The sequence below is a fragment of the Ictidomys tridecemlineatus genome, unplaced genomic scaffold, assembly GCF_052094955.1.
Source record: "Ictidomys tridecemlineatus isolate mIctTri1 unplaced genomic scaffold, mIctTri1.hap1 Scaffold_165, whole genome shotgun sequence".
In the NCBI taxonomy this organism is placed as follows: Eukaryota; Metazoa; Chordata; class Mammalia; order Rodentia; family Sciuridae; genus Ictidomys; species Ictidomys tridecemlineatus.
Genome location: NW_027521443.1, coordinates 384,050 through 456,138, shown reverse-complemented (window position 1 = coordinate 456,138; position 72,089 = coordinate 384,050). Strand labels below are relative to the sequence as shown.

Sequence of the window (72,089 nt, the reverse complement as noted above, 5' to 3'; positions counted from 1 at the left end):
TGGTAATTAGTAATCTGAAAGATAATTTTAGTTAATTTTAAATTTAAAATCCATCATGCAAAACGAGTCAGATCAGAGTGGAGCTACCAACAAAAGAAATGAATCAGAGTGTGAGAGAAACCGCACACAACCCCTGGAAATGAAAATGTGCACATTTCTTAGGGAATTATCATTGTCTCGATTTTTTACTTGTAATTATAATTTAATTATGAACCTACTTTTGCAACATTTTAAAAGTACATAGTTAGCATTTGAGTACTTTCCATATAATTATCTGTTATTGAACCTGCTCATTATGGAGTGGTTGCTGCATAAATTACTGTGCTTTGTATAAAAATATTTTTCACTTTAGGTTGACTTGAAATAAAATAAGACAAGTCACTTGAATGGTACTTAGTGGTTCCTCAATATCGTATCACCACTTTGAACCTAATCATCTTGAAGAATAAAGTATAGATCAAATCTAGCATGTTTTCCTTTTCTCTTCCTAGGAATTGGCTTCTCTTCATTGTTTTTCTTGAGACATTCTTAGAGAATACATATAAATCCTGCTTCAGGCACTGCTGGACTCAGGGTCCTGGAAGAAGGAGCCAGTGAAATTTCAATTGCAATCCTGCTGGGTTCTCAGAACACCTGTCCTGTCCCCTAAGGGTATGTGGCAGGAATACTAGGCACTAATATTTGAGCATTGTCCTTATATATCTTTTCTAGCTCATTTCTCTTGTCAACCCCTAGGAAATAAAATAGCAAGATGTATATTAACAGAGCTCCATTTTATAGATGATGAACCAGCTCAGGTACTGAGTGACCCAGGGTGATGAGAAGCCCTCTGATGGGCATGTGAATGGCTTTGTAGTATGTGCATTCCAAACAGGAGCCATGAGCCACTGTTGGAGGGCACCTGGGCATGGGCCCAAGGGGGCACTCTCTCTGCTCTCCTGGGAACACCTAGTAGCTGCTGGGATGTGTTTTGCACATGGCCAGTGACATGGGAGACCCCAGGTCAGGAGTGTCACTTTGTGCTTGTTTGCCCTGTTTCTCTGAATCACTGGGATTTGAGACTCTGCTCTGGTACATAACATCAAGCTACGTTAAAACTGCTTTTATTGTTAAATTTAATTTATCGGTGTCCGTGGATCATTTAAAATTAAATGCTGCTATCCGATCTGAATCATCCTCTCTAATATCATCCTATAAGGAATGCCTGCATCTTGAGTTCTAAAAGAAAGGGACAGTGCCTTTCAGCTGCAGCAAGGCCCCTGTAATCTTTGCGGTTACTCTGAGCTGGTGGGAAGGCCACGGAAGATGCACAGACACAAACACTAATGTCTCTCAAGTGCCTGCTCATGCCAGTCAGGGCCGTGGGTGCTAACACCAGTCGCTGCAGGCAGGAGAGCTCTGCAGGGTCAACTCACAGCAGACCTCCCCCCGAAGCTTTTCCACCTTTCTATATTCTTCTACAATCTGTTCAGAAATTTAAACTCAGATGTTTATTATAGCTCTCAGCACATCCCAGCATGATTGTGTCTTTTGCGTTCCTGGGGTCACAGGAAGATGAAGAAACGTGAGCTCCTTCTGCATTTGCACCTTCTCAGCATGGTGAAGTCCTGCACGGGTTTGAACCAGTGAGCTCTCATCTGGTCAGGCTCATTCACTCCCTGTTTCCTCCTGCTAGAATAAAGAGCCGTTAAGGACAGTGTCTTTGTTTTGTTCATCCCTGGAACCTAAACCAGAGCACTTAGTAAGAGCTTCACTTATTTCTTTAGCTCAGAAATGGATCAGGAAAGTTTTAATTTGCCTAACTGGTCCTATTAATTCTACTTGTAAATACCCTTGCACCTGGTCTGGTTTTCTCTGACTCAGAAGTCTTTGTCTAAGGTGATTTTGCCTCCCAGGAGATATTTGCAAAGTTAGAAGACATTTCTGGTTGTCACACCTGGTTAGAAGCTGGGAAAGCTGCAAAACACCCTAAAATGTATAAGACTGTCCCAATACAGCAACAAAAAATGATCTCAACACAGCATAAAAAATTCTGCCTCAAACATGAATTGTGCCAAAGTTGAGAAACTCTACTGTCACCTCATTTCTATTCCTGGTCCAAGTTATCATCTCCCAGTCAACTCTTTTAGCCTTCTCTCAACAGATCTCTCTGCTTTCACTCCACACCACAGCCAGAAAAATGGTCTAAAGCCACAGATCTGGCCACTTATCATTGCCCATTGTTAGCTTCTGTTGCTGTGGTGACAATCTGCTTGGACAACACAGTTCTGGAGGTCAGAGATCCCGGAGTTGCGGTATCGGCAGGGCACCCGTCCTTCTGGAGGTTCTAGGGAGGATCCATTTTCTGACATTCTCCAGATTCTAGGCTGCCTACGCTCCTTGACTTGTGAACCCGTCCTGTGTCTTCAGAGCCAACCCTGTAGCAATTAAATCTCTGTCTCATGTTCTGACCCTCTGATCTCTTCTTCTGCTTCTTCTTTTTGAAAATGTACTTGTTCTTTTTAGTTATACGGGACAGTAGAATGTATTTTGGCATATTACACATACATGGACTATAGCTTGCCATTCTTGTGGTTGTACATGAGGTGGAGTTAGACTGGTTGCATATTCATATACAAACAGAGGAAAGTGATGTCTGATTTATTCTCCTGTCTTTCCCATTCACCCCCCAGCCCCCATTGTGAGTGAGCATCTGCATATCAGAGAGAGCATTTAGCCTTTGGTTTTTTTGAGATTGACTTATTTCCCTGTGATTCCACTGGATCCTGCTGGACAACCCAGGATAATCCCCTCTTGTCAAGATCCCTAACTTAATCACGCCTCCAAGTCCATTTTGCCGTGTGAGGTACTGGTTTCACAGGCTCTGGGATTCGCTGTAGAACCTTTGGGTAGAAGGCTCTATTTTGTCCACTATGGCCAGCCCCTGAGAGAGCTCTCCAGTGTGGGAGGAGGAAATCCAGGTCCTTACCCATAGGCAGGATCTGGCTCTGCCTCTCAGCTTCATCCAGGCTGTGCTCCCTCCTGAACATAGAGCTTTGGCCACTCCAGCCCTTGCCATTTCCTTGAGCGCTCACACCCACTCTGCCCCATGGCCTTTGAGTATGCCATTCACTTTCAGACCACCCGCCCTTGCTGGAGCTCTCTGTTCACAGGTACTTCTTTCCAAGAAGGCTTCCTAGAACCCTTCAACCTCCACACCCAAGGCCCAATCAAGACCTCTGCTCCACAGTTTATGGCACCCTCTTCTCTTCCCCACGGCACCCACTATGTTTCTAAAGAAAACAACTCAGGTCTGCATTGGGGCTTCTGTCAAGATAGGGATGGTGTCTGTGTTCACGGTCCCCTCTGGCACTCACCAGAACCCTCACTCAGTGGTGCTCAGTTGACCTGTGTGGAATACATGCGAATGCATATCTGGATTACATAAATTAAGAGGAGAAATGCTTTAAATAATTATTTAAAGCAATTGAAGGATGCGACTGATCGAAGTCACATCTGTAACTGAGTTTTTTTATTTCCCCTCCTTGACTCGCACTGTCCCGGAGGAGAGAGTTTTTACATCCTTACATCCTGGCACGTGGGGCATTTACCTGGTGAACATTTGTCTGTGGAGAGGATGAATGATGTGTGCTTCTTACTGTGGTAGGCGCTCCATCAGCTGTTCTCAGACATCTGGAGCAGTCGATCACCTTCTATCCATCCTCATGGAATGGAGCTCATCTCTACCCAGGGACCCTTCAGCACATCTGAGCTAAACACTCCACCTACTGGGGGCCAGTTTCTATTTTTCCACTGCACCTGGCTCTTTTAAGCATTGCACCTGCCCCAATTCAGGATTGGACCTGCAATCCCACGGAAGGAGTCCCTGCTGTCATGTGCAAGAGGAATCTCTCCCCGCAGAATCTTTTATTGAGTGAGAAGTTCCAAAACCAGTATGAACTGGCTGGAAATGAACCAGTCAAGCTGGGACAGTGTTGAAGCTCCGTCTTCATGATGGAGCATTTGGAAAATGACAACATACAGTGCCAATGAGATGCTCATGGCTTATGATCAGGAGACTCCCCCTCAATCTCAGATACAGATAGAGGAGCACAAGCCATGTTCCCATGTCTCCTCCACACCACCCTTCTAATGGCAGTAGTTACCAGCCAGATCTAGAAACATGGAGTCTGAAGTGTTAGACTTTTATGTATTTATTTTCAGTGGTGTGAGTTTAAATATGCAAGCACTGACACAGGTTGCATTTTTCAGCTTTATGGCCAAACAGCATTTTGGTGCAGATTGATGAACAGGAGCACGGGTGTCTGTTGGTGGTAAGAGAGCAAGGCTGGGGGTTTTATCTCTCTTTTCTCCAATTATTCTAAGAAGGAGAAAAGTTTTAGGCAAAGATAAATGGAAATTATCCAGTGACTTCAAATATATTACTCCCCAGATCTCCTGTCTGGGTAAATCAGAGATGCTCACAACTACAGATAATGAGATAATTAAAAACTAGTAAATATAAATGTGAGGTGCCTTCTATCATTGAGCCCAGGAAATGTCTCTGATTATGAAACACTGACTGTGTATTTTGAAATGTCATATCAATTATAAGAGACACTTTTATAGATCTCTCGAAGAAATATTTACATAAAACTATATTTTATACACTATGTAAAATAAGGAAGTATAGATTTAATCAAAACTGTAAATAAGACTAAAGGTATGCTATAAGTGTGAAATATGCAACCATACAAAAATCTTAGCCAAATCCTAAATCAATTTCACTCTGAATTATATTGGCTTTCCCATTACTGTGTCTCCCTCAGCCCCCAGCCTCTTCTCCCCCTCCCCCTTCACTTATTTTATTGAAGAGGAGACATTTTGGGGAAAAAAGTCACTGTGGTTTTATGTTTCTGTGTTTGTTGAGAAAGGGGTTTAAATTTAGAGTTTATTTCTTTCTGCATTCTAATTGCATTTCTCAGTCTCTCCCGGTGCCCAGGAGACCACGTAGGTAGCAGTGTGGCTGCAGGCTCTGATTGGGATTGAGCATTGCCTCTGACCCCAGCTGTGTGCTCTGGGCAAGGAACATCATCTGAAAGGTTCTGAGTCTCCTTGTTGGTAAATGGAGGCCAGCTCAGTTGGGTGCTGAGGATTATGGCAGAGGAGTCAGAGCAGAGCATGGTATGTCCTGTGTACCCAGCTGTTGCTCTCATACCACTCAGTAGCCATCAGATCCTTGCCTGTTTCTTGGAGTAGTTGAGGTGCCATCCTTTCCATCTCCAGGTCCTGGTTGGATGCAGAGGGATTGCGTGAGGCCCATGAGATGATGAGTTGACTTGTGTCCTGGTAACTCCTGGTTGATCAGTGGTTTCAGGGTCAGAAGGAGGAGCTCCTGCAGGGCACCCCATTACTGCATTCCCTCCAAATCAGAATGCTTCATGGACCTTGCTTTCTAGGGGTCTCCCTTTCTCTAAGCTGTTGCTGACTCACTGAATCATGTTACTCCTTTAGATGGAGGTCAAATGTCACCCAAGAGGGGTGGGGAGACCTGAACATTTTAATTTACAAAAAGCACTAAGGTCAAATTACCAACTTGTCCTAGTTTTCCCAGGACTGTCTGGGTTTGGGCACTCAACATCCCATGCCCGGGCAATCCTTCCACCAGTCCTGGGCAATCCAGAATAATTGAAAGATTCACAATTACATAGGGTTGGTGTGGGAAAGGGGAGTGACTGTAAATGGGCATAAGGTTCCTTTGTTAGGATGTTGGAAATATTCTAGAACTAGATGGTGCTGATGCCTGTACACTCTGTAAATATGTATTTACATTCCTTGACTTGGTCCTCTGAAATCAGGTGAATTTTATGGTAGACAAGTTATATTTCAATAAAATTTCTTTAAATGAAATTATGAGATTGCATTTTCATTAAAATGCACTTCACCTTTTTCATAAAAAAAATAATAGTCTTGTCCACAAAATGAACACATGCATTAGGAATTTGAAATCAATTGCCCATTGAATTGGAAAAGATTTAAAAAGACTGGAAAAACTGAGTCTGTCTCAGGATCGACTGGTCAAAGGTATAAATTAACAAAATGTTTAAATAGGACAACTTGGGGAATCTGTAGTGAAAAAGAAGTGTACATACTCTTTTATTCAGCAGCATCATTTCCAGAAATTTATTCCATGAAGATAATGTCAAGAGTGCAAAGATGTTTGTGCAAGGGTGCTCATCACAGATGGTTTATAGTAGAAACAATTTCTTAACGTTAGAAACAACCTCAATTTTTATTAGTGATAGACTATTTAAATGAGTTATGGCAAAGCCATCCAGGAAACATTCCATCCTAAAACACCATTGAGATGGGAATATAAACCCAGCCCTGACCTGGGAGGACCACATCCCAGCTTGCCTGGGACTGAAATCCCCATGTTCAAGGAAACCCAGGGCTCCCAGTTGAAAGGAGATGAGTGGTCATTAGACTAGCTATAGAAGATTCCTAACAATGACACCAGAAAGTGAATGGGGGCTGTCATGGGATGTTGGATTTCAAGTGAGCTTAACTTTCTTAGGTTTTTGATTGTTAGATTTTTTTTTTGGTAGCACTTGAATTTGCTTTTAATAATTGCATTTATGGCTGAGAATAAATATTTTCATTAAAAATAAACTTCTCTTGATATATTAACAAGAATGTAGGCATATTAAGTGTGTGGGAAGAAAAGATTCTTTTATTCTTATTTTCCCCTTCCTTTACTTTATGCGATTGGCCTTTCTATTTGCAGGAGGTGATTCTACGGGTGCTCATCTACACATCTGTGAATCAACATGAGTATATGAGTTCCGGAGAGCCAGATCTACTTAGTTTTCTGGGCACAATACTTGGCACATAAGATAAGCATGTGCTTATTAAAATATGATAAAACTCCCAATTGGAATGAATGTCAAGGTAATGCCTTTAAAACATTTGGTCACATTGGTGAAGCAAGTTATTATCTTTAAATGTTGCCAATTGATTTGGCTCATTGAACTTCACATGAGCTGACTAACAGCTCGATTGGATAGATGGATGAGTTGTTCCCCCTGGTGTCTTCCAGTTTTGCTTTGTCCCTATGATGACACAGTGTGTGTTTGGATATAAAGTCACAGGTTGTTGTTGGGCAAAAGCACAAAAATAAGAAGGCTCTGCAGAGAAATCCACCCCTTCCTATACATAGCACCAAGATTCATGTGTGCACATACAATGGCACCCTGTCCCCAGGGTCCCCATCAAGGTTCCTAGTGGATACATGAAATCACAAGTGACCCAAACCTCTATCTACTATGCCGTTTGTACACACAGATGCCCATGACAAAATTTAATTTATAAAATCAGGCACAGTAAGAAAGAACAAACAAGAGTAATAAAATAGAATAATTCTAATGATGTGCTGTGATGCAGGTGATGTGACTGTGGTCTTCGAAACATCTCTTGTACTCTCCTGTACTGTCACTGAAGTGAAGCTCTCCACAGGGTCTCTCTGGAGCATCTGAGTTGCCAGCATCACTATTCTTGCACTTTGGGCCATTGTTGAGTAGAACTGAGGTCACTTAAACATGAGCACTGCAGTACCCCACAGACTGATGACCAGGGCAGCTGCTAAGTGGCTAGCAGGAGGCAAATGTCAAAACATCAGGGACATGCTGAGTCAAGGGGGGATTCCCATCCCAGGCAGGAGGAAGTGGGATAGTGCCGGAGACTCATGATGGCATGCAATTCGAAACTTGAGAAGTGCTTATTTCTGGAATTTTCCATTCAATACTTTTAAACCACCATTGACATTGAGTAACTGCTGATAAGTGGACACCACTGTGAAAGTGTGTATGCTAAACATTTCACACAGTGGAACCACTTCATATGATGGCTTCCAGTCATTCAGCCACATCATGGCTTCTGTCTACATCTACGCACACATAGCTTTCACGTTGTCCCCCAGCCCAGAGAATGCCCCTGCACACACACGTCACTCAAATGAGTTGACTCACTGTGAAAATGTTAATTTCTTGCTGAATGTCACCCAACTGGAGCTGTTTTCAGGAGTCCTCTATTTCGTTTCACCACCAAAACCAGGCATGGAGCATGTTCTACAGAGAGCCTGGCATCTAGTGGGTGTTTAATAAACATGATTCCCTTTTCCATTTCCTCCTTTTAGGGGGCCATGGTTTCTAAACTGTTAGAATGAGTAAAGGCTGTTTTGTGGTGATTTTTCCATAAGCCTGCTGTGCACAGGTGACCTCTGTCTGCCCAGAAGTGTTCTCTGGGTCCATTTCAGGATTATGACCTCCTTAAGGGCAGGGATGTGATCCATCATCTGTCTCATCCATCTACCTTATCCATCCATTTATCCACCCAGTGGTTTGCATAGTACTTCAGAAGTTGTAGGATGGGAGATGCTTATAAAATTTAATTTTATCCCATGTGAGAAAAGCAGGTTCACAGCTTGGAGCAGGCTTCCTCTATCAAGTGAACCTGCATCTGGGGCCATCATCACCAGGCAAATAGCAGTGTGCATATTTCCCTCACTCTGGTGCATATTTCTACATACACTTGAACACATTCTCATCTTCCCCTTGATGCCCTGTCCAGGGGCAATGTGGTGGGGCAGAATGTTCAGAGATTTTTCTGGTCAGACACTGCGAGTTCAACTTAGGATCTGCTGCTCATTCATGGAATATGGTTGAGCAAGACCTGAACTTCCAGGATGCTTTGTTCCCTTAAACCTCAAATGGGAAAAATAGTACTTGGTTTCTAGGGCTGCAGTTAGATTGCACGTTTACACCATATGTATATTCTTGAGCACTATGTGTTTGTACATTTCATATATCTCTTCATGTTTATATATATATGTATATGTATATATATATATATACACGTATATGCTTGTGTGTCTGTCTAACTTAGAAAGTGCCTGCTAGAAACTAGGACCTTAACTGCTAAGTTATCTACCACTTTTCTTACATTCCATTTTGTACAAGCTGCTAAATACTCATTTGAAAATATTCCACTCTGTACACATGCATGGGAACCCATCAGTAAATTCGACTCACGAGAAACATCTCTGCTCGTCTCTGTGGATGTCTTCAACCTGCCCTGGCTTGGCCAATCTGGGTAAAGACAAAGCCTAACACAAGGGTTGGGTTTGGATGCCTGGAGTCAGTGAAACTCCACTCTTTTTCACATAGAGACAATATATATTAATAAAATATTACTAGAGTGCCTTACAAATCGACATCAGAAGAGAGCCCTGCGAGGCTACCCATACCCCTCCTCTAGCTGCTGCTTGGTCCACAGCAGACCAGGTGATAGTTCATGCAAGTGGGGCGCTGAGCATCAGGACACATGCCTGCCACTCACAGAGCTTCTCTGTGGGTCCCCTGGTCCTACAGCTTGTCCTGCTTACAGTTTAAATATCTATGTGACTAGTGAAGAGCTAAGAGCTCACATTTCTAGACATGTCTATGGTTGTTTCTTAACAGTTTTCTCTTTGCTATTTTTCAAATGTGGGCAAAATACACAGCTGGAAAATAATAGTGTTCACCTTCGGTTTCCTTCATTTGTCCTTCCTTCTGTCCTCTCCCTTTCTGTCTCTCCTTCCTTTCAACCTGCAATGGTTCTTGTGTGATTCATTCATTCATTTAACCAGCATCTGTTGAGTGCCTACGATGCGTGCGAGCTATTGCACGTGCCCAGTGTGGGTGGTGGAGGTCATGATCATGGGTGTCCTGGGGCTGATGGTGAAAGAGGCAGAAACCCTTTGAGAGCATCACATCATGGAGTAGAAAGCCAGCCTTTATCAGTGCAGTGCAGGAAGGCCCCCTGCAGTCAGGAGAGCTTGTGGTCATTCTAGGGGAGGTAACTCAATTACAGGCCTGGGGCACTTTCCCCAGGAGAGTGAAGGCTGTGCTGATCCTCCAGAGCAGGTAAGAGCTAGCTGGGAGAGAGGGTGGACTGAGGGGCTGAGGGGCACATGTCCACGTACATGCCCCCTGTTCAGGGCTGGCTGGAGGCATGGGAGTGGGGAGGTCTGGAGCAGAGAGAAGGCAGGAGACAATGGAGGAAGGCCAGGGGAGAGCCAAAGACTGGGCCCTGTGGAGTTTTGGAACACACTGTAAGGAGTTTAATATAAATTCTTAGGGTCTTCAAATAGTACTGGTGGGTTTTCAGCAGAGGTGATTGTCAGCTGGGGCACAGCAGATTCCAAGGGCAGCCAGGATGGGCAAGGTTCTGGAAGAGGCTGTGTCAGCAGAGGGCGGGAGGCAGGAGCTGATTATCACCTGGGGGGCTGGTGGCGAAGCACTGTGTTCCAGGGTCCTGGAGGTAACTGAGGACCAAACATGTGGACCAATAAGACAGCAAGTGAACAGCCTGGGGTGCTGTGGCTACGAGCATGGTGGGTAAACATTTCAAGCAGAATTGAAGCAGTAGGACTGGTTTCTTGGGTATGGGGCTTAACATGGGCTGCAAAACAGAAAAAATCCCAGGATCTCAGAGGACATTTCATGTTGGTGGAGCAGGTTAACAAAGCCATTTTATGGTCTGGATGTGAAGTGTCCCCCAAAAGCTCACTTGTGAGACAATGCAGGAAGATTCAGAGGAGAAATAATTGGGTTGTAAGAGTCTTAACCCAATCAGTGAACTAATCCCCTGCTGGGATTACCTGAGTGGCCACTGAGGTGATTGGGTGTGGCTGGAGGAGGTGGGAATTGGGGGTGTGGCTTCGGGTATATATTTGTATCTAGCATCTGAAGTCTCTCTCTCTGCTTCCTGATGATCATGTGGGTGGCTTCCCTCTGCCACACTCTCCACCATGATATTCAGCCTCACCTCCAGCCCCAAGGAATGCAGTCAGCCTTCTGTGGATTATGACCTCTGAAACTGTGGGCCCTCAAATAAACTTTTCCACCTTTAAAATTCTTCTGGTCAGATCTTTTAGTCACAGCAGCCAAAAAAGCTGACTAAAACAAGCCTTAAAAAGAGGGACTTTGGAAGCAAAGGAGGGGGAAAAAATTGTCAGTGACATTACTTAGCAGCTGGGACAGTTTTCAAAGTGATTTGTCATTAATCATTTAGTTTGATGGCCAAAATCTACATCCACACATACACACACACACACACACACGCGCGCGCACACACACACACACACACACACACACACACCACACACACACACCCCAGAACAAAGCAAAATCAGCTCAGAAAGGCTTAATGCAAAAAGTATATCTATTTGATCATGGGAATGAAAATCACTTGTGTGAAAGACTTCAGTTAGAGCTGGATCCAACTGCTCAAACAATGGTGCCAAGTCATTTCCTTCTCTCACGGGGCTGTTCCCTTCTTTAGACTGACTTCATTCCTAGAAAGACTCTTCAGTAACACAAAACCCAGGATCTCAGAGTTGCCAGCAGACCTAGGTTTACTGCACATCTAGAAAGTCCTGGTAGGGTTTCTATTTACCAACAGTTTTAGGGAAGGTTCTCTTTTCTGTCTTATTGGCCTAGCTTTTCTCCCATGTCCATCACTGACCTAATCACCCCATCCTAGAGATTCAAACCTTGGCGCAGTTTTGGGGTTGGATCACATGTGCCCTCCCACCCCACTGGAACTAGAGATGGGCTCACTCTCCCCTCTCCAAACTCAATGGACAGGGAAAAGGGAAGGAATTTTCTCCACTAGAAAGCAGAATATCGCAATGATAAGAAGAGTAGATGTGTATTGGACCGGTGAGTGAACACGCAAACAGATAAGGCAGATGTTCTTTACCTCACAAGATGCTGAACAGGTGATTTGGTGAACTTAGAGGGTGAACTTCCATTTTAAGAGATTTCTTTTTGTAACAGCCTCTTGGGCACATACTGGTTTATAAATACCCTTCTATGGGAAAACCAGGTCTGTACTTGAGATCCGTGGTGTTTGCTGAAAGGTAGAGAATCTCCATGTCTGTCTCTTCCTCAGACTGGGGTCTAATATCAGACTCAGTCATGTTCTCCATTCATGAGAGGAAGCTGTTTTGCTCACCTGGTATCTTTTAAAACAGCATGAAAATTGTCATAAAATTGCTAGTCAAATTTTATGGAAGGTGAAACAAACTTCAGTAGTTCTTTCTCATTTTCTGATGGAGGCAGATTGATACAGATTTGGGCTCATAATTCAAGGAAAATATGTCCTTGACAATGACTCAAGAGGGGTGTCTAATTTAGAGCCCTTATTCTCTCATAAGTTATTTTTTTCATGTTCTTCTCTGAATTATTTCATCCTTTAGAAGATTTTTTTAAAATTTAATTTTATGTTCTTTTCATTTTATCTTGATTAAGCTTTGAAATGCCTTTCTGAGAAACTAATTCTGGCTGATAATTAATTTTAAGTTATTCTTTCCCAGTTCGTAATAGCTTTTGTTATTGTATAATTAAAAACAAAATTAAAATATTTCTGCCCCCTCACTGTTGTGAAGCCTATAATCCAGCTCCCGGCGACGATGGGGATGTCACCTGTGGAGGCAGAGCGTGGCACCTTCGCTATCTATGCAACTAAATTAAAACTCCAGCAAGAAGAAACAAAGCAAATATTCCATCATTTCATGGGATTGATGAGATTTTATGATAAATGATTTCCTCCCATCATTCAATACTCTTATCTCATCTTTTCAGGGTTCTAGGATAAATGGGGGTGAGGATTAAGTCACTGCTAACCTGGCATAGTCCTTACAACCTCATGGGGCTTGCAAATCCCCACTGAAGTGAAACAGTCCCAAGCCTCAGGCAAAGGAGAGGACCTAACAGGGAACCTGAAGGAGAGTTCCTGCCTATTTCTCAACTTCCGGAAGTGTTGTGGAGACAGAATCCTAAAGACAGGTCACCCAAGATTCTCAAAGCCAGGTTATTGACACCATGAAGGGACTCTGCAGGTGTGAATTCTTGAGTCAGCTGACCTTAAGCTAAGGAGATCAGATGAGTCAGACCAATCAGGTGAGCCCTTCAAAATTAGGGAGTTTTCACTGGTTGGAGGCAGAATGGGAACCTGGAGGTATTTATAGATCCTGAAGGACTCAGGGCATGGTGACAGTTCTGTACTAGAGGTAGAGGGAGCCATCTGCCAGCACCACAAGAACCAGTGGAAAGGTGAGAGCAGCCCCAGTCCCCGATAGCCAGCAAGGAGAGGAGATCTCAGTCTTTAAACCACACGGATATGAAGGGATAGGGAAGCAGATATTCTCTCAGATCCTCTCTAGAAAAGACTGCAGCCTGGCCAACACTTCGATGTCAGCCTGGGGAGACCTTGGATAAGGAAGCCAGAAAGCCCAGCCACACTCTCTGTACCTTCAGACCTGCAAACTGTGAGATCATAAATGGGAGTTGCTTTTAGTGGCTAATTTTGTGGTATTTTGTTACACAGAAAGAAAACTAAGCCAAGCATTTAAAAGCAGATACATAAAGTCATGTAGAAGTAGGGGACAGTATGACTTGGATACAGATCTCTTAGATGTCAGGGTCAGCCCCTCCAAATGGTGGCAACATTACTGAGCTTCTGAAGCTGCATGGAAGCAGATTCTCAGAATTAGCTCAGAAACCATTTTTAGGTATTCTTTATTCCCCCCAATGAAGAAATACAAGAAAAATCAAACCCAATAGGATAGTTATATGCTGAATGATGATGTTTTGGTCAGCGATGAGCTGCATGCAGGGCAATGGTCCCTTAGGGTCATGTTGTCTAGTGACATCGTGGTTGTCTCAGTTGGCGTAAGTGCACTCTATGATGTTCACATAATGACAAAACCACCTGTGGAGATGTTTCTCAGAGGGTATCCCTCCTGCTGAGTGGTGCATGCTGGCCAAGCATTCTCTCCCTCTCATCACTGACCTTTACATACTCGAGAACAATAAGTCAGGGACGGAGAGAAAAGGATCATATGTTTTCTATGATATGTGGAGTGAGAGGGAAGAGTCGGATAAAAAGCATTGCCATGAGAGCAGAAGGGAGGCCCTTGGAGTAGAGGAAGGAGGTCCAGGAATGGAGGACAGAAAGGAGGAGGGTGGTATGGAGAGGGAAATTGATCTAATTATTCATGAATATACCACTATGAAACCCACCACTTTGTATAATCACTACGCAGCAATACAATATATTCCAGTGACACTATGCCCGTAAGACCAAGAGAAGGAGAAAATGTGAGCTTCCCAGAGCAAGGTCCTTGATAGGTGGGATGTGTCCATGAGCTCCTCTCCTATCCCCACTGGATGAATGTGTCTGGGACAGTCTTTTGGGGTGGGGTTGCAATTGGCATCTAGCGGTGGAGCCAGGATGCTACTCAGTACCCTGGACAGCTCAGGCTGCCCCCCAGTTCCCAACAGAAACCACAGATGACCTGGCTGAACAGGTCTGCCTTGCTGCGGTTGAGAGATCCTGAATGACAGGCTCTGCCTTGGTGAGGATTTTAGGACAAATGGGAAGATTTCTTCTTTCCTCCATCCCACCGTGGTCCTGGTCTTCACTGACAGCATGCTCTTGATGGTTTGCAGAATATTTTATCATCTTCCATGCATCAATTTTAGCCTTCTAAGTCCACACACCTGCTTAGTTCCTGTCCTTTGACCCACTCGTTCCCATGAAAGACACAGGAGAGCACTACCCCATGCCAGGAGCTGCTGTACAAGTGTCAGCTTCACATTTATGCAGCTTTTATAGAAATTCTGAAACACAAATTCTCTTGTACCCCCTCTTGGAGGGAGAAACTCCAAGAGCAGAGGATCCAGGCACCACACCTTAGATGGTGAAGCTTGTGAGTGGCAGAGGTGCATCCTGACCTCAAAGCCCGCCATCCTAATAGCAGCGCTTGGTGCTTCCTCTGTGCCCATTGAGATTAAACTTGCTTCGGCTTTTAGTTTTTGAAAACTCCCTAACGATTTTGCCTGCTGACTTTTAGTCTGATACTCAACATCACCTATCTGCTCGTGTTGCTGTATTTTTATCATTTCCAACCTGTTGCCATCCATTCCTTATCACAGCGTATCCCTGAAGTATGTGATTATTTTGCCTCTTCCTTATCGGATATAGTGAAGGCACAAATGAGCAAAATGAGATGGAAGCAATGAGCAAAGTGAGATGGAAAAAATGAGCAAAGTGAGATGGAAGATGAGAGCCATCTGTTACTCTTCATGGAGCAACTGGGGTCACCTTTGCAAAAACACAACATTGGGTCATATCTCGCAGTCTTGCATCAAACTTCTCAATGGCTCCCCATTTCTTAGGATAAATCCCACCTTCCTGGACATGACCCACAGGGTGCCGCACAATCTGGCTCATGCCTGCCTCTATGGTTCTGACAGCCAGGCTGAGGGGACAAAGAGACTTTCAAGTATATCATTATTCAACCACAGGGCAAGTGGATTCTCCTCCCAGTCTAGGTTGGCTAGTGGTTCCCTGGGGTGCCCTGGCTTCTGCCTCTCTTGGACCTCACCTTTGTCTTTGTCCCATCCAGAAGAGGGAGAAAGGAAGGACGGAGCTCACTTTCCCACCTCACTTCCTTGGGAGCCTCAGCGGGGAATAACCACTTGGCAGCATCTTACTCAAAGGAAGCTGGGAAGGGTCCTGGCTGAGCTCCAGAATACCAGGGCAGGGCAGCCTCTCCACAGCAACCCCGCATCACTCTTGTCCTCCTGAGCTCCTGCTCTGACATCTCCCATGGCCCTTAAAGGCTCCATGCTTACTTTACCACAGGATGGTGCATATACTTTGTTTAGACATATAAACAGAATCCACTCCCTAATCTGGCTTATTCTCGCTTCTCTCTTTCTTTGGTCTTGGCTTGAGCATCAGTTTCTCAGGGAAGACTTCCCTGGGCGTTCTCCCAGACACACCCAGATTCTTCCTTATTATGGGATCTCACAGACCTCATTCATTTCCTCCCCAGTACTTATCTCCATGAAAAGTTATAGTTTCATGACTGTCTGATTCGACAGAAATGGTCGGGCTCATCCTGCATCCTAAGTTCCTACCACAATTCATGTAGCTGCTCAGTTACACTCATTAGGATCCCTCCAGTGGGACAGGCAATGATTCATTGATCATTTTATCATATGACTGCTGTATGAATGTAGTCACCGAGTTACTCAGGAACAGTTGAGAAGTGAAGTTGTGAATCTTCCTCCCAGTGTAGAGATCTGTAGATGGCTCTTATTTTGTTCCCTTCTGATTTGTTTATTTATTTACTTATTTATTTCTTTTAAAGTGATTTACATGTCAATTTATTTATTTATTTATTCATATTTATGTGGTTCTGAGGATGGAACCCAGGGCCTCATATGTACTAGGCAATCTCTCTACCACTGAGCCCCAGCCCTGATTTATTTATTTATCAAACATATAGGGAGTCAACATCAGCCATTTTCCTGGGTCCTGAGCATGCAGATGAATAAGCCACACTTTCTATCCTCGATTCCGGATGGGAAAGGGAATTGACAGATATCCACATGCTGAACAAGGCACTATCCATGCTGGAATGGAAGTGTGAAGGCCATGTTTCGATGCCTGTGAAGAGAAAATGTTCTTGTGTGAGGGGCCCGTGCTCCACACTGTCTTTGTCTATAGGCTCCAAGTGCCAAAAGATGATGCTGATGGTTCTGTGCTGACCAAGAGCATTCTGCTTTTCAGAGAGCTCTGAGATATGTCATCTCTCTTCATCCTCCAGCAGACCCAGGCCAGGTGGCCAGGCAGTGCCGCCTCTCACAGATGACTACAGGGAAGCCCAGCACATAGATGGATTTCCCCGAGAACCCATGGTTGATGAATCTTGGGGGTCTTGGGGAGGTGGGCCTAGGGTGACAGGGGCGAATTCCAGGCACACAGAGGAGTGGCTGCCTTTCACCTGACCCTGTTGTATTTCAACACTAGTAACTGGCATGGCCCTCCCAGGCCAGACGCCACAGACAGTTGGCCCAGGCCCCTGCTGTGCCCTGCCGACTGGCCCATGCTCCCTCGCTCTACACAGTGTATTAATTTTCTTTTTAAAAATGCATTTTTGAGTTAAAACTATATACACACCCACATTAAAAAGTAGTAAAGAATATAAAAGGGAAGTCATTTTTTTAAAATTTTCCCTTCAAAACCAGTCACTTAATGTCATAGGCCATGACAGTTCTTGCATCATTTATGGACACTGCATGAAACCTACACACTCAGACACAACCTGGGGCCCACTGTTCTCACACCTTGTTGGGTGTGTTTTCTGCTTAATGTGTCTGGGAGAGCTTCGGGGTCCTGGCATGCAGGTTACTCATTCCTTTCATAGCTGTGGAGTAGAACTCTGTAGGATTCATTCATTTATTTAACCACCTATATAATGTAAGCATATAATTTAAAATATGCAGAATATTTTCCATAAAAATGCACAAATAATCTGTATATCCATCTATAAATACCTATGGATTATCAATTTACCCATCAATCAATCAATTAAATCAGGGGCCAGGTTCAGCCTGTCACCTGTTTCTGTGACAGCAACACTCCTGGGACACATAGGCACCCATCTGTCTATGTCACAGCAGAGTGAGGAGTTGTGACAGAGACCATAAGAGCACAAAGCCTGGGACATTGACTATCTGACCTTATAGTCAAGTTTGCCAAGACCTGCGTCTCATGTGGTTAGTGCATTTATCTGTGTGAATTAGATAGTTCAACCTCATATGGGTGGGTTTTGTTTAACTATTTTCTTACTGGGGAATATTTAGGTGGTTTGCAGAGTTTTATAATCAGTACTGCTATGAACATCCTTTCACATAAGATTTTGGGTAAACCAAGGTTGTGCCTACTTGATAAAGGCACAGTAGACTTGCTGGAACTACCATTTTATCTGTTTTACATTTTCGTAGATATTTCCAAGCTTATCTCTGGAAAGTGTGCAACAGTCTTTGCTCCACCACAGGGGGCTTGGAAAGATCTGCTTCTGCTCACTCTCACCCGTGCCTTATAGTGATCTTTGCTGTTTTTTTTAAAATTATGAGTGTAGTTGAGCAACTTCATGTGTGTTCCAAAGTTGTATTGTCTCCCTGGCAAACATGTTAAGATTTTCTCTCTTATTAATTAGGATGATGTCTTTTTTAATATTTATCTTTTTATAAGAAATAACAATATTGGTGACTTTTTTAAATTTCATGTGTTTCTTATCTAATTTATTATCAACTATTGAAATATGTGTATTTTCTGCTTTCAAAATGAAGTCTTATTACTTTCTGGTTGTTTTCATTTATATTTACATTGTTTATCTCTATACAAGTTTGCGCTATCCAACTATCCACTTTTCCTAAAATATAATTGAATTTAATCAAATATCTTTTTATCCTTTCAACATCATAGGTTTTTCTGGCCTTTGACCACCTAGTAGACTAAATTATGCCAACAGGTTAGAAACCTCATCTGGACATGGTGAATCATTCTTTTAATGTGCTAGTCACCTTTAATTAGCTTGATGTTAACATTTAATTTAAGACTTTTTGCATGAATACTTACATCTTGTGTTGACTGGTGGTTTTCTTGTGCTTTGTCCAGGTTTTATCAATGGTGTGGGGGCTTCAGAAATGATTTTAGGGTGGTGCGGGTTTCTTCTGTATGTTCTGAGACATTTTAAATATGTTTGGAATTTCCTGCTCGTTGAATTCATTTGGGAAACTCTCAGGCCTAGTGTTATTGGGGTGGGTAATGGGGGTTCCCTAGCCATAGAGCTTCCAATTCCTGTTGTGAAAGCAATTTATCGAGGAAGTGCTCCTGGGAGAAGGGACCCAGGGGCAACAGAACAGAGCAGAGAGTCTAAGTAAGGACAACATCTCAGCTGAAGTCGAGCACTGGGCTGATCCCACCAGGAGCTCTGAGCTTGAACACCAGCTCTGAGTATCTTCTGAGGTGGGGCGGGTAGCCCTGGATGTCGGGGTGTAGGTGAGGCCCCGGCTGCCAGCAGCTCCCCTGACCACCTCTTCAGGGACGGCAGAGTAGAAAGGTAAGAGGCTCCCACCAGGTAAGGTAATTCTCTGAGAAGGAGCATCTATGAGCTGTTGACCTGCATCCCCAGCTCTGGGAACAGGTATCTTGGCTGGTGGCCTTGGTGGAGGGAGCATCAAGGGAGCATCCTTGGTGGTAGGAGACTGGCATTAGGATGACTTGATTTACTTCTTGAAGACAGTTTTCCTATCACAAAATTTGGCACATAGTCAATCAACTTACTCTCAACAAATCATACTTTATACCAGCATTTAACCTTAAGTTATTTTGTAATTTTAGAAATGGCTGTAAAATATAGGAATATATGCTGTAAAACAAAGGATTAGTATTTAGGATAAAATGCTAAAATATCTCTTCACCTCCTGGTCCTCTTCCTTCCTCAAATCACACTGCCCTTCCTAGAAGTGGCCTCTGTTAGCAGGTGTGTTAGTTGCTGTATATGTGTGTGTGTGTGTGTGTGTGTGTGTATGTGTGTGAATGTAGGTGTATGTACAGAATGTACTCACGTGTGTGGGCACATGTGTGTAAATGTAGGTATACATAGAGTATGTACTCACATATGTGTGTATACATTTGTGCATTTTTTAATTTTGCTTGACATTTGCACAGTCACTTATTTTCATGAGGACCGGGACGTCAATTTACAGAGGTGGCCACACAAGTCAGCACAGGTTCATGTTGTCTGATGTAGACTTTGGCTGCAGCTTGAGTTCTCCATGTGTGAAATAAGGGTTTGCATGTTTGAAATAAAATGTGAATTGACTTCTGGGTTCTGTGAAGCCTAAGACACTTGGCATGGGGGGTAAGAGGAGATGAAGTTGATGAAGTTGAAAAGAAAATCTCTTCAGTGTCAGTGGCTGGGATAGTCTCAATTTTATAAAAGTCATTACTTAACAAACAATTTAATAACCTCTTCTGTATCATCCTCGTTTTACTATATAAACCCAGGAAGCATTTTCTCAGCACATTCTTGTGCCCCCTGAACAACATCTCTGAACTCCAGTTTTCAGGGAATGGAGACCTGCCCTTTGGGGGTTGGCTAGCATTTAAATGAGGGGTGTTTGTAAAGCACGGAGTACACTTCCTGGCACAGAGTAAGCTCTAATGACTGTTGATTTGTTCCACTGCCACATTCCCGTCCCCCTAACTGCCTGATGATGGCTCTACACTTTAACGTGCTCTCCACTAGGACAAGAAGGGAGGCCACCAGGTCCACATGGAAATACCAAACCACCCTGTTCAAAAGCAATGCACATGGGTGATCTGTGGCCCAGTGTTGTACAGACAGACCACTCAAGTCTTGGTGGATGACTTCTTGTAAATGAATAACCTAGAACAATCTGCCAAAGCCTCAAGCTGCTCCTGCCTTTTGGATACGTGAAAGATGAGGGTAGACAGGAAAATCACATACCAGGATGCCAAAGGAGGATGCTCTACAATTTCAAGGCCAGCAGGTTACTTGATAAAAATGAAAACCAAGCAAATGAAACACTTATAGCAGACCAGCAGAGCTGACAGTGGCCTCCTCTCTAAATCACCAGCCATTTTTATATAGTGGGAGTGTTGTGGAGGCTGCTGGGGACTTGGGATTGAATCTTCTTTTTGGACGATCTGTCCTCTGAGTGGGCTCTGGGAGTCAGGTGCCTGCTGCGGGAGAAGGAACCATCTGTGGAAACAAATGCCCCTGGAACCCAACTCCAGCTTCAGATAGTAAGCAATTCCATCTCTGATCCTCTGAGGATGACGTCTTTGAAGTGCACACTCTTATTCAAGCTTGTTAATTATGTGTGACCTCCCTGGGGAGATGCAGCATGCAGGATGCCCTTGCTTTCTCTCAGGGTGGAGGAACCCTCAGGGAAGCCTAGAACAAGAGGAGACCTGACTGGGTTTGGGGCAAGCGAAATACGCTCCCTCCTCCTGGTAGCTAGGAAGAGAAGCCACATAACTGCCTTAGGTCTCTCTTGGCAGTCGTGTCATTTGGAGAGACCCCAAAGCGCACCTGGGGAGAGTGCCATTCTCTTCTCACAAAGGCTTTGCAAAGAGTTGTGTGACCTCCACTTGAATTACAATCGCGCCTCCATTCCGTGTCTGGCTTCTAACCCTCCAAGCAGAACTTTTGATGTGTGCGCATTTTTCCAGCTTGGAGGTTTTGCTGGCAAACTGCACAGTTAGCAGTGGGCACAGCGCCGGCCTCTGCAGAGCTGGCAGGAAATAGGGTAATGTACTCAGCACCCACAGAGTCCAAAGTCACTTGGGTATCTTCTCATTGTTGAAAGCTTTGCCCAGCCTGATGTGTGTCCCAGTTACAATTATGCACAGTATGACTTTTGTAAAAACAATCTTTTATAACCAAACATCTTTGTTAAATTTGGGGAAAGTATGTAGACACCAATGGATACACGAAGGAACTTAATATCTGAAGGAGATAGTGGGTTCTTTTTAGAAAATATTCCAAGGCCTCTGTGGAAGTGAATGTACTTCAATTTATTTATTTATTGTTAGAATTTGGTAAGAATATTGAAGAGGGAAGCAGCCTCCTTCACTAACTTCCAGGTCACAACAGTGCGGCCTGGATATCTACAATCCCAGCTCTCTAGATTTGCATCCTCTGCATCCCTGAAATTTTATCTCTGGTGACTAACATGTCCTTATTCCCCACCTTTGGCAACTCCCCTTCTACTCTCTCTGTATATGAGTTGGACCATCTTACAGACATCATGTGTGTGGAGTCCCGCAGTGTTTGTTGTGGAACTGGCCCACTTCTTTTGGTCATCTGTGACTCCCTTGTGTTGTCCTGGACTGAAGGTATTATTTCTTTATTTGAAGCTTCATGTGTGATCAGCCATAATCTGTAAACCTATACATCTTTTGATAGACATCTAGAATTGTTTCCACATCCCAACTCCTGTGACTAATGCTAGAATGAAGGTGGAAGTGCTAATACCTTTTTCAAAACTCAATTTCAGTTTTTTTAAAATAAATACACAGAAATGGTGTGGCCAGTTCCTGAGAGTTCTAGTTCAATTTTTTTGAGGAACTGCCATACTAGTTTCCATAGCAGCCACACCATGTTTCACTCCCACCAATAGAGGGGTTCCAATCCCCCTAGTCTCCACTAGCACTTGATGTCTTTTGTGGGTTTTTGATAAGAAAACACAGAGCTGTAGCATGTGGTGTGATGTCTAATTGAGGTTCTGATTTTCATTTCCCTGAGCACCTCATAACAGTCATCTGTCACACACCAAATCAACTGAAACAAGGATGAAGATCACATGGTTATCAAATTCAACACCTTCATAACAAATATACACAATAAACTAGAAAGCGCCAGAAGTTAACTCAACCCCATAAAGGCCATATATGAAAACCTCATAATATAATCCTCAGTGGCGGTGGGAGCTGTTTATGTATGATCAGGAACAAGGCAAGAATGCCCAAGCTCACCACTTCTGTTCAGCAGAGTACTAGAAGCCCTAACCAGAGTAGCTAGGAATGAAAAAGAAAGAAAATACACCCCAATCAGAAAAGAAGTAAAAAATGTCTCTATTTGCATATAGTGATCTTATGGATATAAAACCATAACAATTCCATAAAAAAATTTAGTGAGAAATAATATGCCTGCATGCCAAAAGATGAAACAAGATGCTTATCTTATGCCACATGCAAATCACTTTAAAGTGAGTGGAAGGCTTAAATGTGAGATCTATGGCTGTAAACTTCCTAGAAAAAAAAAAAACAGGAGAAAACAACCCTTCATTGTCTAGTCATTCTCATTAGTCTCAGCAATGATTTCTTTTTTGTTTCTTTTTTGTTTTGTTTTTTGTTACAACATTTATAGCACAGACAACAAAACAAGAATAGATATTGGGCTGGGGATGTGGCTCAAGCGGTAGCACGCTCGCCTGGCATGGGTGCGGCCCGGGTTCGATCCTCAGCACCACATACCAACAAAGATGTTGTGTCCGCTGAGAACTAAAAAATAAATATTAAAAATTATCTCTCTCTCTCTCCTCTCTCACTCTCTCACTCTCTCTTTAAAAAAAAAAAGAATAGATATTGGACAACATCTTCCCATACTGCAGAAGGGGACAAACAAAGTCAGGGCAGAAAACAACCTGCAGTAGGGAGAAAATGCTTTCACATTGTGGATTTCAAAAATATATAAGAATGTCCTAGGGTTTAATAGCCAAAAAAGTTACCAATCCAATGAAATCATGGCTAAGGACTGGAAGAGACATTTCTGCAAAGGGACCTGTCTTTATTAACCTAAGCAACCTCCCTGGGAAAGGTATGGGTGTGAGCAGAGAAATGGTGTCCAGTGACTTTCCCCAGGAACCCGAGGTCTGATTCCCAGCTGGTTTGGACCTTGGTTACAATGATCAATTTAAGAATTACCACAATGACAATAAATATGTTACTTAAATTGAAATTCTTGGCCAAAAGGTAAGCATGCACTTCAAATTTTGGTATATGTTCTAAAACTTCTCTGACAATTTTGCATTGCAATTATCAGAGCATGAAAATTCCATTTTCCAACCCTGTCAATATCAGATTTTTCTCATTCTTTTTATTCTTTTATTAGGTAGGAACATACACATACTTTATATATTTTTTGGATAGCTATATTAACATGAAATGTCATCTCAAGTTTATAGTATGTCATATTTTATAAATGACCTACATTTGTCTTTTCCCATTTTTAATAGGCTGTTTGTTACTTTTTCTTGAATTATAGGAGCTCAGTGTATGATTAACCTCTGGTGAGTTAGCTGTGCAGACACCCACATGAACATCACCAAAATACTGTTTTCAAGCAACTGTCAACAGTTTTGCCTCATGTATAGAGCTCTTTGCCAGCTTGGAAATTCTGGTTCTTCTTATAAGTTTCCAGAGTGAAATCAAGTATTTCAGATAAGATATTCTGGTGAATATGGTTGATATTGTTGACAAGTCAGAGAAGATAATTTCAATATTTCACAATCATGATTTATTTTTACATGGACAACATTTGGCCCACCCAATTCAGGATTAGGTTCTATAAATCTCTTGAATTAATGAATAGAGTCAATCCATGAAGTCCTACTGACAGGAAATGCAAAAAATCAGGAATATGCATAATCTAGATTCATCTATCTATCTATCTATCTATCAGGGCTATTTGTTTCTTGTTGAGCTCCTGGGGACTTTCCTGGTGGAGGGATTGACTTGCACTTTATCTGAGCCCTAGCAGCCATGCAGGTTGGCAAAGAAGATTTGGGCCAGTCCTGAGCTCCTGTAGGGGATCTCCTGGTGGCGGGATAAATCCAGGGCTATCCTGTGCAATGGGCTCCCATGCATGTCAGCAAGGCAGATCTTGGAGGAGCAAGAGCTCCTGTGGGGTTTTGCAGGTGGTGGGATAACCCTGGGCCTACCCTGAACTCTTGCTCCTGCACAGGTCGTTGAGGAGGACCTGGGCTGTGTATGAGCTCCAGAACATGTCTTCCTGTTGGCAGAGGCGATCCTGGGTGGATGCTAAGCTCCAGGCAGTGTATCCTGTTGGCAGGATGAACTTGGGCCTAACCTGTGCTGAGGCTCCCTTGCAAATCTGCATGGTCAATCTGGGCAGAGACTGAGCTCCTCCTGGGGTCTGCAGGTAGTGTGAAAGACCAGGGCTTACCCTGTGCTCCTGCTCCCGTTCAGGTCATAGAAGCTGATGTGGGCCAGTACTGAGCCCCAGCTGGTGTCTGTCTGTGGCCAGAGGAGATCCTGGGCCATGCCTGAGTTCTGGAGAGAGTTCTAGTGGGCGAAGGCATTCCTGAGCTCCAGCATGGTTGGCTGGTGGGTGCAGGTTGTCCAGACCAAACCTGAGCTCTGGTGGAGGTCTCACAGAGGTTTTATGGACCCGGGCTACCCTGTCCCCTGGCTCTTGGGCATGTTGGCAATGTAGATCTAGGCAGAACCTTAGATCCAGCAGGGGTCAGTTGGTGGAGGAATGGACCCTGTGTTACCCTGGGCACCATCTCCTGTGCAGGTCGGCAAGGTGGACCTGTGTGAGACCTATGGCTACAAATTTCCTAGAAAAAAAACAGGAGAAAAAAACCCTTCATTGTCCAGTCATTCTCATTAGTCTTGGCAATGATTTCTTTCTTTTTTCTTTTTTACTTCCTTCCTTCCTTCTTTCCTTCCTTCCTTCCTTCCTTCCTTCCTTCCTTCCATCCATCCTTTCTCTCTCTCTCTCTCTCTCTCTCTCTCTCTCTCTCTCTCTCTCTCTCTCTCTTTCTTTCTTTCTTTCTTTCTATTTTTCTTGATACAACATCTATAGCACAGACAACAAAAGCAAGAATAGATAATGGACAACATCTGCCCATACTACAGAAGGGGACAAAAATCAGCGCAGGAGACAACCTGTAGATGTGAGGAAACACTTGAGTCTGAATTTCCAAAATATATAAGAATGTCCTAGAGTTAATGGGAAAAATGTTACCAATCCAGTGAAACTATGGCCCAAGAGCTGAGAGAGACATCTCTGGAAGGAGGGCTGTTTATGATTGTAAGCAACCCCCAGGAAAGGCATGGGTGTGAGCAATGCAATGGTGCCCAATGACTTTCCCCAGGGACCTGAGGTCTGATCCCTAGCCAATGGGGACCTTGATTACAATGATCAATTTCATGGTAAAATTTAAAAATTTGCCATAATAACTATACATAAGTTATTTGAGTTGGAATTCTTGGGTTAAAGGAAAGTGTGCACTTCAAATTTTGATATATATTTTAAACTTCTCTGCAGAAGGGTTATGACAATTTTTCATTGCAATTATCAGAGCATGACAATTCCATTTTCCAACACTGTCAACATTAGGTTTTCTCATTCTCTTTATTCTTTTTATGTGATATGCACACACACAAATGTACTTTATATATTCTTTGGATTACTATATTGACATGAAATGCCATCTCAAGTGTATGGTATGTGATATTTTATAAACAGCCTACATTTGTCTTTTCGCATTTTTATTAAGGTGTTTGTTTCTTTTTCTTGAATTTTACGAGCTCCGTATATGATTAACCTCTAGTGAGCTGTTCAGAAACCCAAAGGAACATCATCAAAGTACTATTTTCTACCAACTGGGAACAATTTTGCCTCATGTAGAGAGCCCTTTGCCAGCTTGGGAATTCTGGTTCTATTTCCAAATTTCAGATGTGAAATCAAATTTTTCAGATGGGGTATTCTGGTGAATATGATTGATATTGGTGAAAGTCAGGGAAGAAATCTTCAATATTTTACAATTATGTTTAATTTTTACATGGATAACATTTGGGTCACCCAAATCAGGCTTAGGTAATATAAGTAAGTCTCTTGCATTGAAGAATAGAGTCAATCCATGATGTCCTACTGAAAGTAAATGTGAATAAAATCAAGAATATGAATGAACTAGTTTTCTTTCTTTTTCCTTCCTTCCTTTATTTATTTATTGTTTTGGCTATTTATTTATTCATCAGCTCCTGGGGGGTTTCCCCTAGTGGGATTGATCCATACCTAATTAGGGTCCTGGCAGCCATGCAGATCCATGAGGAAGATCTGGCCTTACCTGAGCTCCATTGGGAGTCTGCTGATGGGTGCATACAGTCCTGGGCCCTGCCTGAGTTCTGGAAGTGTCTGCCAGTGGACTGAGATAGTCCTGGGATGAGCCTCAAATCTGGTGAGGGTCTGCTGGACTCAGGCCTACCCTAGGTAAGGACACCCATGCGGTTGCAATAGGCTGATCTAGACAGAGCCTGAGCTCCAGAAGACGTCATCCAGTGGTGGGATGGTCCTAGGCTTACCCTGAGCATGAGCTCAGGAGAGTTTGGCCAGGCAGATCAGATCTAGGCATAAGCTCCTGCAGTGGTTGGCTGGTGGGGGAATGGACCTGTGGCCATTCTGTGCCCAGGCTTCCACTGCAGGTCGTCCTCACAGATCTGGGGTGATCCTGAGCTCCCAAAGATGTGTGGCAATGAGTAGAAGAAGTCCTGGGCTGAGCCTAAGAACCACAGATGTCAGGTGGTGGCAGGTAGAACCAGGGCTTTCCCTGGGGCCTGGCTCCTGGGCAGAGCTTGAGGTCCAGGTGAGGTGTGCAGGTGGTGGGATGGAACCAGTCCTACACTTGCCAAGGTTCCCGTGCAGGTTGGAGAGGCAATCCTGAGCCAAGCCTAAGCTCCACCTGCTATCCAGCAGTGGAGAAATGAACTCAGGCCTACTACTGGACTCCCACAGGTGTACTAGGATAGTGTGCGCTGAGCCCAAGCTCCAGCAGGAGTCAGCAAGTGAGCAGAGGCAGTCCTGGCCCGGGCCTGAGTCTGGTGTGCATCTGACCATAGATAGAGGTGGTATTGGGCCGAGTCTAAGCTCCAGCGGGGATCAGACACTGGTGGGATGGCACTATGTCTATCCATGTGTAGGCTCCCAAGTAGGTGGACTAGGCTGATCGGAGAAGAACCAGAGTCCAGAAAGTGTCTGCCTTTGGGGTGAGGCTGTAGAGCTTGTGGCCTGAGCTCTACCAGGGGCCTACTTGTGGCAGTTGATCCCAGGCCTACCTTGGACTAGGCTCCCACACCTGTCAGCACTGCTGATCTGGGTGGGGTTGAACTTGGGTGACTGATTGTCAGTGGGTAGAGTCATTCATGAGCAGAGCCTGAGCTTTGGTGCCAGTCTCATGATGACTGGATCGACTTGGGCTACCCTGGGCTCTGGCTTTGTGTCCTGCCAGGACACTGAGTTGGATCTGGTTAGAGCTGGAGCTCTGGTGGGATTCTGCAAGTGGCGGGATGGAACTGGGCCTCCCTTGCACAGGATCCTGCGCAGGTCAACAAGGCCAATCTTGGGCATGTTTGAGCTCTGCCTGTGGGCAGAGACGGTCCTGTGTCTGGCCTTAGGGCTGCTTGGGGCCTGCTTGTGGCAGTTGGTTTAAGGCCTAACTTGGGGCAGGCTTGCTTGCCTGTCAGAGGGAGATCTGGACTGGGGCTGAACTTTGGTGACTGTCTGACAGTGGACAGTCATTTCTGGGAGGAGCCTGTGCTCAGGTACCAGTTTGAAGGTGACTTGATGGACTTGGGCTACCCTAGACTCTACCTCTGTCTCCTACCATGTTGTCGAGTTGGATCTGGCCAGAGCTGGAGCTTGGTGGGGGTCTGCAGCTGTCAGGATGGAGCTCAGCCTCCCCTTGCCTGGGCTCTTGTGCAGGTCAGAAAGGAAAATATGGGCTATTTATGAGCAGCAGGGGACTGCATGAGGGTAGTGGTGGTCCTGGGCCAAGCCTGAGCTCCAGCAGGGCTCAGACAGTAGAGGAATGGAACATTCCTAACCTTTCCCTGGCTCTGGTGCAGATGCTCCAGCTAGACCTGGGCTGGGAATGAGCTCTGGAGAGTGTCTTGCCTGTGGGCAGAGTCGGTCCTGGACCAAGCCTGAGCAGAGGTGGAGGTCTGGTGATGGCCATATGTTCCCAGTGTTAACCTGTGCCAGGGCTCCTGTGCACATCTGCAAGGGTTAACTGGTTGAATGCTAAGATACAGCAGAGTGTCAGCTGTTGGCAGGTGCTGAGGGCCATTACCAAGTAGGAATGACGCATCGAAATCCTTGCCAGCGTACCCCATGTTAAATGGACTTGCCTTGGAAATTTGCTGCGACCTTGCTTGTGTGTTTGAGAAAGGTGACCCTGCTCAATCACCAGGGTGGATCCAAGATTAGGGTGTATTTTGCAGGAAGTATCCCAGTCCTTGGGTTTAGGGCGTGACAATAGGAGTTTTAGGGAAGTTGGAGGTTGAAGATTATTCCTGCTGAGGGTAGGGCGTGCCTGCTGCCTGAGTTCCCGCTGAGTTCTCCTGGAGAGAAAGTATTTAGGACTTGAATTGTGCGGGAGATGGGGATTGCCCCTGTACCGGTGTGGAGGCAGTGTGAGATCGGGAATAAAGAATTGCTGTTTGAACCTACAAAGGTGTGTGGTGGCTCGTGATTCTGGTGCCAAGCCTAGACCTTGGCAGGCAGGAGGGAACAGGATCTACCCTGTCAGGACTTCTCAGTGGATCAGCAAGGTGGATTGGGGCACAGATGAGCTCTGGCAGAGGTGGGCCTTTGGGCAGAGACTGTCTTGTTTCTGGCCTGATCTCTGCTCAGAGCCTGCTTGTGGCAGTTGGATCCAGGCCTACCTTGGGCCAAGTTCCTGCACCTGTCAGCAAGGCTGATCTGGGTGGCTGCCAAAATGACTTTTGGTAGGGTAGGCCTTTGGGCAGAGACTGCTAGTCTCATGGTTACTGGATTGCCTTGGGCTACCCTGGGCTAGGACTTCATCTCCTGCCATATCATGGAGTTGGATCTGGGTAGAGCTGGAGGTCTGGTGGGGTTTTGCATGTGGCGAGATGACATTGGGCCTATCTTTGCCTCTGCCTTCAAGCAGGTCAGCCAGGCTAATCTTGGCCGAATTTGAGCTCCACTTGTTGATCGGAGGTGGTCCCGTGTCTGGCCTGAGCTCTTCTTGGGGCCTGCTTATTTCAGCTGGTACCAGGTCTACCTTGGACTATGCTCCCGTGCCTGTCAGTGAGGCTGATCTTGGTTGGGGCTGAAGTTCTGCAGCTGTCTGTCAGTGGGCAGAGTAGGTCCTGGGCAGAGCCTGAATTCCAATGCAAGCCTCTTGATGACTGGAAGGACAGGGCAACCCTGGACACTGGTTTTGTCCTCACAGGTCCTCATGGTGACTCTGGACTGGATCTGAGCTCCTGCAGTGGTCTGCTGGTGGGCAGAGGCAGTCACGGCCCAAGGCTCAGCTCTGGGGAGGGTCAGCCAGTGTTGGGATGGACCTGGACCTACCCTTTCCTGGGCTCCATACAGGTTTGTGAGGCTGATCTGGGCAGAGCCTGAGTTCCAACAGGTGTCTGCCAGTGTGGGGACGTGGTCCTGGGCCAGACTTGAGCTCGGTGCAGGTCTCCCAGTTGAGGGATGGACACTGGCCTACCCTGTGTCTGGCCTCCTGCCCAGGTCAGCGGGGGCAGATCTGGACTGTACATGAGCTCTGGTTGGTGTCTGCAGGTGAGTAGAAGCATTCTGGGCTGGGCCTGAGCATCCCACTGCAGCTCCAGTGCATCTGGGAAGGGCCTGAGCTCCGGTGGGTATCTCTGGACCTTTATTTTATTCATTTGTTCATAGAAGGTACTGAGAGTCAAACCCAGTGCCTCACACGTGGGAGACAAAGGTTCTATCACTGAGTCACAACCTCAGCCCTATTTGCTTCTTGTTGACCTTTAATCATACCATATTTTTGTTCTATATCATTTTTTTCATGCATGAATTTGAATTTTAATAAATAGCTATTATTTGATATCACCAGCAATGCTTCCCAAGCTGGCCCCAAATCAGACCTTGATCCTCAGCAGGATTACATCCCACACATCCACATCGCCTCTGGCATAGGTGTGAAAGAGAGATAACTAAGACATGGTCCATGACTCTCAAGTTTTGGGAAAAATTGCTTTGAAGAGGTAAAGGGTAAGGCAACACTTGACAGAGATCTGCAGAATTTAGAGCAGGTATGTTTTTGAATAAGATTTATGTATTGATAGTTTGTTTATTTCCTTTTTGCTGATGTTGATTTATTTGTAATTTGTTTTTCATTTTTCTTTTTGGAACAGGGATCCAACCCAAGGCTTTGGGAATGAGAGGCAAGCACTTTGCGGCTTTGCCATTGATCGCTTCCCAGGCCATTCATTCATTGTCAGCGTGGGAATTTGGGGCTGATTCTATGAATGAATCTACTATGAATATTAAAAAGAGACTGACCAATGGCATTAGTATGTGTCCCACCCAATCAGCATAACTTTGGACCAATAGCATTGGTACTTTTTTCAAGTCCTAATTAGCATAAGTTTGGACCAATAGCAGTGGTACTTCCTTCAAGTCCTAATTAGCATAAGTTTGGACCAATAGCATTGGACCAAGTGCTATATAAACCCCTTGGAGGCTGTTCTGCGAAGAGAAGCTGCCAGGCCATCCAGATTGCTTCGCCGGAGCCTCGCCGGAGCCGAGCCTCGCCGGAGCCGAGCCTCGCCGGAGCCGAGCCTCGCCTCGCCTCGCGGAGCCTCGCCGGAGCCTCGCCGGAGCCGAGCCGAGCCGAGCCTCGCCGGAGCCTCGCCGGAGCCTCGCCGGAGCCTCGCCTCGCCGGAGCCTCGCCGGAGCCTCGAGGAAGTTCCAGCCTGCTTTGTTTCCCGGAGATGGTTCCTCGACTTTGTAGAGACTGCTGAAAGAAGAAGAAATGGTTGAGGATCTGCGGGGGTCTGCTGCAGCCCTGCGTGGAATGGCCCGCCTTGAAGAGCTAGGACTCCTCTCTGCTGCCCAGGCCTCCCTGCCCCTCGCGGGCAGCGCCCTACCTGCCAGCAGAAGCCATGGAGCTTCGTCTTCGAACTGCGGTTTCAAAGGTATTGTTATATTTTAGATAATTAGTCTAAATATTGAAATTTGTTAATTTTAATTTCCAATAGTGAAGATTGTGAGATTTATAAAGAATAGAAAATTATTTCCCACAGTTCTGGAGGTAAGAAGCCAGAAAAAGTCTGTCCCAATAGTTGAGTCATCATTTGGCAGAAAAGTGGGAGAGAGTATACCCACTCTTAAAAGCCCTTTTACTTTCCATTCATTTGATGTTGATTTGAATGTTATTAGATATGATTTTATTAATTTTCACTTATTGGTTGTTTAAATTATAAAATCCGTTTTAAAGATTTTTTTTAAGTTGTTAATGGACTGTTTATTTTATTTTGTTTATATGCGGTACTGAGAATTAAACCCGGTTCCTCACACATACTAGGCAAGTGCTCTACCACTGAGCCACAACCCTGGCGTTTTTTTGGTGTTAAGTTTTGTGAGTTCTGCATATATCCTAGGGATTAATGCTCTGAGGTGCATGTGGGGAAGATTTTCTCCCATTCTGTAGGCTCTCTTCACATTATTGATTGTGTCCTTTGCTGAGAATATACTTTTTAGTTTGAATCTATCCTGTTTATTAATTATTGAATTTACTTCTTGAAATGTAGGAGTCTCCTTAAGGAAGTCAGGTCTTAGGCTGTCATAGTCAAGATGTGGGCCTACTTTTTCTTCTATTAGGCACAGGTAGTCTGTTCTAGTGCCTAAATTTTGATTCATTTTCAATTGAGTTTTGTCAAGAGTGAGAGAGAGGGCTTTACTTTCTTTTTTGTTTTATGTGGCTTTACAATTTTCCCTGCACCACTTGTTGAATAGACTTTTTAAATTTAATGTATGTTTTTGGTGCCTTTGTCTAGTATGATATAACGGTATTTTGTGAGTTTGTCTCTGTGTCTTCTGTTCTGTACCGTTTATTGGTCTCTGTGTTGTTTTGGTGCCAATGCAATGCTGTTTTTTGTTACCGTGGCTCTGTAGTACAGTTTAAGCTATACTATCATGGTGTGTCTTACTTCACTCTTCTTGCTAAGTATTGCTTTGGCTATTCTGAATCTCTTATTTTTCCACATGAATTTCATGGTTGCTTTTTCTAGTTCTGTGAAGAATTGTCTTTGGGATTTTAATGAATTCCATTAAAATTTATCCCCAAGCACAAATTAGTTAAAACTGAAAAAGAATCCCAGTTCACTATGGACCTGACAGCTATCTGGTCACTGGTGTCTGTTGAGCCAGCTACTATCTCCTGCACACTGGGTGGTGGCTAAGCTGAGGTTACTTGTTGCATTTCGGTGTTAATGGTGTCTTAGAGTTGAGTCTACTCTGCATGTTGGTGCTGACTTCTAGATTCAGGCACACTTTTGCCACCACACAACCTGGGATACTTTTCTGGTTTTTTTAAACTTAATTGTGTCTGAAAATTTCTTTGGGTCCTTTAACCACTTTGCTTGATCAACGTCTGTGTGCTAGGCACTACACTAGGTGTGGAGTACAGAGTGAATAGGCCAAGTCCTTGCCATGGCACTCAATGAAGTTTGTAGGATAATCATAGCATCTATATCTACCTCAATGTTACTGTGAAAGTTAGAAGACGGTATGTCAATAACTGCAGTGCTGAGGACTGTAATATTGTTGAGGAAATTCACAGACGATTTCATCAGGCACCACCTTGTTTTTGTCTGGGAAGTCAGAGCAATATAAAGTTGTTACTTTTTCTGTAATAAAAACAGACATTGTTTTATTAGTTACACATGACAGTACAATTCTGTTGACAATTCGTACATTTGAATCAAATGGGGTATAATTTCTCATTTTTCTGATTGTACAGGTTGCAGACTCACATTGGTCATACACTCACCTATATATACATACAGCAATAATGTCTATTTTATTCTGCTGCCCTTCCTATCCCCCCTTCCCCCCTCCCCTGAAATCTCTCTACCCCATCTAATGTGATATACTTCCTTTTTTTTTCTCCTCACAACATTATACATGTATTCTGTATAGTGATGAGGATCTCCTTCCATCTTCCGTGCAATTCCCCTTCTTCCTCTTTTTCTCTTCCATCTCTCTTTCCTATTTAGTGGTAACCTTCTTAATGCTCTTCCTCCCTAACCCATTTTGAGTCACATCCCTTATATCAGAGAAGACATTCGGCATTTGTTTTTTTAGGGATTGGCTAACTTCACTTAGCATAATCTGCTCTAATGCCAACTATTTCCCTGTTAATGCCATGATATTGTTATTTTTAGTGCTGAGTAATATTCCATTGTGTATAAATGCCACATTTTTTTATCCATTCATCTATTGAAGGGCATCTAGTTTGGTTCCACAGTCTAGCTACTGTGAATTGTGCTGCTATAAACATTGTGGCTGTGTCCCTGTAGTATTCTCTTTTTAGGTCTTTTGGCTATAGTCCGAGAAGGGGAATAGCTTGGTCAAATGGTGTTTCCATTCCCAGCTTTCCAAGGAATCTCCATACTGCTTTCCAAATTGGCTGCACCAATTTGCAGTTCCACCAGCAATGCATGAGTGTACCTTTTTTCCCACATCCTCCCCAGCACTTATTGTTGCTTGACTTCATAATGGCTGTTATTCTTATTGAAATGAGATGGTATCTTAGAGTAGTTTTGATTTGCATTTTTCTATTTGCTAGAGATGGTGAGCATTTTTCATGTATTTGTTGATTGATTGTATATCCTCTTCTCAGAAGTATCTTTTCAGGTCCTTGGCCCATTTGTTGATTGGTTAATTTAATTTTTGTTGTTGTTTTAAATGTTTGAGTTCTTCCTATACTCTAGAGATTAGAGCTCTATCTGATGTGAGGGGTAAAAATTTGTTTCCAGGATGTAGGCTCCCTATTCTCACATTATTTCTCTTGCTGAGAAAAAAACTTTTTAGGTTGAATTCATCCCATTTTTTGATTCTTGTGCTTTAGGTGTCTTATTAAGGAATTTGGGGCCTGCCCCCACATGAGAAAAACAGACATTTAACACAGTTTATATCTGAAACCTGTGAACTTCAGGGATCCCTGTGGGTTGCCTGTCTCCAGGTCAGACACACAGTTCTGTGCTTACTCAGTACAGGTTTGGAGACCCTTGAAGCTTCTCCTATAACCATGAGAGCCAGTGCTTCATAGTCTGGCAAATTCCGAGTCTCCAGCTCACATAGATGACATATCCCTATGGTGCTGACTTCCCCCCAATCAGTTCATCTCCTGCCTTCACATACTCACTGGCTGCCATTTAGCTGGAAGGCCCTGTTCCATGATGGGAATGTTCTAGACTTTGCCTTAATTGTTCAGAGCTCTTGGAGAGGGGCCTGGCCTTTCCTAATCCCCAGAACACTGTGTCCTCTTCATGGTCCTGTTATTACTGGCTGTGAGTGTGCTTTTTGCAGATGGTGGTGTACTGCAAGCTCATACCACATTCATTTTGTGTCCTCTCCTTATAGCACTTAGCAAGGTGCTGAGAGTTGGTCTGAAAAATGACCCAAAACTTCATGACCATATGGTTAGGAAAACCTAGGGGCTGGAGGCAATGATAGTCTGGAGAGAAACCAATTCCTCCTAGGGAAACACATGCACAATCAAACTTCATTTTAGTAAAACAACATCCTGCACACTAAAACCAAGTAATTCTGGATGGATTTCAGAGAGTTAAAAAAATGAAGGGAAAACAGAAGTAGAACATAAAATTGAATAGTTTTTCAATTTCTGCTTGGGATCCGGTTGTCACTGTCAGATCACACTGTGCTCTAGCTGGGGATCATGAATATATCACATGAAGTGAGAGATGTAGAAACACATATTCAGTTATTTGTCTTGTTGTGACACAGCACATTTCCTTAGTCTTTTATGAGGGAAAAATTACACATTTCCTTTAAATATTGCTCCTAATGAATGCTATGCTAAGGCTGTTCTGCCTCAGCCAATAAAGACCTGGGCTTTGTTCAGAGGGACCCAGATTTTTAGAAAAAGGCTAAGCAGCAGAGAGAGAGACACATATCAAATCAGTTGTCAGAACAGGACTCCACCATGACTGTAAATATTGAGCAATCACTTCTGGTTCTGTGATTTAGTATTTGTGCTGCCTCTGCATCTGGTGGTCTCTAACTGATAAGCTGGCTTTTGACATTGGCCTGCATGAGGACACCACAGGTGAAGACTTGGGGATGGTGGTGGAGAGCCTGGCTGGGGTTGGGTTGGACCATTGTGTGAGATGCCATGGAAGATGCATTAGACCAATACCTGGTGGGTAGAATCAGGAAAAAGTGCTTTCTTCTTGACATTGATAGAGGGAAGGAAGTCTGAATTTTTCCTAATGGCAATCCCCAGGTAATTAGTTGGATATTCAAACTAGGTTTCAAACTCTACTCTTTCATGAGTTTGGAGGGGAAAACTAGTACTTACTATTTAGCTTACTGGGTGTTAACTATCATAGTGTGCACTGGTTAGTTTATAAAATATCACTGCATATCTCTCATTTTAATCAGATTTTAAGTATACACATGTAAAGTCCTCAATGTCAACATACAAACAAAAAATAGAAAATGAGAACCTCCTTCATTTCTCTGACCATAGGCCATTGTGCTGAATTTAATATCTGTTAAGGAGATACGCATTTCCATATTTTTGAAACAAATATAGGTATATATTAACATACTTACACTTTTGGAAAGTCAAAATAAGAGAACTCTTCTCAGTTCTCTGAGGATTTAGACTTAATTGATAAACCTCTATGCAGTATGGATCTTATCTCAGAACCACATTTAAATAAATAAATAAAATTAAGGCTCATTGGCAAATAAATAAATGAAAACCAATAGCATACATTTTCTGGAATGCTATTGCACAGTAAAGTGGTGAGTATTGATAACATTTAGATATGGTATATTTCAACAAGGTGGAAGAAAAGATCCCACATGTTTTCACCATATAAAAAGGGGAAATGTTTAAGGAGGTGGGTGTCTTTAACCTGATATAAACATTGTACCTTATTTGGTGTATCAAATCATCACATGGTACTCTCTAAATACATAGAATTTTTACATTTTATATATCAGCGACAAATTTAAAATATTTTCCATATTCTCTGAAGTTTTGTAAACAAAACATGATTAAAAAGTTATTTATTAATAAATAACTTCTGAGAATCCTAGGCACTCTCATTTCATTTTCCATAGGCTCAGTAATACTTCTGTATTTTCTCTAGGCTTTTGGTATTCTCATCTAATATATTTTGGCACACTGTTAAATGAAATTAAAGTCAAGGTTGCTCTTCAGCAGACATATAAGACAGGTTCTGGAGATTGTGTTCCTATGATAAGATGTTAAGATGATACAGTAAGTCCCTTCCCCTGCATCAGATCCCTTGTGATACTCTGCACCCCCATAGATCTACTTTTACTGAATTACTGGATTATTTATTGTATTTTTGTCTGCTTCTCTTCATCAGAATGGCACCCACAAGGCAGGTGACTATTTTTCTTGTTTATTGATGTATCATAAGCTACTGTGAAACAGTGGTTGGCAAATAAATAGGGGTTACAGTATAAATGGTTGTGTGAGTGAATGCAAAACTAACTACAACTCTAAAATGTGGATCTGGTGAATAAAGATAAGGAATTCTGCCAGGTGACCTGCAAGTAAGAGACATTGTGTAAGGAAAGCGTCATGAAGCACAGGCTACATATTGATGCTAAGGATGCTTCAGAAATATTACTGGATTAGTCTTCATTGACTCATGCAAAATTAACTTTAACAGGAGATTTTCTACCTCAGGGGCAAGTCTTTTGGGATAAAGGTCAAGGCAAGGTGTAGATCCCTATCTGAGCTACTCTTTTCTTTGGCTCTGAATGTAGATTTAAATGAAGAAGTACATGGAAAAGTAAATCCCCTTTTCTTAACAAATAAGATAACTGGGAATCAGCAGTTTCTTAAAGCAAACTTTTTTGCTTTCCCCCTTTTCCCAAAGCAGCAGATTTCTGGTCTCACCAATCAACTAACCATGTGAGTTGGGGGAGGAGGCATCTGCATTTGTCACTGGGATCAGTTCCCTCACTCCCAGGGCAGGTGGCTACAGACTCCCCAGTCCCCACCCTGTAACAACTGAAGCTTCAGACAGCCTTCCTTCCAAGAGCACCTTCCCAGTGGGTGATCTGGTGACACAGGGGAACCAGGACTCTTCTGGGGTCTAGACTGACAGTTTCCCTGGACCAGGTAAATGCTGCCTGCTGGGCCCTGGCCAGGCATCCTCAGCTAATGAGATAACAGAAACAAAGTTACAGTCCCCTGTCAGGGACAAGAATGAAGGCCAGGGGAACTGGGGCTGTTATTGCTGCAAAGCAGATTTCTCTGACATCTCCCTGCATTTTTCTGTTTTTCCCCAGTGGTGACCAATAACATCCTAGGCTGAAAGAGTTTTGTATTGTCTGGTTGTGCAACAAAGAAAGGAGAAACAGAGGCCTGACCTTGTGTCTCCTATTTATTTCTTCAAGAAAAATTCTCTTGTTCTGCAAGGGATAGAATCCAGGGCCTCACATATGCCAGGCAAGTACTGTGCCCCTGAGCTCCACCCCGGTGCCATCTTCTCTTTCTTTATGCTCCATTCAGTAGTCAGCAGCTGTGCTGGTTCTTACTTCCAGTGCATCCAGAACCTGGCCTCCACTCCATGCCTCCATTGCTCTGGCCTCCCTGGTCAAGCTGTGGCCTCTCCTGGTGCCTGGGATGACCCCATTGGGCTCTTGGCTTCTCCACCTCTAGATTTCTATCTGTAGGAAAAGACCAGTGGAGGGTATACTTCCAATCCTTTCCTTTTTAAATGAAGCACTGCCACTACTAAAGTTTGAATCTGGAATGATCCCTACAGGCCCAGGTGAGAAAGCTTTGATCACAGCCACAGGTGCTATTGGGAGGAAGTGGGATCTTTAAGGGGGAGGCTAGTGGGGAGCTTCCTGTTAAGGGCCTCCTTTCATGGGACTGAGGAATCCTGGTCTCTTAATTTCCCACTCTCTGCTTCCCAGCCACCATTAAGTGAGTCACTTGCCACCATGCACTGCCAGGGTGATATGTGGTTTCACCCCAGGTCCAAGAACAACAGGGCAACCAACCACGGAGTGAAGCCTGCAAAAGTCAGCCAGAACATACCTGTGTCTTTTAAAGCTGATTACCTCATATATTTGTCACAGTAATGGAAGGCAATGAAAGTACAAAGCAGGGGAGGGGACCACAGAGAAAAAAAGTGTAACTTAGTGAAAAATTATGTGGAACACCCTAGAACCAAGTCAAGAACAGCACCTTGTCAGCATCCCACATGGCTGCATCCTAGCCCTAGTCCCTCCTTCCTCTGGAAGTAACCAGCACCAGGGCACACAAGCTCAAGGGCTAAGACAGACACCCCATACACCACTTGGTATGTCTTTGTGCAGTTCTTGGTTTGCAGGTTCTCCGCCCTGTGTGTCTTTTCCTTGGTCTCTTTGTTATAGTGGCAGGCCCTGGGATCCATGGACGTCCTCACATCTGGATTTTGCTAATTCATATTTAGAATATTGTACACATCTTTCTTTCTCTTTCTTCCATATCTCTTGCAAAATGGCAGCTGGATGTAGAGACCTGTTCAGAGTAATCTGTGATGCTGAAAAAAGTTCTGAATTTTAAAGTAGATATTGGGACCTGAGGCAAATAACATTAAAAACAAGATCATGATGCTAATGTCCACCAATTGAAGCTCACCAGGCTGTCACCTGTGGTCAGAGTCAGTTTACCTAGATTTCTGGTGGCTCCACAGCCACACAGAAGCATTTCAGAAAGAAACATGGAGCAGTGACCCTTAGAAGATTCTGTCTTTTATTCAATGACTCCACGATGTGAGTCAGGACAGGGGCAAGAAGTGAGGCAGCTTGGTGATTGAGCATCTTCAATCACTTTTGTACTTTTGTCTCAGGGGTGGGAAGATTACTGGAGAGTCACAGTCCATGTTGGTAAAGAGGTTGCTCGCTAAATGGCCATTTCCCCTTGTTCTGGGCAAACCTGGGGTAGGTAATGCTTGGTAAGAAAAAGGTTGGCTCAGTAATTTCTGTTGCCTCAGAGTCAGTCTCCACATAGTTTTTGATATGACCACCATGTGGTCCTGCCTGAGGTTTTCGTTCTATTAGGAGTGCTTTTGTTGACTTGTGGAGATCATGGACGAGCCACCTATTATCAGGAAGGCCATTTCCCTTTCTCAGTTCCTTTCAGGGTTTAGATGAAAACAGCACTGACTTCTACCCATATAAAAGAGAAATTGATCCAAATTTCCAGGTTTTCTTGTGTCTAGTCAATTTACACATTAGTATAGATTTTTTTTTACAAAGGCCCTTGTTCCCATGTAAACAAGTGCTCCACACATTACCCCAAGGCTGTGCTAAATACCACCATATATCCAAAGTAAAATGATGTTTGAAGTAAGCCATACATCTTTGTTTCAAAAAAAATATTAGTACAACGAATACGTGTAAACAGGGATTGAAGTTGATTCAGCAGAGTAAAACTTGTCCACTGCCACCTATAATCCCATTTAGCAAGAAGTATGTGCACACAATATCACATAGATGGTAACAATGCAAAGGATGGCCAGAACCAGCATTATGAAGTCATAGACATAATAGATGTGAAAATGAAATATATTTCAATAAAGATAGAGACAAAAGGTAAAATACTTGCCAGGCAAACAATAACTGCAGGCTACATAAAATATTTTTTCTCCAGTATAGGACAGGGCACAGCATTGGCACAACAAAGGAAGTTGGGCTGACCTAACAAATTTCAGCCAAGTATTATACCAATAAGATTTAGATTTTTGTTCCAAAAGGAATGGCTCTTGAAGCATGGTAATAAATAAATATAAAATTGAAGAAGGCCTGCAGCACACTGAAGCTGGGATAAGGAATGCCCCAGTGAACATCTGTTTTATCCATCTCCTTTCTCCTTGTCTAGCATACAGACTTCCTCCAAAATAATCATTCATTGGTGATGTTGCAGCATGGAAAATATATAAATCTTCTATCATTGCAATAATAATAACAATGAGAAACACAGGAAATATCTGAAATCCAGAACCAAGTAGAGAGGAAAATATTAGCTGGTGTCTTGATGATCTAAATACATCTCCATGCACCTGTTTCTATCCATATCCATCTCCTAAGTCTATCCATGTCAGCCATTTCTTCATTACTGAACCAGACATAATCTTTCCTTAAGTTCTCATTAAAATCATTGAAACTAAGCCTATCAAGAAGATCACCATCCTGAAGGAGTTGAAAATTAAAAACCAATGAATCCCCTGTTGAAAAAAGGATGGATCACAAGATATTTGTGCAATCGTTCTTCAAATTTTACATCTGAATTTTTCCATTTTACCAAATATGACATCTGTATTTTGGTATTGGGAACAGTTTCACATTTCCTCCAACAATTAAATTTTCATTAAAATCTATTTCAAGCTTTTTGTAGCTCCAAAGATAACAAACTTCTACATTTTCATCTGCTTCACCAATAATACCCCATATTGCTAAATCAACTATATACATCTGGTACCAGTAGTGAATTTTGATAGCATAAACAAAGGCTTCTCTTTTCTTTATCAAAATCAATTTCACAGTAACTGGCTGGCATCACATCATCTTTAAATTTAATATCTAGACCACTAAATTCCATTTCAACTCCTTGAAATGTTTCTCCTAGAGCTTCATGGTAATGACTGTTACTTTTTTTGACCCCACACAGATTAGAAGTGAAAAGTACTTATATGTTTCGAGGCAATTTTGGAAGGGTCCAGCAGTTTTCATCCATAAGACAACTTCTTCTGTATCTTGAAACTGACTTTCCTGCCTTGCTCCACTTCACCATTCTGAAAACCATCCAGTCCTAAGTGAAAGCCACTCCTAGAATCCTTAACATCCAATCTTGAATGTGAAAATGCAATTAAACCACCGATCAACTTTAGACCAAATGCAAGAGATTGTTTTGGGGCCAGGCCTTCCACTGGGAAACTGGAGGCTTTAAGGTCAGAAGGGGCCTAAAAGACTACCAGATGGAGCCTCTGCTGGGAACATGTGTTGATGCTCCTCTGCCTGGGCCCTGGGCAGCAGCAGCAGCAGTACAGCAGAAGCTGACAGGCCAGGAGCGCCCTACAGAGGCCTCATCCTGAGCGCTCATGCCTGACTGGCCCATCAATTGCTCTGCCTCTGGTGCTTGTGCGGCAGTGATTCACATCCACAGGGCACTGGCAGACTCAAGGCCTGGGCCCAGCCGCTCCGCTGATGCCCCTGCCTTAACAGCTCCTGTGCCGCCCTCCTGATCCTGCCAGCCTCTTTCTCTGACTCAGCCACAACAGCATTGTGCAGATTTAAGTGAGTTTTTGAAAAATGCTTATCCCACCCCCAAAAGATAAAAAATTCATAGGGACAAGGATATCACTTGTTCTCAATTTGAATCTCCCACACACCAGGCATAGAGCTTGCCAAAGGTGACTATTCTATATTTTTTGAAAGAATATAAATAAATTTCTTTCAAATAGGTGAAATAAAAAGTAAATGAAGAACTAATGAGTTGAGTGGAGTCAAGGAAGTAATTTTAAGAATGCTGTAGAGGGAGGGGTTGACAAAAGACTGAAGACTGGACCATGCACCCTGATTGACAGCCTGTTGGATCCTAGTGCCCCACAGTGCCCAGGAGCTGATCAAGGATAGGAAGCATTCATCACAAGACCTGATGGGGAGTCTTTCCCTGATTGTGTAGTTGGCTGCGATCTATTAGCTTACTTTGGATTCTAGTTCCATACTGTGTATATAGTAATTGTGTGACAAGCCAGAGACCATCTGTCACACAATTACTATATGTGCAAAGACTGGTTTTCAGACTGGATGGTTTTCAGTATGTGCAAAGCATGTGAGCATTAAATAAAGGCTGTTTTCATTTCTTCAGCTCCCTGTGCAGTTCTTTAGCATAATAGAAGATAGATAAGGAAAGCAGACAAACAGACATTTTAAAGCAGATTTTCAGAGTGGTCATCAATATATCATTATTGTAATTCTTCAAAGTTCTTGGTATTTTTTAATTGTATATCCATCAGGAACAAATCTAAGCTTATTTGTCTAAGGTAAGGAATTAAGGAATTTGTTTTTGCCTCTTATTTACTAAACTTTTAAAAGTCTTCAAGTTTTTAGAAAACATTTATTCACATGTCAGGCTTGATGTTGGGGTTACTAAGATAAAAAATTGATTTTTATCCCCAGGAAGTTCATTGTACATTGGAAATAGAGATGCACAAACCATGCATTTCTTTACACTGTGATAAGTAATATAATAGAGGTATTCACACAACGTATAAAATTGCAAACAAAGGCTAGAGGCATTTTATTTAGCTTCAAAATTGACTTTGGCAAAGAAGATTTTGTAAGGCAACTGTAAGAGTTTCTTTGTTTGAAGGAAAAGAAAATAGGAATCAGAGGATGTGTGTGTGTGTGTGTGTGTGTGTGTGTGTGTTTGCAGTGTCTTCATGGGGGGGTATAATTGGTATTTCAAGTGTGTTCAAAGCATGTGAAAAGTCATTAAGATTTCATATAGCAGTTTCTCACTTTTCATTCTATATAGCATTTCTGTTTAGTAATCATTGATGAGATGCTGTGGCAGACAAACCGGGGCCATAATGACTCTTTATTCTAAGGATAACGTGAACCCACTGGATTTTATTCAGAATTGTTTCTTAGCTTTTCTTTTTCCTTTCCTCTTCACCACATACTCTTGTTCAATATTCACAAAAAGAATATGGCCTCCTTTAAAAGATTTTGACAATTCTAAATAAACATTATAAAACAATTATGATTTCGTCGATAATATTTTCCCAGTTACTCTATGGTGAATGATTTATTTAATTAAAGATGTCACCCTCCTTTTACCATACCCCCCCAACTCTTAGATGAAATTGTTATATGATTTCTTTGCAGTCACTGTGTTGAAAATAAAAGATTTAGGATCAGTGTGGTTAGTGGATAGATAATTTTCAGAATGAACTTAGGGGATCTGTTAGGAGTTTACTGCGTACTTTACGTAAAAATGATAAATGCCTGAATTGAAATAGTAGTGGTAAGAGCAGAGAGAGCAGGGTTGGTATGGGAGATACTTAAAGAGGTTGGATCAATAGGACTGGGTCAAAGTTTGAATGTGGGTTGGAAAATATAGAAATGTTCAAGTTGACTGCCCAGGTTCTGACTCAGCCTTTTGGGTAGAAGGTGACCATATTACAGTGTGTTGAAGGGTTAGGTTCAGAAATAAGATAGGAAAAATTCTGAGTGTACCTGGGAATCTATTGATTTAGAGATGGATAATGTATAAAGTATATGGACATATTGACTGTAGCTCAAGAGAGAGATCTGATAGGCAAACAAAGATTTGAAGCTCATTGCTGAACAGACAGTAGTTGAAGTTATAGGATTGACTAAAATGTTCCAGGACAAAGTTAACTGGGATCATAAGAAGAAAATCCCATATTTACAGGGAGGAGAAAAAATAAAACCTGAAGGATACTAAACAGAATATCAGTGTAGTAGGAATTAAAGAAAATTATCAGAATCTTGGGAGATGATAGAGAAAATAATTTTAAGATTTTAAGATTATTCAAGAAGAAGGAGTCAATGTTAAAAGTGATTAAGAAGTCAAGGGGGTTAACCTCTACAATTGTCCATTTAATTTTAAAAATTAAATTATGTTAAAAAAAGCATAATGGCCATCATGAGGTGGCATTTTAATTTTTTTCTTTTAAAAAAGTGATTTCATTTAGAAAGAGAAAACAGAATGAAACCAAAAGTATACTGATCACAAAAACATCTACTTAATTTTCTAAATGTTACAAGACCAATTGATCATTTTTATGAAAAGGAAGAGAAATGGGTGTATTTTATTTGCCACTTCCATATCATTATTTCAGTAAATTGTTGATTTTAGTAAATCCATATTACTAAAAATGACAAAACTGCCTTCTCAAATCTCTTTTTTTTAGGACATTAGCTGTATTTTCTTCATTATGTTAAGGTATAATTCAGAATGTTATTTTCTAACATATTATTAACAATTCTAGATTCATGTCACAGGGGTTATAGTTTGAAATTTTTCATCAAACTATTAATTCATTTTAAAGCAACAGCAACCAAACCTTGTAGCATCTCTTATGTGATTCACCAAATTAATCAGCAATTAAAAACATCAAGGAAAATGTATTCCCAGAGTGAGAATCTGCTCTTTGATTCAGGTCTTCAAGTTTAACTTCTAAGTATGGGAGACAACATATACAAAGTTCAAATCTGGTGTCAATGAAGACAGGAAAGAGGAAGAAACTATAAAGTTTCTCCTCTATTCCCTAACAATATCTGGTAAACAACAGGTCAACAAGTATTTCAAATTAATGTGAACACAAAGCTCAAAATAGCTTTGGCAATACAGGAGAGCAGAGAAACCACTCAACTGTATGCCAAGGACAAAAAATCAGATGAGAGGGTGAAAAAACTGGCAGCAGGAGAACATTTTGGGATGAGGAAGGAAAGAGATGCTTCCCTGGATTTGCCCACATTCTGAAGCAGGATTGTGTGAGTTATGCTTCCTAGATTTGTAGCATTTACAACATGCATGGCTAGTAACTCTGGAGATGTTAAATCAATTATGTATTTAATCCCAGGTCTCAATAAATTATTTCCTCAATAAATAATCTCTTCAATTAACTAAAGAAGATTCCAAGAATACATAGCATTTCCTATGTGAGGGTATCCTTTGTGAATAAATACATGTCTTCTTATTTCTTTGGTCTCTGGTCACCCAAAGGGCAGAGACAAGACAGCTAAAATGGGATTTATTCTCTCAATAAATTTAGCATTAAGAGTCTTTAGCCTTCAGAACATCTACAGAGCAATGGAATTATCTAATTCATATTAGGAGGGACAGAAGATTGTGTCTCTCTAGAGTCAGAGAGGCACTCTAGATACTTCAGAAAATTATAAGCAGAGAACTTTCCAAAATCTCCTATGAAGCTATATCTGGTAAATGTAATTTACTTTCTAATTGACTTAAAATATTTTCAATTGGGAAATGAATTAGAATGTATATCTAAATATTTCAATAATCTAGCACAATGCATGACTTTAAGACTTGGAAAATCACAGCACATGTCAATATAAGCACATGGACACACACATGATTTGTATATTTCATTTAGGATATGACATAAGGAAATGCAAGATTAAATTCTGACATGGAAAATTGTCAAGTCTTCATGAAATTACATGCAGTTGAAGAGATTTAGAAAAGGCTTCATGTCTTACTTGATGTGCATAAATAATTTTTGAAAGAACTGCAAAAAGATACATTGTAAAAGAGGCATAGCTCTAGAAAGTTTATTAAACCAATGATAGCCAAAGTATTTCGATTTCTGTGATCCTAAAAAACATCCTAGTTATTATTAGAAATAATAAAACATTATTTCATAAGATTGATTTCCAGTTTTCCAAATGTGAGAGCTATTGGGAACAAATTAAAAAGCATTAGAAAGTGCATCAAAATCTCTGTTTGGAATGAATAAAATTGACACTAGAGATGTTGAGGCAGTTTCTTAGCTCCTGCTTGTGAAACCCTGGCCACATATGGGTGACTCCTTTCTGACACCCAGCTCCTATCTATTATTCAACCAGATTCATAGGTTGTATGCTAGCTAGAAAATAACCCTTCCCTTGCTCCACTTAACCAAAATCTTACATGTTTTCAGGTTGTTTCTGAAATGTCACCTGCTTCATAAAGCCTTTTCTAAATCTCTTCAACTGAACGTAATCTCTCCTTCCACTGCCCTTGTAAAGAATCTCACTCCTCACCTTGTGACATCCATTTGTATTATTGCCCACACTCTTTTTCAACTTCCTAGAAGGAACAGTTTCTTGTTGAGATATGTATTCTTTGTCCCCTTAGACCAACATCAGATAGATGGATAAACAGACAACTAATGCTCAAATATTTTATTTTTAATTCAATTAAATTACAGAGAGGAAAAGCAGGCAGGTATAAAAGGATTTTAAAGGACAGACAGAAGACACTTTGGCCAAAATGTTGTTTATCAGAAGTGTGCAAATGGGCCTAAATAGAAGGTATCCTGCCAGTCTATGGATGGACGAATTCTCTTTTGTCCACACATGTTTTTAATTTTTCACTCTTATCACCATGGCTTGTTTATTATATTTGTGTCTTACTCACTTGCTTCCTACAGTTGATTTTCACAATGGTTATGTGCCAGTTGGCTAGAGCATGAAATGTTTCTTTGTGGAAGTCAAAAGTGGTACAATTACAAGGTCATCTTATCTCTGCACTTTTAATCAACCATTTAATTCATCCTGATATTTGACTTTTGTGTACTTCCAACTCATGAACATAATTTTACTTCTGACTGTAGATCCCATTTTAGAAATGTCAGCTCTGAGTTTTGAGTATTATTCTTCTTGGCTCTCCTCACTCTGACTCTTACAACCTTGGCATCCTCCTTTGTAAGATCATTTTAAGCATTTTTTATTGGATTAAATGTAAAGAAGAGCCAGGGCATGGTATAGAAGACAGTATTTGTGATTGCTTTTCAGTATTACTTAAGTTTTGAATTTTTTTGTCATCTAGCTCTTCCCCTTTAGTTTGTCAGATGGCTATTTCTGTGCTAAGTGGTTCTAAAGTCTTTGTTAGGGACAGTTCTGTTTCTATAATGATCCCTTAAATCAAGTGCAATATAGAACATTCAAAGATGTGATTTTATCTTCTTCAATTACTCATTCACTCCAAATTCCAATATACAGTATATAAGTAAAACTTCACAGAATTAGTTAAAAGTCTTTACATGATTAATTTCAAAGTACATGTAAATTTATTTCCGTGGAATATCAAGATTAAAAAGATGATATTCTAGAAGGTAATATTGTGGTCCTAAAATAAACTTTGTATATTCTGAGATAGTCTAGACCATAGCTTTCAAAAAAATTTAAAAAATGTGAATTGAATTAAGATTCAAAATACATTTTAGGAGGAGTAAATTATGCATTTAAAAACCATTATATGTCTGCAGTAGAAAGGATGTGCATAACATTAATTTATTTTAAAATTTGAGTAAGTAAATTAATTTAATTTTGAAATAGTTCTAATCTTATAATTTTGAAATTAATTTCTAAAATTAATTATATTCTCTGAAATAAGTTTCACTGTAATTCCTTTCTTTCCTTGTTTATTTTCCCATTCCCCTCACAACCTCTTATATTACAGTAGGTGGGGTAGAGAGAGAAGATGGGAGGGGAGGGGAGGGGGGATAGTAGAGGATAGGAAAGGTAGCAGAATACAACAGTTACTAATAGGGCATTATGTAAAAATATGGATGTGTAACCGATATGATTCTGCAATCTGTATTTGGGGTAAAATTGGGAGTTCATAACCAACTTGAATCTAATGTAAGAAATATGATATGTCAAGAGCTTTGTAATGTTTTGAACAACTAATAAAAAAATAAGTTTCACTTTAGAAATACTGAATTTCATTTTCTCTAAATGTACTCTAAAAATAATCTCACAATTTCAAATTCAAATTGATTGAATTTAATATGCCATCTTAAATTTGTTTGCAATTCCCGGTACAAATAGGAAAAGTCAACTATTTGTTTATCCAGATTATCAGTATTGTTTGAAAATGCATGAAATATTTACTTATATTCTCTTTTTACTGCTGATAAATTTCTCTTTAAAGGAGTATGGAAGTTAATAATACGTTCTCACTTTAGGAAAAATAAAAGATAAGAATCTATGCTTATTTAATGCTTATTATATGCACTGTATAAGTAGTCTGACAATTACCTTTTGAGGTTTTTGAGATTCTGAGTTTTTCTTCCTTCCTTTCTTTCTTTCTTTCTTCTTTTTTTTTTTTTTTGCATTTTGTAGGGTTTGAAGAAAAAAAATACCAAGAAGTTAAGTAACTAAGGTGGAAACATTCTAAACAAGTCAAAAGTCAATTATTTAAATTAAAGTTCACAGGTTATCACAACACAAAATAAGCAAAGAAAATATAGTAAGTTATTATTATTTGGAGATATAAAATACATACTAGATATTGGCAATTAAAAACAGGTAAAATGCATACTTTTAATGTGTGTTCATCTTTTTAAATGTAAATTAAAAACATAAGAGTCTCATAGAATCACTTAAAAACAGCAAATCACATAAAAATAGAAAAACCTGTTAAAATTTGATTTAGCATTAATTTCAGGGTAATAGAATACAGGTTATTTTCATTCTTTTATTTACTCTAAATTTCTGACTATGACTATTTCTCAGGGTGTTTTCTTTTCTTTCAACCCCTCCCTCCAATCCCTGCCAGTACTAGGGATTGAATCCAGGTACATCTCCAGCCCTTTTCCTGTTTTGTTTTGTTAAAGATAAGGTACAGGATCTTGCTAAATTGCTGAGACTAGCCTCAAACTTGTAATCCTCCTGCTTTGGCTTCCCAAGTCTCTGATCTCAGTTTTATTTAACAACAACAATATATTTTGCTGGGAATGTTGCTCAGTAGTAGAACACTTGCCTAGCATTTGTGAAGCCCTGGTTCCAACTCCAGTACTACAAAAGGAAAGAAGGAAGGAAGAAAAGAAAAAACAATATATTGTTTTAGAATCATAGATACATATACACATAATAATATGAACTCATATTATTAAATAAAAATATGAACTCAGATTTGAAACATAAGGTTATATTCTTTTTACTACTATCAAAGACTTACTACCTAAATCTAAGAAAAGCTTTCAAATACTTTTGTTGGTGTTTGGGTGTCTGTGAGTGAGAGAGGGAGGGAGGGGGAGAAAGAGGGAAGGGTGGGAAGCACACAAGCTCACCTGTCAGAGAGCCTCTGTTTACCTTTAGCTGTTCTCGGTGTAGACAACCTTCATGATAATTACTTTTTATGCAGATGGGAAAATCCTTCCTAAATTGCATGTAACATTTTTTTCTTTTTGAGTTCTGTTGGTTGTTATTGAAGATTCATTAGAACATTTGGAATTACCTTCAGAGCAATTAAAAATTTAGAGTTCCAGGGAAATCTGACTATAAATTCTCTTGAAATAGCTGGGCTAGTTGAACTTATGGTGAGGTTAATATTCAGCATTAGGAGATTTGACTGTTTCTGTTTAAATGGCAAATTTAGCTAAAGTCCATTTTAGAGAGTTCCAAGTTAAATCAATGATGTACACAAAAGAACCTGGAAAAAATAAAGTATTCCACTTGAACGGCAGACTAAGGATAGTAATTAGAGATCACAGGCCCAACCACCAACTAGTAAGAGTGTATTACAAAAGACAAAATCAGCAGTAAAAGAAAATAAAGCCAGGAGCCCAGGTCAAAGTCAGGTTTGACAAAGGTTATAAATCAAAACAAATAGCATCAGAGTTTAAGGACAGGTGGACCAGCAGCAAATGAGTGGTAAACCTAAGTGAGTTGTTGCATGTGGGTGTTGACTCTGATTCTCTTCCTTCCCTGTTTCTCTCCTTCCCTTCCTCCTTTCTGTTCCTTTTTTCCACTTCCTTCCTCCATTTTCTTCCTTTTCCAACAATCATCTCTCCTACATGCACTGTTTAAAGTGTCTATTATAATTATGAATACGTGTGTTCCCTGTCCTCACAGTGTTCTCAGACTATGTGTGTTGAGACCATAGGTTAATATTTGTCTTTGTTTAATTTATCTTGAATATTCATCTGCAGTGTTTTGGTTTTGTTCACGATCTAAAATATGAATCTAATGCTGAACACATGGCCTGTGCTGTGGAAAGTTATGGGCTTTGGGGCAGAAACCCCACCCTTGACCTTCAAACTGAAATGAACATTCTATGCAATGTAGTGTCTATAGCTACTGATCTTGTAAAGTAGCGTTCACTTGTAACAGTGGTGCAAAAAGCCTTGGATAATAGCCCCATGTTGACTTGGTGATAAAACCAGAGAAATTCATGATGAAACTTCAAGGAAGAGGGATCATTTTTCTTACAAGATAAATGAGTTCTTGTTATCATAAGAAACACGGGTGAAATTTTACAATTTTACAAAACACACTTGCCCACTGCTGTAATAGTATGGAGTTTGATATCAAATCCAGACTTGGAAAAAATAGGAACACAGGCTTAAAATATGTTATATTTCAAGTGGAAATTCATAACAGCTGCATAAGGGATATGATATTGCCTTTTAGCGAGCTAATTTCGTCCCAATTTTAATAGTGACCAAAGGTCAGTCCTTTTGGATTGTGTGCAGAACACATTTGTAAGTTAGCTGTTATAAATCATCCTTATGTTAAGTGGAAGGCAACTGCAACACAAGTCTACGTATTAAATCAAAAGTGTCTTTTACAATGTGGGATGGAGAAGCAAATGTTTATAGTAACAGTCTCTTAAGTGCTTGATGAAATAGAAAGGTAACTTTGCTACTTTTGTGTTGGACAGGATTTATGTAAAAGAAAGTTTTTTTTGTAGAGGATACCACCATGCAGAACAATTCTCATTTTGATGTGGACATATGTGCTGTCTGTCTGTTTCTGTGTCAATCTTTCTATCTTAAAACCACATTTTAGAAAGTATTAGCTGTGTCCTGAATGTCCCTAATGGATAGAGAGGGCTTGTTGGAACATTGATTGGATCATTTCTGATTGATCAGTTAGAGGGACTGAAATACAGCTAGTGCCACAGCTGACAGCAGCACAGACACTAGAAGTAGGTGATTGGTGTTCATGGATGGATAGAACTTGGGATTCATTACAAACTTCAAATGGGATCCAGAGAAGTATTTCTGGTAAAATGATAGTGAAAGGATATGGCAATGGGAATATAAATTGGTATAATCTTTTTGACTTGCAAATTATTAATAAAAATTATATTTTTTATGTATGACAAACTGTGCTGTTTATACATATAATTTAATAACAATTATTTATGATGTGTCAGGAGTCTTAGAAGTGTTATTTTTCCTTTTCTAGTATTTCTATATCTAGGACTATATACTATGTAATAATCAATATCCATAAAAGAATTAAGTAATAAGGTATTTGCTTCATTTTAGTCTTTTAGAATGCATTTCCAAGTAATCTACAACAAGTATACATTCAATTTATAATTAAAATAATAAGCTTAATTTTTTCTGGCTCAATGTGATTCCTGACTTCTCTTCAGGAAGATTTCCTTCACATGGCTCCCTGCCCAACTACCTTGTCATTCAGATACCCTGCCTGTCTGAAAATAAAGTCTTTGTGCTACTTTTTGAATCTTCAGAGTAGAGTGGGTTTTTTGTAGACTTAGAAGATTTTAGTTTATTCTTCTTAGGAATTCAGCCCCCACCATAGTCAACTATTGATTATGGAACCTCCTTATCTGAATATAATCTGGGATGGAGATGTAAATCATTCCATTCTACCTTCATTTGCTCACTGACACCCTGGCTGACTTTATACTTTCCTGAAGGAATTCTGTTAGGACTTTCCAGTAATATATTTAATGTCCCAAAACTTGGGGATGTCAAGGGGGTGTACATCAAGTGGGCCTCATCTCTCAGAGACTTGGCTCCATCTCACTACATATATGTGTGTCTCCACTGAGGACTTTGCTGGTAAAACAGGCTACCAGAATGTTCTCCTAAGAATCCCTAGGACACGTTGGTAAATTGAAAGTAAGGGGTTTGGGCATTAAAGGTAGTTTCTCTAAGAGATGTTGGTACAGTGTAGGGAACTCAAGAAATAGTTGATGAAGAAAAGAATGCTACCTCTAGTATTCCCAGTCAGATACCCTGCCTGTCTGAAAATAACTATCGTTTTCAATATACAAATGAGTGTTTCAGATAATAAGTAGGATGTGGGTATGACATAAAATACAGAGATCACTTTGTAGAGGATTTCACAGGATAAATGTCCCATCTTGGGACAAATATTCATAGTTAATAAGGAATATTAAAGAGTACAGTTTATAGTGTGATATATGTGAACATGGAGGTCAATTGTTTTTTTTTTTTTTTTTTTTGCCTAAGGATCCTAAGAGCTAAAATTTTTATGGCCCTGAACTTCTGTTGAACTGTAGTAGGTTGAATAATTCCTGCACCAAATATCAAGTCCTAAGCTCTGGAATTTTTATATTTTAACCTTATTTGGAAAAAAGGTTCATTTGCAGATGGACTAAATTTTGAGATGAAAAGATTACCTTGGATTACCTGGGTGGACTCTAATACTGTCGCAAGAGTCCTTATCAAATAGAGGCAGAGGGAGATTCCATGCAGACCTACCAACAAGAAGCCAAACAGAAGAGGAGGCAGTGGTCTGATGATAGAGGCAAAGATTGGAATGATGAGCTCCCAAGCCAAGATGTGCTGGGAGTCACCAAAGGTGGAAGAAGTGAATCAGGACACCAGGGACTTGGGGACTGTAGCCTGTGACATGTTGATTTATGACATCTTCATTTCACAACTGTAAGGAAATAAATTTCAGTGATTTTAAGGAAAGAAGTTTGTGGTAGTTTGTTTCATGGCAGCCCTGACAAATAAATACAGTGATTAAAATAACCCTTACATTAGAGAACATCCTCAGTGTGATTGGCTATGATGAAGTCCTTCTAAACAGTGTGCTTGTAATTCGATGAGAGGTAAAATCAGTATTGAAGAGCAGGTCTGCAGAGGTGGTAGGTTAGCAGAACAGAGGTAAGAGCAGTTGCTATCATAAGGCCACAGGGGAGGAGAGTGATGGGGAAGCACGTGAGGGAGGGGCTCTTCCCTAGGTACCTGTCTCTCGTTTAGTCATATTCCACTGAACCACCCAAAGGAGTTGGTTTTCTGGTTACTGTGCTAGGTGGGAACTGGGGCCATAGTCTGGTGTTATTTATCCAAATTCTGCATTACTCTTTAAAATAATATGTATTATGGTAAACAGGGTTTATGGTATAGTTTGTCAACATGGAGACCATTACAAAGGAAATTTCTAGACTAAGTGTTCTAGACCTGAAAAACAGATCTTTTTAAAGGAATGGATTAAATTAGTGGCTTGAAAATAAAACAACAACACTAACAAAAAACCTCTGCTGCTTCAAAGCTCGAGACCACCTCCAAAAGCATTCTTTCCTCAAAACTATCTGGTAGATGGCAGACTTGGTAAATTTACATTTGACAGACAAATACAAAACTTTTTCATGTTACACAAAGGCAATGTTATAATCTAGCTGTGAGGCCTTAGCTCAATTGAGGTACTGAGATGTGGGCCAGATGAAGATAATTCAGGGAATCCAGCTGCTACAAGAGTCTCAGGGAGCCTTCCCTCAGTTAGCTGAAATCTCAAACGCTTATTGCAAAAGCAAGAGAAATTTGATAATCACCTGGCAGTGGTGACCAGACTTATTCTTGCTAAAATAAGAAAGAGATTGACATACTCTTCAAATGATCAAAAGGGAAATGCAAGAGCTTTCTTTTCAGACTTTCAAGTCACACTGAGTTTGGTCACATAGTGTGTAAGAGGCTCAGCAAAGTCACTTGTTAAAATATATAAAATAAATTTGGGAAATAAAAGGAGAGATTGGAAAGAATGAGGTATTTATTTACCTCATTGAAAAGGACCAATGAAACTGATCCCCCCTGTTAAAAGAGGAAAAGAGGATATTGCCAGGTATTTAAAATGTATGGACAGGGCATTATTTCTAGAACACACCTAGAGGGTAGTTTCCATGTGAGGTTTCAAAGTAACAGAATTCCATCATGTCAGTTATCACAATATCAGTTTAAACAAATACATATTGATGTTTCTGTTACAAAAGTGATGCAGTTCACTATCAAAACAAAATAACCCAGAACTGAAATTAAGGTACATGATATGGACATGACATTCCCATGGAAAGCTACTTTCTGAAGTCATCCTTGGTTAACAGCTCAATGCCCAAAATCATAAAAGAAAGGCCTGGAAAATTTGTACATGTACCCTAATCCAATTCCCTTAGTTTAGAGAACAACGGGATACAAAGAAGGCTATGGAGTTGCTGAAGCTTGGCAGGTACTGAGAAGATCCTGGTTTGCTCTCATGTCACCTACAGACACAGAAACCCTTTATCAACATGATTTTTCTCTTTATGTTAACAGGGAAAGTTATCCTAGATTTCATGAACTAAAGTTGAGCATGGAAGAGATTTTTAAAAGGAGAGCTGACTAAGGTGGGCAAATAAAGTGGTAGTTTATGATTTCATTATCATCTTGAATACATTGTAGATGCCTCCATTTTTAGTTTCAAATTGCAGGTAAACACAATAACAGTATTTACCAACCTCTGGAAGTTTCTTTATTGGAAACATGTACATATATTTTAGCTCTTTATCTGGGAACTCAAACTTCAGTTCATGAATAATTTGGATAGTTACTATGTGCTTTCCCATCTCTCCTCTGCAATACTCCCAAAGGCTACTTATTATGGGGCAATAATATCAAAGAATTTTAAAATTACCTTTGAGATACTACAATTTTACTGAATACTGATACTTTTTCCTATAAAAGAAATTTACAAATTCCTTTCTTGATTTCTACACTTTATAATTTTATGTAGTATTTGCCTTCTCTAGGGAAAAGGCTGCAATATTATGAAAGTCCCTGAAAAGGTTTACAAATGTTTTGCATATTCTAACCTAACCTATTGCAATTTATCTCTTAAATATGTGCCCCTTTCTTCATGATTTTTAATGCCTTCTCAGATTTTCAAAGTAGTAAATGAGCCAATACAGAGATGGTCTAGTTTTTATCCTCACAGTGCTGAGCACAGTGGTCACAATGCCCTAAGATATGTGTATGAATGATACTGTGAGAATATGTACATATGACTGGTCTATGTTTAAGTGTATTTACATATGTATATATACACTGTTAAGTATAGGGTTCACACAGTTTTCAATGAGAAGAGAGGTTGGACGGCAAGCCAGGTGGATTTGGAATCAAATGTTGACTCTTGCTGGTTGTGATTTGGACAAGTCACTTAGCTTTCAAACCATAGTGTCTTCATGTACAAAATGATAATAACGGGTGTCTTCAGGTGTTGGATCTTCCAAGGATAGAAAAAGATAATGAAATAATAGGCCCAATACAATGCCCGGCATATAGTTAAATGTCAACAAATGGCAGTTATCATTATTTTCTCATGAAATCACATTATATTTTAAAGGACTTAAGGGTATTGCCTAAAAATATTCAGCATTTCTCTTCCCCACTCTGCTTTCTGTCCTTTAGGAAATACTACTTCTTAGAGATATTTGCTGATTGCAATTTTATTCGTTCTTTCTCAAATTCACATTTTCTCCTCTGCACTATCTCTGACAGTGATGGTTGCTCTGCTGTTATTCTGGCTCTTCTCCTTGTCACTGCATGTTTCAGGCTGAACTGTGCCGAGTTATGGAATCATTTCAGGCACTCTGCCATCTGTGAAACTGCCTCACATGATTGGTTGCCATTAGCTACATTTTTATCAGTTGACCCAAATGCTTCCTTGGGTGTAGATTAGGTTGTCCTGCCTCTGGTGTGCTTGCAGTACAGGACTTTTACTGGACACTTTCTCTTGTCACTTGATGCTAAGAAGAACATGTCAACAGTAAAACTTATCTGAAATCTAAAGATGATGTAACTAGTAGATGTAGGTGTCACATTGTATAGCAGAAAGTCGTGAAGCTTGATAGAATTTTTTGATAGATTTTTTGACTCTGTGCCAAATGACACAGTGAGTTCACTCTGGCTGTCTAGCTCTTCCCATATCGCATGTCATTTGCCATCTTGCTGAAAACATAGCAAGAGACCAGGATTATTTTTAGTTTGAAAAGCTTCATATACTTCTTCTTTTAGCAAAAATATTTATTTTTTGTAGTTGTATTTGGACACAATAACTTTAATTGATTAATTTATTTATTCATTTTTATTATGTAGTGCTAAGGATCAAACCCAAGGCCTTGTATGTATGTGGTGAGCAATCTACTGCTGAGCCATAACCCCAGCCCTTCATTTACTGCTTATAGACTAAATAGATCTTTAATGAATAACTTCTTTAACTTAGTCTTGTTTTTAAGACATGTAATGGGAATAAATACTCAGTGATTTGAATGATGGGTTCTCTGTAACAATTAAATATCTAAATGCTTTAACTAGGAACATTTAACCACATAACATTTCTTTTTGGCACTCACAAGTATTTTCTTTTAAGCAGGGATAATCTCTTTAAAACTAAATGTAAAATCACAAACATAAAGGACTTTTGTATTGAATTTTTAATACTTAGATATCAGCCCGTGTTCAGATTGCCCATGGAGGTATTATCCTTAATCATGGAGGCATAAGAATCTGTTCTAAATCAGCATTAATTTTAGGACTAATTTTAAAATAAAAACCTTAATTAGGGTCACTGGCATGAAATGTTTTGGGGCCCAAATAACTGGAATTTTTTTCTCCTTTCCCACAGTCTCAGTCATTATTTAATATCACCTCATACTAAATGCCATATTTTAAATAAATTCAGATGATGGGTAATTCATAAAATATTTCAGTTGTTGTTAGAGTAAATATGTTGTTAGACTAAATGTAATACCATCTAACTAATAATGAATTTTCTGAGATTAACACTGGAGTCTGTGGAGATATCTGTAGAGGATTATCTTGCCTTGTGAATAGGAACTGTGAAGGGGTTCAGACATTGGATTAAAGATTTTGAGTTCATGCTTGTGTGAACTGTTTTCCCTTCATTTTCTATTAAAAAGTGTAACAAGAGAAAAGTAGTTATTTTGAATAAATTCAACACCCTTTCAACATCATATGCACAGGCTTGAGGAAGACAATTTGCATAGCGTGAAGTCCTGATCTAGGACTTCACCAGGACCAACATTGATGTAGTTTTTGATGTTGTTTGTTTTCCATTTAAAATTGTCTAAAATAAGACTTGGGCCATTTTAAATTTATAGCATTTTTTTCCCATTGGTAGATGTATGGTTTAAATATGAGGTGTCCACCAAAAGTTCATGAGTGGGACAGTGCAGGGTTTAGAGGTGAAATGATTGGGTTATGAAAGCCTTAACCAATCACTAAATTATCTGATGATACAGAATTAACTGAGTAGTGGCAGTAGTCAGGTAGGGTGTGTTGGGAGAGGAAGGGTCATTGGGGATATATTTTGGGGGTATATGTTTTGTATCTGAAGAATGGAGCTCTCTCCCTCCCTCCCTCCCTCCCTCACTCACTCACTCTCTAATTCCTGGTGAAATGCAGGGAAACTTTCATCCACTTCTGCCATGTTGTTCTGCCTCATCTAAGGCCCTGAGGAATGAAGCCAATCATCTATGCACTGAGAGCTCTGAAACCTTGAGCACCAATTAAACTTTTCCTTTTCTAATTGTTCTTGTCAGATCTTTTGGCCACAACAACCAAAAAAAGTAGATTTCAGTCCAGATGCCAGAAGCCACTCTGAATATTCAAATAGTAGGGGTTAGGATCAAGAAATTACAGGTGTAGCCATAGTAAGGGTGGGGATAAAGGCCAGGGAAACCTATCTGCTGATATCAGAGGCCAGTGTCCCAAAGAGGATCCTCATGTTCACCAGGATGCTACTTTGAATCTCAGAAATCTCTAATGTTCATGTTGCCTGAAGCTCCTGAAGTGAATGATTTGGAAGCCCTCTCACATTGAAGCTCCTGTCTTCTTTTGCATTTTTAAAAATTTTGCCACAAAGCAATTTTTTTTTTACTTCCTTCTGCATCATAATGCCTGTTGGTCATTTGCAGACTAATTCTGTAACCATCCAGTTAAAAGAGCTCTGGGAAATGGATTTTCAAGTTTCTCTCCTTTGAAGCACACAAAAATATGTGAGAGGGAAAGTAATGATGTCAGCTTGAGCTTAAATCTGAACTGGTCCAAATTTTGTCAACTCAGAATCCATAGACTCTCTTCTGTGCATATTTGAGCTTCAAAAACAACCACCCAAATTCATCTTTCACAGGATATTATAACTCTGCATTATATAGCCATCCAGTTTACCCTCTCCACAGAGGGGTGGATACAAAGTTCTGTGAGCCACTGATCTATCTCTGAGCGATATTCATTCTTTTTCTGGACTTGGTTCCAATTCTCCATTAATATTGTGTAACTTTTAGGCTGAATTATAAGGCCAATTTTACTATTATGCATCATTAGAAGAGAATGGTTTGCAAAAAATGGATTGATGGGTTGATATATAAAGTAAAGAAAGAAATACGCCTAATTACTACATGCCTTATTCATACAAATAAATAAAGAGCCATATTAGTAATTTTTAAAATATTTGTTTTTTTAGTTGTAGCTGTACACAATTTCTTTATTTTTTAATTTATTTTTACATGGGACTGAGGATCAAACCCAGGGCCTTGCACATGCTAGGCAAGCACTCTACTGCTGAGCCACAACGCCAGCCCCACAATTAGTATTTTGAATTCACTTTCTCACTATGCATTCCTTTTGTCTTCAGTAAATACCTTGTCTCATCATCATTTTTTTATCTAAAGATGTAATGCAAATCTTTTTTTTTTAAGGGCTGGAGTTATTAGAGCTTTACCTTCATTGGACTGCTTTCTTTCTCCTTTGTTAACATTTTCATTAGCTATATGAGTACTAGGAAGCAACTCAGTGAATTCCTTGAATCCTTCGTGCCTTTATCAAGTGGCCACAACTCTTTATTCTCTTTGATAATCAGTATAATTCTCTCCAGTTAGTATGCAAATCCTTTGTCTATTTCCTTGAAGGTATAAAGAATTCAAAGTGACTAGGCAAGTTCAATGGACTCATTGTTAGTTTTTAGAAATTCAGTCCTCTAAACCTACAGAGCCAAAAGGGGAAAACAGGATGCAAAGCTTTGTGACTGGCCCTTAAGGATTGCAGGAGAGAAGAACCATGTCCATCCCCACCTCTTGGTTCCCTGATGCATGTATTCTGGCTATGGGAAAAGGTAGTATCATATTTGTTGCTGGTTCAGAAAATACATCAAATCTTGTAGGACAGTACATCCCTAATGAGGTATTATTAATACTTAGCCAGCACTATAACTCTTTAATAGGATATTTCACTGCTATCTCAAGCAAGCCAACCTGAGGCGATGTGGTATGGGATAAGATGTGTGAACCTCTCCCTCATTCCTTGCTGGTAATGTGTTCTTTGGCCAGAAGCTAGGTTGAGTAGGTATCATTATAGAGAACCATAATAACTATTAGCCTATGGTTAGTAGTTATTGAAAAAGCAGAGCACTCAAGGAAGGCAATTTATATCTACTGTGTTTGTTCTGGTGAAGGATGTTCCTTCTTCCATCATGGAAATAGGCAACATGGGAGCAGATCCCAGTGGGAATGGAGCCACAAGGAGCCAGTATCAATCACCACTGATGGCATGTGATGTTTTTAACAACAGTGGAAGCTGGAATAGTCTTGTTGAAGGGAAAACTATCCTTTATGCCCACAGGTCTAGCTTCTTTATCTGATTCCTTGACTGTCTTGTGTATGAACCCATTGTTCAAACTGAAGTGACTGGAAAAAGGTTGACTGATGTTCACAGAAAAGGTTGTCAGCTTTACTTTGCTACTGAGAAAAGGCTTTGCAGTTGGGCACTAACTTAGAACACAAATACTTTCAGACTTTTGCCATTTCCAGAAGTTTGTTGCTTCTTATTCAGAACTTGTTATCAATGCCTCAGTTTTTGTTACTTTCAAAATTCTGAGAAATGGGAAAATCATCATCCACTGTCCATTTTGTAGGTCTTTTAAGGAAAAGAAAAGAAAATGAATGTGGTTCTGACTATTAGGAAGATTTCCTTTCTCGCCCTTTGTAAGGGCCATTACATTGTGGAACTGAAATGTCAGAAGGTAGTACAAGTTTATTGGTGGACATATTTGTAAACCAGCATTGACTTCTTTAACCTCCATCACTTAATCGTGGACATCTCCTGAGGTCCAAAGTCAGCTCAACTATCTATGTTGCTTATAAAACCTTTGAATTTTGGAGTCAGTTCAAATTCTCCCTGAAGTCCCATATTCTACCTTTCTGATAAGATAGGGACCTGTTACCAGACCTATATGAGCTTTCTCCCCTTTAAACTATTTATTCACCATCTTACCAAGTGCTTAATAGATCCAAGTAGAGTATAAAGACAGCTTGGATGTTTCTTGTGGCCATAGTGACATTTTCCTCAAAGTTCCTTAAATAGTGTAAAATTAAACACACAAAAAGGAGAAAAATATGACTTTATGAGTGTTTTCACCTACTATTTTGGGGGAGTGAGAGTTGGATAATCATTCCATTGGGCAGCTTTGGATTTTTTTTTTTGGATTATGTCCCAGATGGATATTAGCATATTGGTAGGGCATAGTCAGATAAATGTTAAAAAAATTTTAAAAAGCAACAGCTAGTAGATTGGATCCAACTATTTCCTTAAAATGGCAGGTTATGTTTATGATTGGTGTTTTTTCATAGCAGAGCAGGTTTATGTAATTTGGCCACCTGCTATAAACATCAATTTTAATCAATCACATATATCTTTGCCAATATAGCTTATCATTGGTTAATGTTTGAGGATTTAAAGTAATTTCTTGAGAAAATTAAGGAGCCATTTGGGATTGGATGTGTTCTCTAAATGGTTTACAAGCCACCAATTTGAAATGCTGTAGAGGACACACATGTGAGTGCACATTCATTTTGGCCCTGTTTGCAATACTGTTTGTAAGGACATTTTATCATAAATGATTCAGAAAATTTGCCTACTTAACACAGCCTCTAAATCACCTAAGCCAGAAATATACTTGAGATTCGCTGGTCTAGACCTGTGTGTTTAGATAATGAGTACAGCTGCTCTAACCAGGACTACTCAGTGATTATGAACCAAACTCTGTAGCTTTTCAGTTAGAATAAAATTATTGCAGAAACCAAAATCTGATCTCTGATATTTATTTTGAGTAAAATTGGCTTATATAATGTGACTCTAATACATAGATAATTTGTGCAGAAAATATATTTATGCTGCCCATGCAAGTTAGCAATCCCCATCAGAGTAGCAATTTCCTAAACTGTTTAGGAAAGACACATTCAAATAATTTGCACAAAGAGTATACAACAATCTGGATCTGTGAAAGAAATCATCTTGAATATATAAATTAGCAGTAATTTCTGCATGTAACCCTTCAATCTGCTTAGTTTGAAGACGGGGCTTATTTTAGTTTTTCTTTTCCCCTGATTACTTTGAATTTGTTGACTTATTCATTACTAGTGGTAGGGAATGTAGGGGTTGGGTTTTATCTTCTCTGTTTTATTCCTATTTTTGCACTTCTTTTATGGTTCATTTTAACATGTCACCTGTGGAGGTGTAATCTTGGAAATTACCAGAACTCCTCCAGCTAGAAACATATTTTATTAGATTTATAGCTTATCCCTTCCTGTTATTCAAAATCATAGGTTTTGAAAATAAAAAAGGTAAAATGTAAAAATGAACAGAAATATTTTTAACAAAGATTTAGAATTGTCAACAAAGGCTCATTCTTACCAATTATAAAAGAAGCCATTTAAAAGTCATTAAGAATGATACATTTTTAATTTCTGCAGCAATATTGAAAATATATGGAGTCTTTTAAAATATACATTTCTAAAAATGAACATTGACATAACTCCTTTATTCCATTTATTTATTTTTATGTGATCCTGAGGATCAAACCCAGTGTTGCACATGTGCTAGGCAAGCACTCTACCACTGAGCTACAACCCCAGCCCATGGAATATGGAATGTTTATAGAGATTGACTTTAAGCATATAATATCAAGTCATAGGTATAACCCATCTTGTGCATTCTTTATTTCATTTATAATTAATACGCTTTTTATATTTTAAGTGTATCTTTAGGTTATCATTTCATATTGAGACATAGAAGGCTTATAACACATTCATATACACATATAATGGGCTGGGGACTTACATATCCATCATCTGATGTAAAAACCTGTGAGGTCACAGGGTCCAAATCTAGATGGTAATTTATCATCAATATACCACATTATTTTTTGTGTAATTTTTATAAACTAATTTGATGCCTGATATAATATTTATGAATAAATATCTGTTTAGAAAATAGGGAGGAAATAATCTACTCCTCCTTGAAGTAGGTAATGATTTCACAGAGGAAGTTGTATTTATATTGAGCTGTAGTATTAGAAAATGGGATTTATTAGATGCCTCCTATGATTGTGGATAGTCCCCAGTGGCCATCTGTGGACTGCAAAGCCAGAGGACCCAGTAGCTTCCAGGCCAAGAAGCTGGAGTCTCAAAACAAGAGGAATGAGTGATGCAGCCTCAGTTTGAGACTGAAGACTTGGAACCTCCTTGGAAAGTCACTAGGGCATGTCTGCATTCAAAGGCTGAAGAATCTGGAATCTGACGTCCATCCATGGACCACAGCAGCAGCAACACACAACAAATGCTCCCTAGTCTGTTTCCTCCTCTTCTGCTTTTTGTTCCATCCAGGCTCCCAGCCCACTGAATAGTGCCATACACTGTGGGGGGGGGGGCTTTGCACAGAGTTCGCTGCTCCCCATGACAATCTTCTCTGGATACACCCTCAGATAAGCACCCAAAACGGTGCTTTACCAATCTTTAGGCATCTCTCAATTGAGTCAAGTTGACATCCAAGATTAACTATCATCCAGGCTTTGATGGATGTGTCAAACTGAAAGGCAAGGTGAGGCATGCTGAGTATGAGAATAAAGAGTTTATTCAGGCCAACCTAAGGATGATCATCCAGGGAGACAACCATCTAATCATCCTAGAATTTGTGCTTCTGAAATGATATCTGAGTGGTCTGAAGCTTTATAGCTAACAAAAACAAATGAGGTTACAGCAACTCCCTTGCTATAATATGCCTTGGGTGTCAAGAAAACACAAGACATAGAGTGTTAACTGGTCACTTATTCATTCCAGGTAAGAGTTACAATAATAAGGAAAAGACTTTTACCAAAGTTATTTTTTATTCTTATGGAATCATGGGGTCTCAGAAAATTGCTATATTCCAGGTCAATTCCAGGTCAAATGTTTTCTCAAATGCTTAGGAATATATCACACATATTAGAAATTAAGAGCATTCCAACAGAAAGAACAGTATTGAAGAGTATTGTCAATTAAGAAAAGGCCTAGAAGTTGAACTCCATAGGATTGGGAAAGTAAACAAGGCACTTAAAGCTAGTTAAGGTCAGGATAAGAAGGGTATTATTGCTATTATAAAAATGTATTCTGTACTTAAAGAGCTGGCTTATTTTAAAGCAAAGGATTGACACAAATTGATGGGTTTTAATAATAGGTTATAAAGTGATACTATGGAATTTGTGTCAAATAGGAAAAGACTGATAGCAGAGCCAATAATGCACAAATGGCATAGTCTAAGATTTTCTTTTCCAGTAGAAAATGAAACCATAGGTTTTTCTTGAAAGACTTGGAAGACCTCTCTTACATATGTCACTTACTAGCATTAGATTTACTTTTAGATGATAGACTTAAAAATGCTGCATATATCTAAATTTTTAAAATTTAACAGTTAAAAAATTATCAACCTCGTGCATCTTCATACTTTTTCAAGCCTTGTGGTTTTTTGAGTCCAAGTTACTATTATATGTTACTGAGATAAATCCGCAACATTGGTGAATGAACTCCTATAATCCCAAGATTTAATTTTAAAAATAAATATGTCTCCTCTAACAACATTTTACAGATATCAAAAAAGGAAAGGAATTTTGTGTGTGTTTTGTTTCCTTTTCCTGAATCTTCCTCAAAAGCACACAAAGTGTAAATTACTAGAACAATATCCAAAAGGCAGTACTCTGAATGAAGAAAAAAAAAGGTATGTAAACAAGGAAACAACAGAAGATAATTTAATTCTTATGAAATAGAAAACCAAGAGATAAAATGTCATGAGCCTTGGAAAATAGAAACTCTTGTTATGATGAGTATTATTACTGATATATACAGTGTCTCTGTTATTTACTGCTACCTAAAAATGTCTCCTCTAGTGAGTTATGAAACAGTGTATTCTTAGGCATGGGATTATTTGTCCCTGCCAAAAATTATTTGATTTTTGACTTAATTTGGTAGGTCAGGTAAATCAAAACAAGCCTCTAAAGCAACTTAGTCTAATTATACTCTCAATTTAGAAATTTTGTAATGATAAACATGTCAATTGTTCCCTGCAAAGAGTTTAGGGTCCTCGGCTGCCCTCTAGCATTTAAAATGCTGCTCACTTTAGTTATTATGTAAAGAAATAGTTGGATTAAATTTTGGGCAAAGCAATTTATTTTCTTACTTAAAGCAAGACTACTAGTAGTAATTCTTGTAATGATTGCGATAAAGATGATTCATATTTTTATGTGGCTTTATAAATGCATCGTCTAGCATAGGAGAGATGATTCTAGTTTAATTTGTACAATTTATCTTTTTGGGTCTCATTTTCCCCTGTAGTAACATTTGTAGAAATGACAAAAAATAAATCATTACTTAAAATATTGAATTTTAAAAATGGAATTTGTGGTTATTATACAAATGTTTTGTAGGGGATAGTGCTAGAGTATCATAGTTTATATAACAGTATGTCTATTAGACCATAGATATAATTGAAAATTTAATGGTTATATCATATTTTGGAGTCAAAGGTTCATTTAAATAATAAGCACTTGTAATTTGCTGTGTTTTAACATAGGATGAGTCACTTTTTTGGTCATTGTTCCCTTGTTCTCTGTCTCTTCATCCATCCTCCATTCTTAATGTGCTAACATAGTGACAGATACATTGTTTTACAATGACTATATCAAGGCAAACCCAGCTATTTAGGATCAATCTAGTTAGGTTGAGAGAGTTTTAAATGCAAGAGGTCATATCCAGCGAGCAGAATAGGAGGTTTTATTAGATGACTCAAATAAGGAAATAATCAACAAATTATAGTTCACTGTGATGCTTTAAGCATGTTCTTACAAGGAAAAACAATACATGGTGCAGAAAAGAGGCATAAGAGGAGAAAAGAAGAGAGAGGCACAATCTGTGGTTTCAGTTTTCAAAGAGGGTGAACTCATGATACAAAATAACCAAGATATTTCAATTTCAACCTTGGACATTTGTAGGACCATAGTGGCCTGACCAAACAGGGTAGACCCTTGTCAAAAATAGTAACTTAATGGTTCAGTGACCTTTTCTTTTCTTTTCTTTTCTTTTTTTGAGTAGAATAATATCATAGAATGAAAATGGTATCTAGGGAGAGTAATTTCAGAGAGCCAACTTGTTGAATAATTGAATGAGAGTTGTTCAGCATATGAAATGTTTTTCTGACATGGGCAAAAGAAGGGCAGTGGATTTGTTTGTGAACATTAATGGAAAGAGTAAAGAGCAGAATTAAATGAATCTGTGAGATTTTAAATTTCTTTCTAATGAAGATATGTAGACTTTTGTTTTATGCAGCCAATGGTGGGGCACTCACCACCTCAAACATGATTGGCCAAACCAGATATTTGAAAGTGTATTCTTACATTGGACCTAATTCTGATACTCAAAAAAATATATTTAGTGACTCTAATTTTAATATGAAGAGATATTCAATATAAACATCTGCATATACTGATTAGGATTAAAAATCACCTGTGCTGGGGATATAGCTCATTGGTAGATTGCTGACCTAACATGCATGAGGTGCTGGGTTCAGTTTTCCATGATGAAAAAAAGAAATTGCAAAAGCTATCATTTCACAGGTCATCATAGTCACAATGCAGGTATAAGAATATTTTGTAAGATCTAGGATAAAATTTTATTTAAAATGATTCCTACTGTTGTCCTAGTGCAAACAATGAGAACATGTCTCAACAGACTGTCTTTTATAAGGCTGGTTTTCATTGATTCTCAGGATGCTATATCAGGACTTTTATCCTTTAGCAATATCATTTTAAATATGGTGTCCCGGCTTGGAAAACGATGTCATTAGGAGATGATATACTTGGGAGCTAACAGATTGCCTTTTCTATAATTACTAGTCTTCATAACATGCAGTCTTTGTTCTCTTTGTTGAGGCATATATTTAAACTGCATAATGAAGCCTTATTATATTCTTATTAGTTCATGTACCAGAAGGGGAACTTCACTCTTGGATGAAAACATAAAGGATTTCTCAGAAAAGAAAACTGACTCATTTGAAGATTTAATTTACTATCCAATTCCTAATTCCTTTGATTCATCAATACTTCCTAAGTTTTTAATAGCCCTTTCCCTCCAGAATTCCCAGTCTTATTTTGATGCTATTCTCAGTATCGAATATAATGATAGCTAATGTTACGAAGTTAGCTATATAAGGGTAACTAACATTTGTTAATTGTATCTAGTGCTAATCTGGATTCTTTGTAAGTATGAAGTTATGTAATCATATTACTGGAATTTTGATTGAACTAGTAATATAACCAATAATTTAAGGAAACCCAAGGGTTGAATAAATCTAGGCAGTTCAGTTCAGGACCCTGTGCTCATTGCCACAATTCTAGGACAGAAAAATTTCCACTGATTTCCATGGTTTCATATCTGCAAGACTTTATTTAACTGTATGTACAGACAAGCTAAAACAAATGTCAAATAGTAAAAACCTTTGTTGAAAGAGGAAGACATAATGAATACAAAAATGAATCACAATTATCTTGGAGTCCAGAGAAATATAGCTAATTAAAATTAATCAGCTAATGAAAATTATCAAAGTATCACTACGTCTTCATTGTTTTAAAGTTTAATTTATAAAATATTCACTAAGAGTGTATCTGTTGACAGCTTAATGTCTTAGAACAGTAGTTCTTAAAATTTGTGACCTTCCTTCTGCTTTTAAAAGTTATTCAGCACTCAAATCTTTGCTTACATGAAGATTATCTATAGATATTTATTTTATTAGAAATTAAAATTCAGAAGTTGTTAAATATGACAGTAATTTGTTAATTATTAGTTCATTTAAAATGACAATGACATATTCATTATATGTCTATCAACTAATGTTTTTTTTTTAATACAAGTACATTTTCTGGGGCTAAAGGTAAAACCCAGTTTTGGAGCACATACTGCGCATGGGTGAGGTTCTGGGTTCAATTACTAGAGTGCAAGCCACACAAACTCCCCCAAAATTGCATTTCCAAGACAAAACTATTCAGTGAGGAGAGTGATATTGTTTTTCATATTTGCAAATATCTCTTACGTTTGGCTGAATAGAAGATACCTACATTTTCATATCTGCTTCTACATTTCACAAACCAAGTAGCCTCTGGTGAATGCCAGTGTAAGCTTATGTCAAAAACAATAAAAGAAGTAAACAAGACTTTGGTGATATCATGAAATTACCATGGCAATCTTATGGACTCCCTGAAAAGTTTCAGGATGCTCAGTGGTCATAGATCACCCTTTTGAGAAATAATGTTAGAATGATGGGCTAGAAGAAGCACAGACATTAGGGTTTCCTTTAGATCATTACATAAACCCTGGGTTGTCCTATTTTCAGTTATCCAACCCCGTCCCCTTAGGAAACATAGTAGGATGCTTCAAAATTTTTAAGGGATTTAAGTGCATTAAGTCCACTTCTATTCAAGAGATAATCAATAACTTTCACATACTCACAAATTCATTTTCTATTTAAAAGCATTTTATGATTGTAAAAAGCATAGAAATAAGTAATGACAAATTGAAAGTATTATTCATGAGTCAATCAAAGCATTTTGAGGTTCGTGGTGAAACCCCTTGATTTTTTTTATTGTGAAAGAACAAGGGTCTGCTTCAGGAACTGGCTTTCCCCCATTTGTGTATTTCTCACATTAGGCAATGTGTAACAACCTATATTCACTTGTTTCCTCAAAGAGGATTCTATAAAACCTGGACCTAGGGGCTAGAGCTATGTGCTGTCTCAGTTTCCCAGAAACACCTTGCACTGTTGGCAAGACTCCTTTGCTTGACTGTCTTTGCACAGAGGCTGAATTCTTCCTCCAGGAGTAAATACTTCATTTGGGGACAGAGAAACTGTCTTTCCTCTTATGAATCAGCTGCTTGTGCTGAAGAAGAAAGAAAATGAACAAAGATATAATCTAATGTTAGATACTAATAAGTCCTATAAAAATAGTTAAGCAAGGTATGGACAAAGGGAGAGACAGGGCATTTGATAAGTTGGTCAGTGACATTGCTGAGAACTCAGGTGGACATTTGACACAAGACCTAAAAAGATTGAGGGAAAAGTCCATTTCTGAAGTAAGAGCAGTCTGAATGGAAGCCATAGGAAATGTTAATTCTCTGAGGACAGAAGTAACTTGACTTATTTGCAGATGAGGAAACAGCAGGACAAAGTTTGGCTGGAGCCACATGAATGGTCAAGATTAAGAAACATGGGGTGCTAATAGTTCCAGGACAGCTCATAAAGTATCATGAGAAGACATGATAGGTTATCACCCTGCGTTACAAGAGTGCACTAAGCTATTGGGAGGTGGTCAGTAGGAGAGTCTTATTCAAAGGGGCTCATTCCTAATACAATGGGGATGTTGCCTGGAAGCAGGTAGCCCAGTGGGAAAAGATGTGCTGGAGGCTTTCCCTAGGATACTCACCATGAGGGAAGAGTGATGTTTCCTAAGCACAGAATATTTAATTTCTTTTAAAAATTCCTGAAAAACACTGTTTTCCTGTGCAAGAAGTTTGAAATGTTTAAAATTCTTCATTCATATCGAAAAGTGGTGAGAAATAAAGCTTGTGGGACTCAATATGCCATCCCAATATAATCTGGGATTTTAACTGAAGAGTTGAAATGAAACAATCACAAGGATTTAGGCTGTCACTAATTCTCTGTGACAATTTAGGTAGCAGAGGCTTGATTCTTAGATCTCTATCATGAATTCTAGAGTTTGAAAATAAAACCTTTCCTCTCAAAGACATTTTCACTTATATGCAATTTGGCCTCTAACAGGGTCTTTCCAGAAGCTTCCATAGCAACTTTCAGGATTTAGACATGGAATGAAACCTCTTTTCCATCCCCAGATTCAGTGGCATGTTCGTTTAACATGGTTTATTGACTACCTCTTATATGAAAGGATTTTGAAGTATTTTTCAAACCAATGTATATAAACCCTCAAAATTTCCGAAGCATGCTTGGAGGCTGGCCAATAATGTATTGTCCTGACAGTATTAAGAGTGGAGTATCTTCTTATGGAGAATGTACATTTATTTTCTCTCTAGGGAAGCAAATTTGGATAGAAGTTATGGAGTGTTCTTGGGATTTCTGGGGATCTAGGAAGGGTGATCTTTCATTTCAGATTTTCTAATACAATAATCATGTTTCAATAGTCCATCTTTTGTTTACTGCTTTATTTGATGCCATCAAATCTAATTCCCAGTGTGATTTTTTTTTTATTTTTTCATACATGTACTTTGGATAATGAGGCCTATCACATTCCACCATCCTTGCTAATCCCCTGTCCCCTCCCTTTCCCTCCTACCCCTCTGGCCAAACTAGAATTCATCTAATCTTCCCAAGTTCCCCCACCCTACCACACTACATGTCAGCCTCCTTATATCAGAGAAAACATTTGGCATTTGGTTTTGGGGGATTGGCTAACTTCACTTAGCATTGTCTTCTCCAATGCTATCCATTGAACTGCAAATACCATGAATTTATTCTCCTTTCTTGCTGAGTAAAACTCCATTGTGTATGTTTGCCACATTTGTTTTTCATCCATTATCCACTGAAGGGCATCTAGGTTGGCTCCACAGTTTAGCTATTGTGAATTGTGCTGCTATAAACATTGATGTGGCTGAGTCTCTGGAGTATCCTGTTTTTAAGTCTTTGGGTATAGACTGAGAGGGATAGCTGGGTCAAATGGTGGTTCCATTCCCCGATTTCCTAGGAATCTCCATACTGCTTTCCATATTGGATGCACCAATTTGAAGTCCCACAAGCAGTGTATGAGTGTGCCTTTTCCCCCACATCCTCACAAAACTTATTGTTGTTTGTCTTCATAATAGCTGCCATTGTGACTGAACTGAGATGGTATCTCAGAGTAGTTTTGATTTGCTAGAGATGGTGAAAATTATTTCATATATTTGGTGACTGATGGATTATCCTCTTCTGAGAAGTGTCTGTTTATGTCCTTGGCCTATTTGCTGATTGGAATATTTGTAGGGTTTTTTTTGGTGCTTAGTTTTTTGAGTTCTTTATATACCCCAGAGATTAATGCTCTATCTATCTCTATGTGTGAGGGGTAAAAATTTGCTCCCAGGATGTAGGCTCTCAATTCACCTCACAGATTGTCTCTTTTGCTGAGAAGAAACTTTTTAGTTTGAGTCCATTCCATTTATTGAGTCTTGATTTTAATTGTTGCGCTATAGGGCTCTTATTAAGGAAGTTGGGGAGTAATCCCACATGATGGAGACGAGAGCCTAATTTTCTTCTATTAGAAGCAGGGTCTCTGGTTGTATTCCTAATCCTTGATCCATTTTGAGTTGAGTTTTGTGCATGGTGAGAGACAGGGGTTTAATTTTGTTTTGTTGCCTATGGATTTCCAGTTTTTCCAACACCATTGGTTGAAGAGGCTATCTTTTCTCCAATGCATATTTTTGGTGCCTTTGTCTAATATAATTATAATTTGTGCATTGGTCTCTGTGTCCTATATTCTGTACCATTGGTCTACCAGTCTGTTTTGGTGCCAGTACCATGCTGTTTTTGTTACTATTGCTCTGTAGAATAGTTCAAGGTCTGGTATAGTGATGCCACCTGCTTCACTCTTCCTGCTAAGAATTCCTTTATCTATTCTGAGTCTCTTATTTTTCCAGATCAATTTCATGATTACTTTTACTATTTCTATGAGAAATGCCATTGGGATTTTGATCAGAATTGCATTAAATCTGTATAGTGCATTTGGAAGTATGCTCATTTTGATAATATTAATTCTGCCTATCCAAGAGCAAGGTAGATCTTTCCATCTTCTAAGGTATTCTTTGATTTCTTTGTTTAGGGTTCTGTAGTTTTCATTTTACAGATGTTTCACCTCTTTCATTAAGTTGATTACCAAGTATCTTTTTTTTGAGGTTACTGTAAATGGGGTAGTTTTCCTCATTTTCTTCTCAGAGGATTCATCACTGATACACAGAAATGCCTTTGATTTCTGGGTGTTAATTTTATAACCTGCCTCTTTTTTGAATTTGTTTATTAGTTCTAGAAGTACTCTGGTGGAGCGTTTTGGGTCTTCTAGGTATAGAATTATACTGTCAGCAAATAGTGCTAATTTAAGTTCGTCTTTTCCTACATGTATCTCTTTAATTTATTTTGTCTGTCTAATTGCTCTGGCGAGTATTTCAAGGACTACATTGAATAGAAATGGTAAAAGAGGGCATTCCCAACTTGTTTCAGTTTTAAAAGGGAATGCCTTCAATTCTTCTCCATTTAGAATGGTGTTGGTTTCAGGCTTAATATAGATAGCCTTTAGGACGTTGACATATGTTCCTCTTATCCCTAGTTTATCTAGTGTTTTGAACATCAAGGAGTGCTATATTTTGACAAATGCTTTTTCATAAGATTCATATCTTTGA

At 40.0% G+C, this 72,089-nt stretch overlaps 1 protein-coding gene and 1 long non-coding RNA gene across 2 annotated transcripts in view; one reads left to right on the top strand and one right to left on the bottom strand.

Moving 5' to 3' along the window:
* Positions 1-24,759, bottom strand: part of LOC144372815 (SH3 domain-containing kinase-binding protein 1-like) — a gene marked incomplete at its 3' end in the record, with an annotated part of 150,745 nt that extends 125,986 nt beyond the window's left edge. Inside the window, exons 1-2 of the mRNA XM_078036057.1 lie at positions 24,662-24,759; positions 15,190-15,346 (exon numbers count right to left, since the gene is read on the bottom strand). Of these exons, the coding sequence (XP_077892183.1) occupies positions 15,190-15,346; positions 24,662-24,759 (255 nt within the window). The remainder of the gene's footprint in view (positions 1-15,189; positions 15,347-24,661) is intronic.
* Positions 24,760-31,123: 6,364 nt separating this feature from the next.
* On the top strand, positions 31,124-52,983 carry LOC144372814 (uncharacterized). Its single transcript, XR_013432689.1, has 2 exons — positions 31,124-31,425; positions 52,513-52,983. It is a non-coding gene; the product is annotated as an uncharacterized LOC144372814 (long non-coding RNA).
* The last annotated feature ends 19,106 nt before the right edge of the window (positions 52,984-72,089 follow it).